Source organism: Salvia splendens, chromosome 3 (genome assembly GCF_004379255.2).
Source record: "Salvia splendens isolate huo1 chromosome 3, SspV2, whole genome shotgun sequence".
Classification (NCBI taxonomy): Eukaryota; Viridiplantae; Streptophyta; class Magnoliopsida; order Lamiales; family Lamiaceae; genus Salvia; species Salvia splendens.
In genome coordinates, this window is record NC_056034.1 from 13,061,346 (window position 1) to 13,130,193 (window position 68,848).

Sequence of the window (68,848 nt, forward strand, 5' to 3'; positions counted from 1 at the left end):
TCGTCGGTGAAGGCTGCCCGGACGCCTTGGCAGAATTTGAGCAAGCACATTCGCCCAGTGCTGTCTCCGATGTGGAGGTATTCGTCGAACATGTCGGCCGTTTGTCCAGTCGCAAGCTGGCGGATTGCTGCAGTACATTTCTGCAGCGTCGTGTGGCTGGGACGGCCGACCGCGTCGAACCCTTCCTGGAAGAACTCTTCCCGGGCTGCCAAAGTATTCGCGATGTGGAGAAATAACGGTTTCCCCATGCGGAAACGGCGACGGAAGTACGTATCTCCCCAAACCGGGTTATCGCAGAAGTAGTCGCGTACTAACCTTGCGGCGGCTTCCTCCCGGTTACAATGGATGTACGTACGGGAGCGTCGTTGGGGTGGCGCGGCTTCTTCCGCCTCCCGTCGTCGATCTTCTTCAAGTGATTGTTCCAATATTTGACGCATTTGTTCATAAGGATCCATTAGTTTGATTAAATTTGGGAGAAGGAAAATATAGTTGATTTGAGATGAAAATTGGGGTGGAAATAGAGAGGAATAGATGTGTGTTTGTGATTGAAATGAGTATGAAATAGGAGTATTTATAGAGTAAATAAATAAAATAAAAATTAAAAAAAAATAAAAAACGGATATAAAAAAACGGTCTCATTACCGTTGCAAATTTTTTTTTTTTTTTTATTAAATTCGAATTTTTTTAAAAAAATTAATTATTGTGTCACCGGACGAAGCCCACTCGCGGGGCAGCGAGTGGGCTGCACGCGTCGAATGGGAGGCCGCCACGTCGCCTCAGCGCGTGGCGGAACGTTCCGTTCCGCGTTCCTTCGGAACGGAACGCGGCACCGCATAGGAACGGCGACGGCACGGAACGGCGACGGAACGCACCCCGCAACGCGTGCCGCCGCGGAACCGTTCCGCCGGAACGGCATAGGAACCGCAACGGCACAGCGTTGCGGGTGCCCTTACTTCCTCCATCCCCCATAATTTGTCACCATTTAATCTGGCACGGATTTTAAGAAATATAATAGAAAGTGGGTTGAAAAAAATAGTGACATATATGTCCTACTTTTATATATTAATTTTATAATAATGTGTAAACTACATAAATGATACTTGATCTTTCACTTTTGCACATAAATGGTATTTGATCTTTATTTTATATCGTTTTTAATACATATAAATCACATTTTTGGTACCTGATGCAATTTTCACCCAAAAATGCCCTCTAAACAAATACATTTTTCCATTTGTGTCATTGAGGTTATTTTGGGCATACACAACACTAAGTACCAAAAGTGATATTATAATATCTTCTTTCATTCTTCTCACTCTTTATACTATTGTTAATCAATATTAATATTATTATTTTGATGTTATAAATTAATAATTAATTTATTTTTTAATATCATTCAAACATACTTAATTATAATTATAGTTATAATTATATTTAATTTATTGTAATAATATTATTGTTATAATACTAAAAACTAGTTGTAATTAATAAGTAATTATAGTATAATTGTTTAAATTATGAATCACACAATATTATATATTATTATTATTATTATTTTATATTAAATTAATAACTAATCAATATAATTTTAATAAAAATTTAAAATTGTGAATGGTATTAATAATGATATTAAGAGTTGAATATTTTTAGTCAGGTGTTTTCAACCCTAAAATGAGTATAAAACAATTCAGTAAAAATATTTAATTGATTTAATTATTTTGAATAATTAATATAATTAGGTGTTTTGCTCTTGATTTATATTATGAATGCAATTAGATGTATGTATAAAACACTAAAAAGAAAGAAGAAAAAGAAGAGAAAAGAAAAAAAAGGAAACATAAACTAAGGAGAAAAAAAGAAAAGAAAGGAAGATAAAATACTAAAAAGAAAGAAAAAAATGAAGAGAAAAGAAAGAAGAGAGAAAAAAATAATCACATGTTTGGTACTATTTAATGAAAATTTCCAAAAATATCCTACACAACAAAAAAATCACATGTTTGGTACCTAAGGTTATTTTTGTCACTGAGTACCTAAAACGATATAAAATAAAGATTAGGTACCATTTGCGTGCGTAAGTGAAAGATCATGTACCATTTATGTAGTTCACTCTATAATAAAATATAAGTGAGAATGAGTTAGTGGAATATGGTATCCACTACCAAAAATGGTAAAAGTGAAAGGTGACAAATTTTTAGATACAAACGGAAATGGAAATAAGTGACAAATTTTCAGGGATGGAGGAGTACTTGTTTGAAAATTGCACACAAATATTTAGTCTAAATATTTTGTTCCATATTACTACTATACATCAATATTGAAAACACTGTCACGATTCACGTGTATTATATAAGTCTCAAATTCATAACTGGCATTTAAATATAAACGAATTATGAAATATGTGTCGAAATATTTAAAAATATCTTAGGAATCTTGTCCTATAAGATAGTATCGTTGGCATATTTTTTTGTGTTTCTGAAAATACTATAAAAAAATGTAATTTTAATTTGGTGTTAGTCGGAGGATTTCAAATTCAAAAAAAATATTTGAAATAAGAACTAAGTATAAACTTCGAGAAAACAACAATAGAGACTCATAATGAGTAAGATGATAAGAATCCATTGAAATGTTATGGAATACAAAATTTATGCTTATTTCATAAATTATAAATTATATTTTAAATTAAGAAAAAAAAATAATACAGCGCGCAACAGGACAGGACCACGATAATTGTGACCATATCTATGGGTGGTTTTGAGAGGTAGGTAGTTTGTGATTATTTAAGGATTTGAAAATGGAAGAAAGTGTAATAGTATTATCGATTTATAGTTTTTTTCTAAAACCGGTAAAGTTTATAGGTCCCAGCCAGGCCGCAATGTCCCTCCGTCACTGTTGGCACGAGATAAACTCGAAATAGTCTTGATTGAGCTGAGCTCATCATCCATTCCTATATACAGTGGAATGCAACATTATCCCATTTCATCTCTTCAAACCAAATCTTTTATCTGCTTTGATTGAAATAATGATTCTCCCTCTCTTTACCTAATCAATTAATAGTAAAACTCTATCCTATCAAATCTTTGTGCAATATTGAACACCTTTTCATCCTATCCGATTTAGTGAATATCTTATAAAGTACCAGGACAAACGAAACGAAACGACCAATTATGTAATAAGTCAAAAAAAGAGGGGAAATATAGAAATTATGATTACAGTTACGGATAACAAATCTGCATGCAGCAACCTTTCGATACTTTATTTATAATAATTAAGCATATATTAAACATAGATATTCAAACCTTTAAGTTTATTCTACTTATTACAGAATAGTAGTGTCTAATTTTTTATTTTTATTATTTGAAAAGAATGTACAAGAGCACTTAAATACACGTCAGTAAATCTTAGGCAATCTTTTTTCCGACTAAAAAATCTTTTGTAGGGGCTTTCTTTAAATCAAATTTAATAGTATATGAATTTATTGCAACCTACAATTTTGCCTCCCAAACTTTAAAAATACATTGTTAAACGAATCAATTCGATGCCATGAACTATTGTAATAAAGACGCATAATTTTCAATTTAAATAGTATAGTTCCAAAAATCTATTTCTCTAAAATAAGTATTGTTCCAATAATAAAGGGCAAGAGTGGATAAGAAGAGGGTCGCATTGTCAAATTGATATTGATGTTTGTAAAAAAAAAAAAATTGATGTAAATACTTTCTTTGTCTACCCTTGGTCGAGGTTGATGAATCGCAGCAATGGACCATATAAAAGAATCACATTTTAGTAAACTATATACTTTAGGAAATATAGAAACATTTTTATTATTAAAAGTGGGGTGATATTTGATTAATAATATAAGTGTAAATTTTTTAAATATAAAAATCGCAGTGCAAAATAACACATATACGAGTAAAATTTAAAATCTTAGACCTTTGAATCCTTTTAATTATAAATGTGTTGTTTCTCGTGTTTCATTTTACGTGGCTTATACTCAAATCTCTCTTCTTTTTGTTGATGTGAAATATGTCTATTCCACTATACTTTAATGTTAATATTACGTTTGATTGTTTGGGTGTTTGATCCTACTTATTCCTAATTGATGAAGTAAACCGTAGATGAGAAATATGTATGTTCTACTATCTTTTAATGTTGATTGTTTTGGATGGATTTGTTTAACCCTTTATTCTTACTTATACCTAATTGATGAACTCATGAACCATGTATGTGTTTCGTCTTGTTGTAATTGTTTTCGTTATTTTGTTGTTGTTATCACTGGACTCGCATGACTTGAGTGTATTTTATATTGTATTGAAGAAAATAAAAAAGAAGGAAGATAGGAGAATAAGAAGAAATTAAGGCAGGTTGGCGTGGGTTGGCAATGGGTAGCAAATAAACAAGCAAATATTGAAATTTGGTTAGCATGAAAATCAAGGGACCCGGGAAGCAGAAGGTACAACCCTATTGAAGCGCACGCGTGGTGTAATTGTCATGCATCATCACCTCATAATTAAATCAAGACTAGGTCTAGGCCCCTCTTTTTCTATTATTTTCCTCCACACCCTTGCTTCTCATACATCCATCATTTCCTATTGAATATGCACACAACATCTAAATTAAGATAACATATGTATATCTGATATTTCTTAAATTCAGAAAATTTAACCATCTTTAGAGAAAAGTATTTCTCTTTATTAGCACGTAAAAAATATTAAAGTTATTTAAATCACAAAATTTTGATCAAATTTTGGTTAATCTCACCAAACTTGAAGAATGAAGATGGTGTGGTGTCTTCAATATATACAAAATGATTGTTTAATTAAATTAAAAATAAAAAGGAAAAAAAGAGATAAAAATAAGTGTTCTAATTAAACAATTTGTTTTAAGCATCACAAAAGTGTTGCTCTGTACACGAATAAAATAATTGTGAAAAATTAAATTTTTGTAATTTAATACTCCGTATTTTGTTTTAAAACTATGTGAAACTGATCAGAAGCCAAACTGTGGAAATTAAACAGAGTATTAATTTATAGCATTGTCTTTTTCTCACTGAAAAGGATGGTCTACTATACATCGTTTTACATTCTTAGCAAAAGTACAGTGGAAGATTTAGTAAAAGATTTGGGGATTTAGGCTTTTGGATAATGATTATTAATATGACAATCTCATCTCTATCCCTTTAGCATGTGGTCCACAATGATTGGTTTGTGACTCTAATCCTAGTATAAAGACTAATCCTATTCATATCCTAGGCTGAGCTTACCATGTGTCGAAATAGTCATTTACTTATGTAGTCATACATTTCCACCCAAAGTTGGAAGTACTATTAACACTATGATACCACTCACTTTTATAGTACTCTATACACATTTAGGACCCATTCACCTTTCCATAAATGCCAGAAATGGGCTCAATTCTTGGCTAAATCAGTTGTTCACCTTCATGGTTTTATTGCTGCCCAGCCCGCAAGCTATGGGAAAGCCTGCACTGTTGATCAGATTTGGACAAGATATGAATCTTGAAAATTTGGTGGTATTTGAATCGGAGCCGGAACAGTGCTTCCAGATTTGGACACAAAATGACTCATCAGTCCTCAAGGCTCCAGCTAACCCACGTCCATCTATCTCGATTATCTCCAATTTGAAGCAAATCTCTCATTCCTTCTCACTGTTGTTTGTCCTTGGCAATATCGTCGTCGGATTTAAGGGAACAACCTCCCACCTCGGTTGCTGTCTCCACCGTTTCTGCCGTCCTCCGGTTCCACAATCTCCACCTTGGGACATAACTGGACAATCCATAGATTTCATCCATCTTCCACAATCACTCCAGCTGAATCAGATTCACCAAATCCATGCAATACTTCAACTTAAGTCCGGGCAACACCTTTGTTAGCATATCAGCTGCATTGTGCTCAGTAGCTACCTTTTCAATCTTCACTGAGCCCATTTCAACTTCATCCCTCACAAAATGAAGCTTAACATCCACATGCTTGCTCCTCTCATGGAATGTCTGATGTTTTGACAAACATATGGCACTATTTGAATCACATAATACAGTCACAGCTCCTTGATCAACTCCAAAATCCGAGCAGATTCCTTTCAGCCACATGCTCTCCTTTACGGCCTCAGCCATGGAAATATATTCTGCCTCAGTTGTTGAGAGTGCCACCACAGATTGCAAACTCGACTTCCAACTTACAGCAGCTCCATACATGCAGAAAACATAGCCGGATTGGGACTTCCTTGTGTCAATGTTAGTAGCAAAATCAGAATCACAATATCCCAATAGAGGCTGTGCATCAAAATTCTTACTTCCATCAAACAGTATGCCATAATCCTGAGTACCATTCAGATACCTTAGTATCCATTTTAAAGCATGCCAATGCTCCATACCTGGATCTGCCATGTATCTGCTCACAACACTTATGGCTTGGCTGATGTCTGGCCTTGTACACACCATGGTGTACATGATGCTTCCCACTATGTTTGCATATGGGATTTTATCCATCTCTCTTCTCTGACTATCATCTTTAGGGCACTGATTTACACTGAGCTTAAACTGCTGGCTCAGGGGCACACTCACTGGTTTGCTTTTATCCATCTGAAATTTCTTGATCACATTCCTGATGTAATCTTTCTGAGTTAGCCATATCCTTTTCTTGTCTCTATCCCTTATGATCTCCATTCCAAGGATCTTCTTTGCATCTCCAAGATCCTTCATATCAAATTCAGATTTCAGATCACCTTTCACTAACTCCACCTCTTCCTTATGCTCTGCAGAGATCAGCATATCATCTACATACAATAGTAGATATGCCACAGCAACTCCACCTCTTCTCTTGATGAAGACACAATGATCATACAAAGACTTCTCAAAACCGATCTTATGCATGAACTCATTGAACCTGAGATACCACTGTCTTGAACTTTGTTTTAGACCATACAAGCTTCTTTTCAGCAAACACACCTTTCCTTCATTTCCTGGTTGGACAAAACCAGGAGGCTGCTCCATGTAAATTTTCTCTTCGAGCTCTCCATGAAGAAAGGCTGTTTTGACATCGAGTTGCTGCAATTCCCAATTTCTCTGAGCAACAATGGCAAGTAGAAACCTGATGGAGCTATGCTTTACCACAGGGGAGAATATTTCATTATAATCTACTCCCTCCTTTTGTGTAAAGCCTTTGGCCACCAACCTGGCTTTAAATCTGATTTGATTGTTGTTGAAGGCCTCAATTTTCTTCTTAAAAATCCATTTACAACCAACTGTTTTCTGATCAGTTGGCCTCAACACCAAAATCCATGTGTGATTTTTGTACAAGCTATCAATCTCCTCCTGCATGGCTAATAGCCACTGATCCTTCTCCGGACTCCTTATTGCTTCCTTGTAATTTGAAGGCTCATGATAGTCCATCTCCTCAGCTATGGCCAGTGCATAGTGCATCATATCAAAATCCTGAAATCTGGAAGGGAGCTTGATCCTTCTTCTGGTTCTGTCTCTTGCAACCAGTCTCTGTGGAGTCTTGATGTTACTTTCATGTTCAGAGGATCCACCAACACTGGTTTCTTGTGAATTTCTCACAGTATCTGGTGGACTTCTTACAGCATCAGATGAGGATTCCCTCTGACCCTCCACCTCAAACTCAACAGTCTGAACTTGCTTCATGAAGAAAGGCATTTCAGATTCCCTGAAAATAACATCCCTACTGATGACAACCTTCTTATTCCCTTCCTCACAGCACCATAATCTGTAACCTTTAACTCCAACCTGATAGCCTATCATCACACATCTGAGAGCCCTTGGTTCCAGCTTTCCTTGTTTGATGTGAGCATATGCTCTACACCCAAATGGTCTTAATTTTGAATAGTCTCCATAAGATCCATACCATCTACTATCCGGAGTCTGATTTTCAATGGCAGCAGAGGGGCATTTGTTGATTAAAACAACAGCTGTGGAGGCTGCTTCTGCCCAAAATGGTTTTGACATTCCAGATGCTATCAACATGCATCTTACCCTTTCAAGAATGGTTCTATTTATTCTCTCGGCGACCCCATTTTGTTGTGGGTTGTGAGGCACCGTTCTATGCCTTTTAATTCCTTTTCTCTTGCAAAACTCATCAAACTCATGGGACAAAAATTCCAGCCCATTGTCAGTTCTTAGGCATCTCAAAGGCTTCCCATTTTCTAGCTCAACTGCAGTACACCACTCCTGAAATTTCTTGAAGGTCTCTGACTTTTCTTTCATGATCATTATCCAAACCTTTCTTGAAAAATCATCAACAAATGATAAGAAATACCTGCCTCCTCCAATGCTATTTACTGGTGCAGGGCCCCATATGTCACTGTGAACATATTGGAGAGGTTGTGTTGAGTTATGTTTGCCCACTCCATATGGCAGCTTCTTGTTTTTGCCAAGAATGCATTCTTCACACGATCCAATGGCTCTTTGTATCTCTGAATCAGCCATCTGAATAATGCCTTGCTTTACCAGCTGCATCAGCCCAGTGTCCCCCACATGGCCCAGCCTAGCATGCCAATTGATGGTCTTTTGTGTGTTGTTAGCTGTTCCAGCAACCGCCTCAGCTTTCAGATAATAGAGCACATTGTTTCTGACAGCCTTCATGATCATTTGGCCATCCTTTTTGACAAGCATCTCTCCACCAAAGAGAGTCAATTCGTAGCCATTCTTCTCAAGAAGACCCAAGGATATAAGATTCCTTTTAATGGATGGGATGTATCTCACATCAGTGAGAGTTCTGAAAATTCCATTGTCCATCCTCAAACATATGCTCCCAACACCCCTTACATCACACACATGGTCATCTCCCAGCAACACCGAGCCTTCAGATTCCTTTAAATCTTGGAACCAGTCGAGATTGGAGGACATATGGAAACTGCAGCCTGAGTCCATGATCCATAGCCTTGATAATGGGCTATCCTCCACCACATTGAGAGCTCTTGCCTCTTCAATTTCCTCAGTGATAGCTGCTGTGCCATCTCCTTTGTGATTTTCAGATTGCTTTTTCTTCCAAGCAAAACAATTTTGCTTGATGTGTCCTGGTTTCTTACACCAGAAGCAGCTTCTAGATTCCTTTTGATCTCCTTCCTTAGATGATCTTGGCTTCCACTTGTCAGATGGGGGTTTCTTGAATTTGAATTGTTTCTTTGAAGTTGCCTTCACATTGAGGCTTTCAGCAGCTTGATCGATTGGCTTGCTGACACATTTCTGCATTGCCTTCAGCTTTAATGCAGAAAATACCTCCTCCAAAGTCACTTTCGAATCCCTTCCAAGAAGTATTGAGTCTTTGAATTGCTCAAAACTCTGAGGCAGAGCATTCAATAACATCAAAGCTTTATCCTCATCTTTCATGGGATCATCCACACCCTCAAGATCATCTATATACTTTCGAAAATCTTCCAGCTGATCCGCCAGATTCTTGGAGTCAGAAAATCTAAAGTTGAACAATCTTTGCTTGAGATGCAACCTATTGGAGATTGACTTCTCCATATATATTTTCTCCAATTTCTCCCACACTCCCGCGGCATCATCCTCTTTCTGAACCTCCCTCAAGACTCTATCGCTGAGGCACAAGACAATCGAGCTATACGCCTTGTATTCCAGTTCTTGACATTTCGCCGCATCCATCCCTTGAATCTCTTTCTTGTCCGTCTTGGATTTCACATAATCCCAGACGCCTTGCTGCATCAGAACAGCTCTCATCTTCAATCTCCAATGGCCGAAATCATTTTCGCCGGTGAATTTCTCAACGTCGAACTTTGCGGTAGACATTGTTGAATTCGTCGTCCTTCTTCGATTCCCACAGACGGCGCCAATTTGTGATGCTATCAGATACGCGACTCAATCTTGTTATCACAACGAGATCGATTCCGGAACGAGAAGAACGAATACTTGATATGAAAATGAATAAGCAAAAAAAAACAATTTTTGGAGAGTCAATGGAAATCTTGTGTTTTATTTGTGTGGAAGATTACAAAACTCATGGATGAAAAATTCTTTTTCTTTTTCCACAGCTCGGCTCTATTTAACTAACACTTATCTAACAACTAGTTCAAACCTAACGGCTTTCATTTAAAGCTAACTAACTAGTCGCATCCGACGACGTGCATCAGTTAATAACAACTGTCAACTCCGAACTCGTTTAAGTTCGGCCAACACCGAGCACCAACACCGAGCACTGAGCACCGAGCTCAACACCGAACATTGAGCTCGGTTAATCCCTGAGCACGACTACAAACTCGACCAATCACCGAGCATGATTGCAGTTCGTCAGATCACTGAACAGCATATCGGTCCCTAATCGCCGAACAGTATATTGGTAACCGAACTGAACTGATTGTGCAGTTTTGCCCCAATCCTCATAACAGGTTCCGCACCCACCCCTTCAGCCCCAATTCTCTTGCATTCCCCTGCACCCGCCCCTTCACCACACCACTTCACTTAATTCAATCAAAAATCCAAAATTGAAGAACAATTCGCACAAATTGAATTGCCATAAACAAAAAAATTAAATAGCATAAAGCAGGTGCTTATAATTTTATCAGCGACGGGGGAGGAATTCACGACGGGCATGGAGGGCTTGGTAATAGTGGATATGGGAGCTGCCGGAGGAGGCGATGTTGGAGCGGACAACCTTGAGGAGGCGGAGGGAGCTGACGGCGATGGCGATGGCGACGGCGACGTCGTCGGCGGTGTAGACTGATCTCGAAGGAGACGGCGACATTGGATTGGGCGGCGAGGTTGTAGACTTCGTCGGGGCGGCGGAGGGAGGAGGCGTCGGTGAGGCCGCCGCTCCACATCCTCATGATTCAGATTCCGATTCCGATTCCGATTCAGATCTGACCACGGTGAGAGAGAGTAATGCAATTGCGTTGGGCATGGTAATATGGACTCCATTTACGGCCAAATTTGTTGAGAAATTAGCAATAGATGAGAGGAAGGAAACAATGTGTTGAGTGATGAATTCCCCAACTGCAGGCATCTCCACATGACCAAATTAGTGGTTGGAGAGGAGGTGGCGCATGGTGGAGGGGGAGGGGTTTTTTAGTCCATACACAAAATTTTGGCTAAATAAGTTGCAGAGAAAAATTCCAATTCAAACTTACTGAACGTTCTAATTCATTCAAGAATTGGTGGGCCCCACCCACTCAATTAGCATCCAGTTTCAATTCTGCCCAAAGCGAAACTGGGAAACTGAACACGTCCTTAGTCATTTGTGAAACATTGAAGCCATGAACTAGTAATAAAGAAGTTTAGAGCACCCACAACCGTGCTCTTGCCAACGAGCACGGTTGTGGGCTCGACGCCACTTTTTTTGCCTGCTCTTAGGTAAGAGCACAACACCCACAACTGTGCTCTTTCGCAAGGACGAGCACAAGGGTCCCACCATTCCATTATTCAATTTAAATAAAAACATTTCCACAAAATTAAAATACATTACACATACTCGGAATAATATTACAAAATACATTAAAAATTAAAAATTACATAATTAAAATCTTAAAAATTAAAATTTTCATAATTAAACTCCTAAAAATTAAAAATTACATAATTAAATTCGTAAAATTAAATAAACCCACTACTCGTTGCCGAATTTCGCCCACATGTGTTTGATTAGGTCTTCTTGTAGCTCAACGTGAGTTCGGGTATCGCGCATGTGTGCCTTGTTTCGATCCTCTCACCCACCGTCGTATGCACACCTCGGCGTGGGAGAGACCTCGCGCTTGAGCCTCCGGCTTCATCCTCGTCGTAGAAGCTAGCCGCCCTCAGTCCTTCGTCGGCTATAATCATGTTGTGTAAGATAATACACGTGTACATGATGTCGGCGATATTATTCACGTACCACAGCCGAGCCGGGGCCTTCACAATGTTGAATCGGGCTTGAAGGACCCCAAAGGCTCTTTCGAAGTCTTTCCGTGCGGACTCTTGACGCTGCGCAAAAAGAATCCGTCTCGGATCTTGCGGGTTGCTGAGCGTCTTCATGAAAGTCGACCACCTTGGGTAGATACCATCGGCGAGATAATAACCCATGTGGTATGTACTTCCGTTGACGGTGAAGTCGATCGTCGGTGCTACACCATTCAACACATCATTGAAGAGGGGTGAAGAATAGAGCACGTTCAAGTCGTTGTTGGATCCGGCAACGCCGAAATATGCATGCCAAATCCATAGGCGGTAGTCGGCGACCGCTTCAAGGATAAGTATTGAGCCGCCGCCTTTGTGGCCGCTTAAGTGTTGCCCCCTCCAAGCAGTCGGGCAATTCTTCCACCATCAATGCATGCAGTCAATGCTGCCAAGCATTCCGGGAAAGCTATGGACTGATTCGTGAAGACGAAGCAACCGTTGGCAATCATCGGTGGTGGGTGCCCGAAGGAATTCATCACCGAAAGCTGTACGAACGCCCTCGCAAAAATTTTTCAGACAAAGGATTCTAGTGGACTCACCGACATGCAAATACTCGTCGAAGAGGTCGGCCGTTTGCCCGGTAGCGAGTTGTCGGATGGCACACGTACACTTCTGCAACACCGAGATACTTTGCCGACCGGCTGCATCTGGACCTATTTGGAAGAATTTAACACGGGCGGACAATGTGTTGACAATACGCATAAACAAGCGCTTTGACATGCGAAAACGATGCCTAAAGTAATCTGCCGGAAACCGCGGCGGGTCGGCAAAATAGTCGGCAACGAGCCTTTCGTGGGCTCCCTCCTCCCGGTCACGATGGATATAGCGGCGAGTTGATCTAGTTGGTTGAGGAGGAGGGGCGGGGGTATTCGCTGCGACATATGCTTCATAAGCGGCACGATGTTGTTCGTAGTATTCTTGTTCTTCGCGCTCCGCTTCCGTAATGAGATGGGTGAAATCCATTTGAGGTTTTGAGTGAGAGATGAAGGTGTAGATAAGTTGTATGAAAAATATGAATGAGAGATGAATGAGAGATGATTTGATGTGAAAAATGGATGATGAATGTGTGTATTTATAGATGATTTTGGGGGGAAATTTTTAAAAAAAAAATCAAAAAAATACAGAAAAAGGGGCAAAAAAACGGGCATTTTTTTGGGATTGAGAAAATATATTTTTATATTTTTTTGGTATTATTTTCGATTAAAAAAAAGATTTTCCAACGGAAATGCCGTTGGCCAATCACACACTACCACGTCACCTGCTCGCTGGCACGGACGTGCTCGGTGCATCGAGCAGCGCCGTGCCAGCGGCGAACGACGTCTTCCGTGCCGCTGGCACTGACGGATGCCGTCCGTCCACCGTTGTAGATGCTCTTAAGCCATCCAGCCGCAAGTGCGATAGCCCGTCGCAGCAGCTTGATCGAGACACGACAAGGGCCTTACGCCATTTTTATATCTTGTTTTGTTGTTTTTTAATAAAAAATTTGGCCCCTGACATTGCATCTTGATCTCTCTCCATAGCGTTAAATTTACATCTCACATCCATCACACATCATTTAATTTAAATGTGACTAATTTAATCATAAACAAAGTACTCCATATTATATTTTAACAAATCACACGTCACGTTATGATCTATTAACATGTCAATACACTCTATGTTTCTATAGTCAAACAAGAATGTTGTCGCATAAAACCGAACTACTTGTGATTAAATATAAAACCTAAAAGGGTAAATTTTTGGAAAATCTAAAAAATAAAATAAAAGGTGAACTAGAAAACAAAACCACGTGCAGTCAATTCTTTAAATAAATTGATAGAATATTAAGTTTTTCAAAATCACATGGTATTTGATTTTGAGTGAATTAAATCATTATCAACCCATGTGGTATAAACTTTTTGTTTCCATAATTATTGTTAATTCATTGATAGTGATTTGACACTTGATGCGAACGATCAATCTTAGACCATCCACTACGCGTCTCGTCGGCGTCTAGCGTCCCGTCCCGGAGAGACGGGACCCCGACGCGACGCGTTGCAGCTCGCCGTCCCGTCCCGCACCGTCCCACGTCGCGTCCTGTCGAGCCAAGAGACGGGTTGTCTCGCCACGCGCCTAAGCAACGTGGCGCGACCCGGCGTCGTGCTTGACGCCCACTCGCCGGCCCGAGTGGGCGTCGTCACGTGCTGACGCAATAAATATTTTTAAAAAAATTCAAATTTAAAAAAAATAATAAAAAAAATAATAGAAAAAAAATTGTAACGATAATAATACCGTTTTTTTTTGTTTTTTTTTTAATTTTTTTAATTAATTTTTTTACTCTATAAATACTCCTAAACTCATCCTCATTTCACACACAACTATACATCTATTCTTCCTATCATCTAAATTTTCTCTCAAATTTTCATATAACAACTCAAGATGTCCGGCGACGGCGACGGCAACTACTGCGGTTCCGGCTCCGGCGAGTGGGATCTCAACGCGTTCGGCGATTGGGAGACCATGATCAACACATTGGGCGGTTCCGGTTCGTCAACGCCGGGGACCCAGGGTTCGGCGACGCCGGGGGGGTACCAACCACCCAATTTTGACCTTGATGCATATGTTCGTCCCTCCGCCCCGCGGTATTCGCAGGGATTATCCCAGATCCGGGAGGATTTTCCCGTTGATCCCACGCCGGGAGTAGGCCGATGCAGTGGAGGTGGCCGAGGCGGTGTACAACCCCAGGCGGGCGAGGACGAGGAGGAAGAGGAAGAAGAGGAAGAGGATCTAGGCCGGCATCCGTACAACAACCTCGAAGGTGTACAACGCCTGGATCACCGTCTCGTACGATCCCATCGTCGGGAATCAACAATCTCGGAAGTGTTTCTGGGAAAAGGTCTGCGAGGTCTACCACCAGATAAAGCCGAAAGGCTCCCGCAAGCACAAATTTAAAATGCTCCGCTCTCACTTTGACCGAGTCTACCGACAGGTCAAAAAATTCTGCGGCATCTACTCGGCCGAAGATGCACGCTACCAAAGCGGCGCAACGGCAACCGACATTTTGACGTCTGCTTTGCGCGCCTACTACCAGGACGAACGTCATCAATTCAGATTTGTTGATGTTTGGCAGGCGGTCAAGGACGAGGAACGGTGGGCCGGCGGTTTTCGCTCCAGCTCGGGCTCAACCTCGAAGCGCACGAAGCATACGGCGAGTGGCCAATACTCGTCTGGTGGTGACACCGCTGAGGGCATCAGCCAACCTGAGGCTGAATCCCAGGAGTTTGCGGGTACGGTCGGCGATGCTGGAGGATCCGCGAGTGGGCGCAGTCGGCCGCAAGGGACGAAGGCGGCGAAAGCGGCTAGAGCAAGGAAGGGCCGAGGCGAATCAAGCCAGCCGGCCTCGGGATCGGGCTCGCGGGGAGGCTCAGACACACTTATGGTCGCGTACATGACCGCCACAATGGCGGACACTTCCCGCTTCTCGTACGCCCAATTCACGGCCTGGTGGAACGGAATTGTGTATATGGCAGCACAACTTGGCCTTCCGACTCCCCCTCAACCTCGACCGCCTCCGGAGGATGATTAGCCGGCGGAGTAGTTTTTTTATTTTTCTTTAAATTTGTATTTTAAATTATGTTGTGTGTTTTTTTATGTTGTGTGTTTTTTAATAAAGTGTGTTTGTTTTAATTGAATTGGGTTGGGAAAAAAAATAAAAAATGAAATTGAATGAATAGTAATTAAGGGACGGAATAAGGGACGGTTAAGGGACGGAGCGTCGCAGGTTCCGTCCCTTAGTTAAGGGATGGAGAAAAAAAGGACAGTGGGGCCCTCAAATAGTGGTCAAATAGTATTTAAGGGACGGTTTAAGGGACGGTATAGAGACAGCGTAGTGGATGACCTTATAAAAGATTCCACCTTCTCCGGATATGATTTTATCATCATTGGATATTGATATTTATTTCATCATTAAATGGAATGACAATAGTCTTTATCTTATTAACACCAACGATTAGGTGAAATGAAACACAAGATATAAATAAGAAAAAATTACACGGGCCCAAGATATTGGGCCTTAAAGATGACCCGCTAGACCTTCCTGAAGACAAGGGCCAGGCCGGGCCAGTTTGTGTCCCTTTGGGCTGGGCCGGAAGGTAAGCAAAGGTTGCAATTTCACACCTCATAAAAAAAATCAAATACAGCTTGAAATTTTTTTTGCAAATGAGTGAGTTTTTCTGTGTATATACATAGAGAAACACATACATCTTCACTTAGAATTTACAATACATTTACAAAAGTGTGGCAGAATTCTTAGATATACCAAACCTATAGAGAAAGATAATCAACGAGAACTTGCTATGGTGGTGCCTTCTTTAAAGATGATACTAGCAACTTTTGGAGGGAGCCATGCTGGGTTACTTTGGCCCTCTTGATTGCCGGCGTCGGCCATCCGCTTCCGGTTCCTTCGACATCTATACCGTAGCCCTCCAACGACGTTTCTTCCGACAAAGGTGCCTATTTTCGTGGCTGTGAACACGCCGAATGCGATTGCCAGAGGCCGCACCGCCCAGTGGAAATCTTCGGCCAGTTCATACTTCTCCGAAAGGCCGGGACACGTGTCGAACGAGACGCGCTCCACTTCCTCAGGGCTAGCTAAGAAAGGAGCGTGTTCGTTGTCTCCGAGGACGAGCCTTCCCGGGAATTTAATCTCCAGGCAGCCGTTTGGAAGAACGCGCGAGATTCTTCCACTCGCCCAGGAGCCTCCCCGTTTATGAGGCCACTCGAATAGGGGCGTGGCGATGTCGGCCTTCAGCCTCACGAACTGCCCGACCGAGAATGGCTCCACGACTCTGAGCTCGGAGTAATGTCCCCTCCATAGAGTATCCAGCCCCAAGAAGCCGGCGCCAGCAGTTCCATCACGGTGAATGTAGTGCAAAATCCCGAGAGATGCGTGCTGCTCGTTTGCTTTTATCAGTTGCACCCAATGCCCTGACGCAAAGCCGAATGTGACCCTCTCTATGGTTACGGCGTTCAGCTTAAGCTGATTGTGCATGTTAGGGATTTGAACCAGTACGAATGCATCCCTTTCGCCATCCTTCTCGAGCCCGACCACAACTCCTTCCTTTACAACCAAACTAACAGGCTTGCACGTGCTTATATCCTTCCTCGAATGAACTGTATCACCAATCTGAAGGCGATCTTTCGAAAGGAACCATGTGGTATAGCCACTGCAGTGTGGCTTATTCACATTCAGATTGCTCCCCTGGTTACTCCACGACCCGTCACTGTTAACAGCCTTTTGCAACCTTTCAAATGCTTGTAGAATGTCCGACATTAGAGGCCGGTTGCGGAAGTCATTCTCGAAACAGCCTTTCAGGACTTCTTCTACTGCAGGAGGGAGGCCACATGGTACGCGTGGCTTTTCTTGGCGTACTACAACTGAATGGTGAATCTCCTCCGGGGATCTCCCGAACCAGGGTGGAGTGCCGGTCAGCATTTCGATAATGCTGCAGGCGAATCCCCAAGAATCAGTCTCATAGGATATTGGACCTCTCACTCCAGGTTGCCATTGTTCGGGTGCCATGTAGTTGAGGCTTCCGAGTCTCACAGCTACTTGAGGATCACGCCAAGGAATCCCGAGAAGCAAGTAAGGGATCCCAAAGTCTCCAAGGACAACATGGTCGCGTTCATCAAGAAGGAAATTGTTCGGCTTGAGGTTCAGAACTAGGAGACCTATTTGGTGCAGTAGTTGAATTTCTTTCGCCAATTCAATACCATACCTGAGGCGATTTATCATAGTTAGTTCGAGCTTTCTATCGAAAAGAGAGAATACGCACAATGTTAGTTACCTCAGAACATCAGCTAATGAAAGCTTTCCTCCGTTCATCTGCGCCATCCTGTCACCTACTGACCCCTCGTACGATTTCAATGCTATGCAGATCTGTCAAAAAGACCACATTATTATCTAAGGTTTTACACGCAAAAACGACAAATAAGTAAACTAATCAACAGTTCACAGAGAAGATGAACCTTCCCGGATATGACAGAGATACCGTGCAACCAACAGACACCTTGCAAGTTTTGGGACTTTGAATTCCTCCATACTTCTTCAAACCTACGAAGAAACTCATTTTCGTGACCCTCCTTTATCGAATGCAACATCTTAACCACAACCTCATGATACTGATCATAGTCCTTTCCGGACCGATGATGCTTTGCTACCCAAACATCACCAAACAGGCCGTGCCCAATCCTGTACTTGAGTTTCAAAGCCGCAGGATCAATGTACGAGCTGGGAAACGCAGGTGTAGCGTCAACAGTTTTCAACCGGTCAGGATCGCCATCATAAAGCTCGAAATCAAAATGGACTACCGGTGAGCTTTGTTCAGCCATCCCCCCTCACTGCAACAAAGGGACCATGTATAGTAGCAAATTAATACTAAACTACACAATTTAATCAGGATCACTTCAATTTGAACACACTTTTTTCTAATTTCGATTGAAGCAAACACAAAAAGGGAACAATAAGTTTGGATCATAAATTCCTACCATAATTTTCTGTTTTTCCCATCATGACATCTTACCATATTTCAAGAACTGATTTTTAACTGAATTGAAGGGTTTCAAGCTACAATTGATCAGCAAAAGTAACAACATGCAATTTACAGCTACAAAAGGTGAAAGGGGAAAATAGACAAATTCATTAATTCTCAAACTAATCCATCAATAAACCTTCACATATATATTTATACTACAAAGAAAAGCAATTTCACATGGAGCAATCAAAAATCCAGACAAACCATACCTTATACTGCTGTAGAGATAAATTGATGCAGAGCAAAGCAGAAGGATCGGATTTTTATAATAAAATAAAAATTAAAAAAAAAACTACAACACACAGAGGGGAAGAAGGAGAAGGAGAAGGAGAAGGAGAAGAAGTCGCAGTCAGTTTGAGACGTACCCGTGAAGTGAACTACGACAATGGTGGACTATTTAACTCTTTCCGAAGGTTGCTTCCCCTTTTGTCTTTTCTCAGCAGTAGTATTATTTTTCTTTTTTTCTTTCTTATTTATTCGTGATTTTTTTTGTGACATTAAAATAATATCCCATCTTTTGAATTTTTAAATAATTTTGGCCCTTTTAATTCTTTTAAGTGAGTTTGCACTTGAATTTTTCCAATATTGAAGCTAAAATGGTTGAAAGCTTTTGAGATTTATTTTATAAATTGTTAGTATTAATATTTTGTATTGTTAAATTTTGTTATTTTTTGAATTGATCGTATTGTTGGGCATATTTTTGGGTTGGTGAAATTATCCTAAATAAAATTATCTCCCGTGTAAATTATTCTATAGTTATTCATTGAGAAAATGAGGGATTATTTTATCATTTTCACCTATAATATTTTCAAAAATGTCACTCAAAACATGATGTGTTGGCTATAAGTCCTTTTATGAGTTTTGCAGGGAAAATAAATAAAAGTAGATATCTCAAAAATATAAACTTTTTTTCCCTCTAAAAAAAAGAACATAAACTTATATAGATGGTAGATTAACACAACAAAACATCATTCACTACTGCTTGAACTGATCCTACTCCTACCTGGCTGCATTTCTATGCTTCCAAAATTAGAATGAAAGTATCATTCTTGAATTTTCATTTCAAGTCTCTAAAATTAGAGCATGAGAGCAACCTCTTGAAAGAAGGTTTTAATCTGGGCTTGGGTTGTTGAAGCAAGTACCTTAACTCTTCACTACCATCATTACATCTGAAAAGGGAGAAAAAACCCTTGTGTTTCTTGAAGTTGATACATAATTAAGCTATAGACTCAATAAGGGCTTGAAGTTGTAAGAACATTTTCTTCTACTTAATCAGCAACTTACGTTGATCCGTGTTTGGACTTGACTCTCCGATCCTTGGCCTGCGCCTCTGGTGTTGGTGCAAGGTCTACTCTCAAATGCTGGATGAAACGAAGCTGCAAGATCACACAAAATGGTGAATCGGAGCTCTCTATCATACTCCATTTATTATATAGTTGAAAAACCTAGTTGGCTAATGCATACTACTACTACATCAAGCTCAAGTGAGATTTGAAAGCAGCATTTAAACAAGAAATCATGTGAAGTATACACAATCACAATGACTGATGGAATAAAACCAAGAAAGGAAAATTTGATTTTTCTACTCTTTCCATTGTTAAAAGTTAAAACAGTAGAATGTTCATATAATGGTGAAACCCTTTTGTTGTCACCTTGCATTTCAATACAAATTTCAAAGATGTTTCTCTAAAACACACATCATTTCTCCTCTCATCTAGCTGCCTAAAAAGATCAGAAAGAAGACATGCTCAACTAACTACAACAAATTGCTAAACAACAAGATGATTTCATTTTCTGCAATAGCATGACTCTTGGAGACTGGTGATAGTACCTGATCGCCATCTTTGATCCCGTATTTCTTTATGCAGGCAACGTCGTGTATCAGCTTCTGGCCTTCATAACACAAGCAGAAGTGGCTCCATACAAGGGCCCTGTAACAGCCAAAATTCATTAATCTTGCAAAGAGTTCAATCCATCAATTATCAATCTTTAAAGAAGCATGAATATTGCAACAGTCAACAAGAGATTCTGCTGACACCATTGATCTAAACAGCTGAAATTCTTTGTTTTACCACAATTTCTGCAATAAAAAACAGTACTAAAAAAAATCTTGATTGTGAAGAAGAAGAAGAAAAGAGCCTATAGAGGAGGGCAATTCCACAATTCCCAATTTCATCCTCGATACATCAAACAAAACAGATTCATCAAGATTTCACAAAACCCACAACACACTAAAAAAATCTCAAAGAAAAAGAAACCAAAGTTTGTTATGTACCATAATCTTGTTCTATCGCCGTCGGGGAACTGATTAAACGCCTCCTCCACAGCAAATTTAAGCTCGGCAACTGTAGCATTTCTAGCCACATTAAGACCTGCAAAATCAAAATTTTATGTTGTTGGAATAAACCCTACTAAAAAAGAGAATCAAGAAAAGGGTCAATTTTTTCATGATTACTGAATGAAGAGCCGTCCAATTTATGAACAGAGAGATTGAGAAACTGCTGCTCCGGAAGCCTTCGATAGGTGGGAGACCGGTTGTAAAGAGAAAAAGGGATTAACTTTTTGATGGGTCCATTCCTATTGCTCGTTTTAGGGAAAACCTTCACCATTAAATTCGATCGAGAAGGAGAATGAAGAAAGAGGGGTCTTTTCATTGTTTTCTTGTAAATGGAAATGGTGTGTGTGTGTGTGTGTTTTTAAAAAGGTGACCGTTATGTTTATATGTTGTGTTTTGGCTTGGAGGGAATATTTGTCTCATTTAATGTTTAGATATTTCAACAAATATTCGATCATAATTCATTATATTATACTCCATTGAACTCAATAACAAATCCAAGAAAGCACAACAAACTCAATAATCCTTTCGATTCTTTCAACTTACAAATTTCTGTTTCATACCAAAAATCAACAATCAAATGGGACAAAAAAGAAAAGAAGAAAAAAAACCAACAATTTTACAAGCCATGGATAACTGCTCAATCTCCAACCTTAAACATTTTCGATTTCTTGATTCTGTTCTCTCTCATCTGAGACAGATTCACAGCTGTCTTCTGCAGCAAGAGGGCTCTTGAACATTTCATCACTTTCTAATGCAGCAAACTTCTCCTTGTCTCCTTTAAGCAGTGTCACCACCTCGAGCGTTGTCGGTCTCTTCTCCGGCTGACTATGCGCACAGATCAGTCCGACCAAGACGACCCTCTTCAGCTCCTCTTCGTTGTACTTACCATCAAGCCTCGCGTCTGCAAGTTCGCTGAACTTCCGTTCGCAAGCCAGGGGCAGAGCCCAGTCTGTGATCGGGCATTTCATCGTTGAACTGAGCTTCTCTAGTGGCTTCTTGCCACTAGCAAGCTCGAGAAGGAGAATGCCGAAACTGTACACATCACAGCTCTCGGATGCCTTGCCTAACATCGCGTACTCTGGGGCAAGGTAGCCGAGAGTACCCTTGACCCTCGTGGTCACATGCGTTGCACCATCAGGTATAAACTTTGCAAATCCGAAATCAGCAACTTGAGCTTTGAAGTCGGAATCTAGCAGCACGTTGCTGGCTTTGATGTCTCTGTGGATTATGTGTGGGGTAGCATAATGGTGTAGATAGCTGGAATTGAACAAGAGTTAGCCTGGAAGGAGGAAGCTGAGAATTGAGTGAGCTAAAGTCGTTATGAGTACTTACACGATGCCCTCAGCAGCACCGAGAGCAATGTTCATCCGCCTTGTCCAGTCGAGATGACTTTCAGAAGAGTGTTGCCCGTGAAGATGTGACAGTAAGCTCAGATTGGTCATGTAGTCATAGACAATTAGACGCTCTTGCCCTTCAGCACAATAGCCGCGTAAAGTGAGCAAATTTTTGTGCTGTACACGAGCAAGTATCTCGACTTCAACAGAAAACTCAACCTCTGCCTTGTTACTCCATGACTTTAACCTTTTTACAGCAATCTGTTCGGAGATGAAAGAGATAAATCAAATATCGATAAATATATAAGAATAAGAAGGGCGAAGTTTCATCTGGCTCAGCATGACGTTCACATTTTCAGAAAGGGAACTTTGAAAATGTTGACTCTTTGATCACATAATCAACTTGTACATGAACGATTGGTATATTGTCATTGCCTAATCACGTCTACCATGTTGACATCAATAACATCTCTATTTGGTAGTAGTAATTTAAAAGATTCCAAAAATATACTACTAATATCAAATGAAGGCAAGAATAGGTGTATGTATCATTGAAGAAACATTAGCCGTAAACATACTTTCCTGAAAAGACTGAATACAATTCCTAGTAAAATTGAACACGAATACATATTCCTAAAAGGCCTCGTAAACACACATGAAAAGAAAGTCGTAGAATGACCTCAGTCACTAATCAGCACGCCACAGCTACAACCAAAACAAGTAAACACAGACGCAAGTAAGTTATTCGTCTCAATTTGAGACGTGGAAACAGGAGAAAAAGGCACCCAAAGGCCGTGATGCACAGGGCAAGCCTAAACCATTTCAACGAAAACCAAGAATCCTAATGCAGTTCTTTTCATTGATAGTAAATCCCATAAACCAATAAACAGTCTAACTATTGGCAAATCACATGTTTTGATGAGCATTGATTGTACTGTCTTGGAACACTTAGTTAAATTATCATAACAAAACAGAACCATAAACTAACACTCTCCAACAACATCGGAATACTATAATTCGAGGACGATGAGAAACTAGACGAAAATGATGAAAGGCGAGGCCGTCTTACTTGCGAGCCATCCCATAGCTGACCCCAATAAACACTGCCAAATCCACCTTCTCCGAGCTTGTTATCATAGTTGAAATTGTTTGTAGCCAATTGCAATTCTTTCAGAGAAAAAATCCTCCATGCTGTCTCCTTTTTCCCTTGGTTTTTCCTATATAAATTACAGAGGAAAATGAAAATGAAAATGCTAAATCAGTAAAATGAATCGAATTGAGGGGTGAATCAGAAGAAAAGCTAAAATTCGAGTAAAGAAAAAGCAATAGAAACAAACATTGACCTATATAAACTGAACTACTTACCGATCTGAACCCCTACCACAGCAAAAAAATGAGAAGAAATCCATAAACCTTTACACAACAAAATCCCCCCCCCCCACCCTTTCTGCAGATTTTTCACCGGAACTTCTTTAAGCTCAATAGCGCCGCCATGACTGAAAAACCATCACTTCAGCAAAGATACAAAGTTCAAAATGGAGAATTTATTCGTTTTGAGACCGATCGTCGTGAGGGAGCAGATGCTTTGCTTGCGACAACGATTGAGCAAAGAAAAAAAATTAGAATTGACAAAAGTAGGGAGGTTTATTATAAATCGAGATAAGGAGAAAGGTGGAGCTGATTGGGTATGCTCTGTGTAAGAGAGAGAGAGATGTCGTTCTCTTGCTTGAATGATTATTGGAGCTTTCCTCTTCCAGAATTCGAAAATTCCCACTGCTTCTCAACTTTTTCTTCCAGCTTTTAAAAATGCAATGGAAAATAAAATGGATGGAATAGTATTATTCTACAAAAATTAAAATATTATAATGTCTCATTTAAAGTATAAACAGTATACACAGAGCAAGTCCATCATCTACTTTATGTGAGGGGCAGTGGTTATATTAGTATATATTTAAAATATAAAATGAAGTTGGAATAATTAAGTGTGAATTGTGTGTGCGAGTGTAAAACAATTTTAAGAGAGAAAATGTCCAAACTTAAACATTTCACACAAATTTTAAGAAATTAAGTAAAATTGCATTGAGTAAAATAAGTATAGAGTATAAGTATATGTATCCACTTTAATTTTGTTTTTCTTTAATTTCATATCTGTCAAAATGACGCCACTTCTTTGAAATATTTTAACTTGTTACGTTTATTAATAATAATTATTATATGACATGTTACTGTTATTGTTTTTCATGGGCATTGAATAATGAGATTTAGCGGTTGGTGGTACCTTTCAGACATTATTATTAAATAATATCACCACATAACAGTTTGAACAATCAATTCATTATTTAAATACTAAAATGACTAAGTTACGTGACGAGCAGCAACACCTAATCCATTGTAATGTGTTTTGAATTTTCTAAATAATCATGTTGAGATTACAATTGAACATATCTATAGCTAACATGTTTACTCTCTAATTAGGAGGTAGGAAATTTGAATATTTTAATAAAATTAATTTTGTTGGGTGTGTGAGAGAGTGTAAGCAAATTTTTATTCCTTCATATAGTTGTACTAAAAAAATCATCCAGGAATGATAAAAAAAATCAAGTTTCAAAGTAGCTATGTACCTGTGGTCAATCGTCCTATGCTTTATTTAATTATTTTCATTGTTTTTCTTTTCTTGTTTCTAGTAGGATAAATTATTTAATTGAATAAAAGATACACTAGTTGAATACTTGAATTAGATAAAATCAATAAATTTGGCCTTTCGGATATGGAAGTTTTCCAATCGGTTTTCTGGTTTTTCTACCTTTTTTGTTGCATAGATTTACATTGGTACGACTCGATTAAATATATACTACTACTTTGAGCATCTCCAGTGGTTGCTCGTCCCACTCAGACATCCACTAGAACTTCCCAAAAATACATCCTGTCATGTCACTAGGACTTCCCATCCCACTGCCACGTCACTAGGACTTCCCCTGCATAATCCGCCCTTCCCATCGCCCTTCCCACTAGGGCTTCCCGCAATAAAATAAATCACAATTATTTAACGGAATTATAATTTTGACACGGAATACGGGAAAATTATGTAATACATAGATGTCCGACTCGGACATATGGAAAAATGTCGGAGTATGCGACTCGCTCGTGGCGGGGGAGTTCCTGTTGCTATCCATTAAGTAGAAATGAATTTTGTAGTAAAAAGAAGAGAGAAACTTGTTAACACAAGTGATGCGATTGAAATGAAGTTCAACGAGACGTATATATAGAGTTCAAAAATAAAAAAAAATCAAAAAAAAAAACGGACGTCCGACCCCCCCCCCAACAATGGCGCCCGTCGACTCGGACGTCCCGCGGATATCCGAGGACGTGCGACGTCCTACCTGCATGGGCGTATCCGATCTTATTTTCCACAATGGCGGACGTCCGGTCGCCCGTCGCCGACGTCCAAGCCGGACGTCCGCCGCTGGAGATGCTCTTACTTAGTTTTTCATTATAGCTAAAAACTTGTCTGGGAATCAGAATTCCTTACACTGAAATTAATTTTTTCGGTAATATCTTAATTAACGGAATCTTATGATTAAATATAATGAACATGCGAATATTCTGAGAAACAATGTGAGATAAATGAAGACAACAAAGTTTAATTGATGAGAAGCAACCAAAAGCATATGGATACGGGACAAATAACACAACAATAATAATTATGATTCCCTCTCAACAAATATCAATCCACACACTTTGTGAGTCGAAGAGAATTAAGAAAGTATTGGGCATAAATTAAGAACTGTGCTACAGAAACTAATAGTATGAGTTTATAACCTTTTTGTGCTTTGAATTTATAAATATAATCTCACACATTTTTCATTTACATCTAAGGCATATACTAGTAAAGCCCAAAAAAACAAAACCGACATCTTAATAGGGCAAATTTGATTGAATTCAAGGTATATATTGAGTATTCACATTTTGATCCATTAAAACACGTACAACACCGTCAAAAATGAATGACTATGGTATATTCCATCCAACTTACAATTAGCATAATATAGTAGATTTTTGAAAAAATGAAGTCCACAACTCTCTCTCTCTAAGATCACAATTACGGTTATACAGAGATGGTGAACAGATAGAGTTTAAGCACCAAAGCAAGAGCCAGCTGCAACAAGAAGATACCAGCAACAATGAGGAACCACCTCTCACCGGCAGACTTTATGTGGTTTCTCAGGTTGAGGGCAACGAATGAAGCAGACATGAAGCCAGCTACACCAGCCACTACCCATCTCACGATTTCCTGAGGTATAACAGATAAACACTGCAACGAAAACCCAAAAATAATGTTTATATCTCAACAATAGAGCCAGTTAACAAACAGCAGACAAGAAGAGACACTCTCCAAGCTCGAAAGGATCAAACCATGGGGAGAAAGATGCAACATTTTATCTTACCATAGCGGGAATGAAGACAAACAGTGAGTAGCCATACAGACAGAGGAGATGGACGAAGCCGGATGGAGCGGAGAAGTATTTCAGGATTAAATACAAGGCAAGAGGCACTATAGAGACATAGCCGTAAAATAGACCAGCAGACCAGGTCATCAGATTGATATCGTAGTCCCATTCTTTTTTCTGCACTTTGTGTGCTATATAGGTAACAAATGTTCCAATGGAAGCTGCCACAAATATCAAGGTAGTGCAGATCCAGAAAGGCCCGTACCTGTAAACAGAAAGAACAATAAAAGTCAAGATTAGGCACGTGCCTCCGGTTGCTAATGTTGTTACTGCAGTCCAGAAACAGAATCAAACTACGGGGAATATGATGTTTTGTAGGCATGCTATACTGCAGGCATTATGAGATAGTGATAAGGAACACATGAGGCATATTGTAGCAGGTTTTTAAAGACAGCATCCTATGAGAATCAGTATTACACAGTTCATGAAATACCAAATTCATTGTTCGAGATCAGGATGGTAAAGCTGAACCACAAATATAGAGGAACTGTAGATGTCAAACTTGCATGTAAGATCATATGATTATATGTATTCTGCCGAAGCATATACCAACTACTAAGTTAAAAACATCAATCCCATTCCCATCACAATGTTTATCTACAAAATGACGACACAAGTTGCAATCACAAGTAACGAACTATTCTGCCACTTCTCTAATTTTCTCCATAAGAATATTGTTGATATGAAATTAAGGATAAAATTTCGATATAATGTGGCATACATCCAAATATACTAATCCTATCAAGTTGATTCAATGGAGCAAATCACGAGCTAAATCAAGCATTACTTAGGAGACTAGGATATAACAGCCAAACAGAAAGGAAAATTATAGTGGGGAGACATTCAAATACTATCTCCTTGCGAGTTTCAGTATATCGCCACAAATCTGGAAATTTATTCACTCTTTCCTGATATCATCATAGCTTATAGGAGTTTTGGAATGTTATAATACTGTAAGGGAAAATACTAGTATTAATTCATGCCCCATACTTTCCTTATTTAAACCGATACACCCCAATGTATGTTTATTACAACAAAGAACAAACTACTCATTTTATTTTCAAACTTTTACCCCACTCAACTCAGCAGTCAGAATTCCATGTGGATAACAGCATGGAAATTCTTAGTCTTTGTGCAAATGGCAGATACCTTTTTTAACCCTAAAAATAATTCTAAAAGACAAAGCAGTTATAGGTAAAATTGCTCATGGTTCTCTAGCTGATCATGGTATATGACAAATGGTCCTCATCATGGAAAATTTACAACATCCAATTGAGTCAAGAATGGATAGGTTCATGAATGCATGATTGAAATGAAACAACCCAAATGACAATGTACTGTTCTTAGCAGGAATCCCTGCAACTTTTTCTCTTGAGAGATATATGCAAAAATAAACAAGTCAATAATCAAAGATTATCCATCAGAAATACATTCTGAATTAATTCCTGACTCCACTTAATTTTTCACTTCTATAGTGGGGAAGATATTTAAACCTTGCAGCTTAAGTGCTTGCTTGTGTAAACTAAAACCAATGGAAACAGAGTCAGAGAAGCGTGTCATATAGCAAACTCACAAATCTGGGTTATTAGCAGTCTTTTCAGAGAAGCTTCCATTGAAAGGAAACAGCGAATCTTTTATCCTTTCCAAAACATCAGCTGTATCAACATCAAAGTAGGGCTTGTACGCAGCAATTGTGAACGACCGAAACCAACCGCTTTGCTGAGGTTCATCAGAACCAGCCGCTGGTTTTCCAAACGAGTCTAAATCAAGAAAGACCATACATTGTGAATTACTAAATTGTAATTGAAAGAAACAGAAATAAATTACTCTTACTGATCTACGGAAGTCAGGCAAAGCCAAACAGAGAAAAAATTTGCATTAAGAAGCTACAAAGCAGCAGACTACCTTCATACATTTCCTATGTTATTTCACTGATCTCGTTAATAGCACTAACATATTGATTACATGAACAGAACAACCTAATTCACATTAACACAACACAGTTTAATAGTAAAATTTAACAGTGAATCTTTTAAGTTTAGGATCATAGCACAATTCACTATAGCCAAATCACTCAAAACTGATAACTAACAAATCTAGAGCAGCACAAATAATCCAATCATGACAAAATTAAATTACGAAACTCGAAAGCAGCTCAAGCATCCCATTCAAAGCATAACGCAAAATAGTCAAACAAACTTCAGCCACATACTTAAAACTCAACAAATAAGAAAAATACCATCGGCATCACGAGGAGGTTGTGCGGCACCGGATATTTTCCCCTGAGATCCGGAAGGCGGAAATGTCTGAAGACTGGAATCTGGACACAATATCGTCATCCAAAAAGGTGAAAACTATTCATCAGAACAATCGAATTCCCGAGGGGAGAAAAAAAAAGGAAAATGGAGTGAAAAATGAAAATTACCAGCAAATTTCACGGCAACATGCGCCGGCGCATCGGCGACTGCCTGCAACAATATCGACACCAACAAATCTATCAATCGCATATAGAAGAATAGCTAGATAGGTAAAATCAGATCTAGCAACAGAGAAACAAATTACCGGAACAGATCCGCCAACATTTTGATTGTCGATCGAAGTGTAATTGCCGGACATCATCTTGACAAATCGATTCGTTTGTAGCCGAATTACACTCTGTATCTAATGTGTTTGATGTGTTTTTAGCTGAAGATCTGAGATTGGGGCATACCGGTTGAAAAAATACATTTTAATTACTCCCTATTTTTATTTAGAGGGCCCCACACTGAGTAAACTTTGTATAGTACAGTAATTTTTTTGTCTGAAGGAAATACTAGTAATTTTTTACAATAACAAAAGTAGTAACCAGTCCATAAATTGAGAATTAGTTTTAATTATTTTACGAAATTCATGTTGTAAATATTGCCTTAGTCCTCGAATACATATATTATGTTTCTACGTTTGTTATTTTAAGTGCAAACTTTATAGGAATAGTTATTATTTTAAAGGAATTTTCATCACATATTTTTCGTAGTGGGATAAAAATTAAAAAACTATTTAAATAAATACTTCTCCAATATTCAGAATTTATTTGAAGAGAGTACTTATTTATTACCACGTGTCAAGAGTAGAAGTGTGACGAAATTGAAGAAGTTGACACGTCCTCTGAAAATCAGAATTTGGAGAGATATATATATATATATTTCCACAAGCAGAAGAAGGAAGCATGGGCGCTTATCGACCAAATAAATCAATCGATTTCAATCTGGAAAGCAAAAAAATGCAAGGCGAAGGGAGACAGATGCTGAGGGAGACGAAAGTGAGCGATCTGATCACGAACAAGAAAAGGCTGGTGGAGGTGCCCTACACCGCTTCCCTAGCCGACACAATCAACGCCCTCATGGCCAACCGGATCCTGGCCGCCCCGGTAGCCGCCCCGCCGGGTCAATGGATCGGGGCGGGCGGGTCGATGATCATGGAGTCGGATAAGCAGACCGGGGTGGCTAGGAAGCACTATATCGGGATGGTGACGATGCTGGATGTGCTCGCTCATATCGCCGGAAACGGCCCGGAGGATCTGGACCGTCGGATGCAAGTTCCGGTTTCCTCGATTATTGGCCATTGCCTTGAGAGCCTCACATTGTGGACGATCAACACTCATACTGGGTAACTAATAGTATGAAATTCATGAATTGTTTCCAACCATGTCCTTCTAAAAGGATCAATTGTTGTCTGATAAATTTGGTATCCAATGAGATGTAAAACAAATTTAATTTTTCATAATTCCTAGCTAGCATCTTGCTTGCTCTCATAGTCCTATATCTTGCTAGAGCATGTCATTATATTCGTTATTTTTATGCTTCATGTGATGGAATAGAATCCATATTCGGAGAGAGAGTATAGAGCCATAGAGTAGTACTGCGTAAGAGGAGACTCTCAACATGAGGGTGAAATCGTGAAATCAATCATATACACTAAATATATGAAGTTGATTTAAAAAAAAAAAAAAAAAAAAATTTACTCCATGATAAGGAATGGTTGATAGCATGGGTTGGGGAAGGTATGACTATTCGAAATGGTTAATATAATGGGAATGATGATCCCAAATGGAATGAAATGGAAGTAGGTATGATTATTCTATTTTTACTCTCATTCCCAAACATCTCCTAGGTTGGGTATGACAATAGTTGTAGTTTTCTTTCTATATCTGTTCAAGCATTGTTTGTCCCTCCTCACCTTGGTATAATTATTGCATTCAATATGTCGGGTAATCCTCTTATCTCATCAGGTATTTTGAACGGAGGATTGTTCTAATCCTAGTATGATAAGTCGATGAGAATCTGTATTTGGTCCAAGTCTAGTAGCCGATGGTCATACCGGCCTACACATGAATGTGTAGGGCCGGTAATGACTTTATTGTAATGTATGTTGATTGTTTAATGAATGGCAGCATAACAGACTGCATGGAAGTGTTCTGTAAAGGGATACATCGAGCTTTAGTTCCTGTTGACAGCCAAATGGAAAACATAGCTGGTGTGGAGCTCATGGAATCTGCATCTAGCTATCATATGCTTACCCAGATGGATCTCCTCAGATTCTTGAAGAACCACGAACACGATCTCCAACCTCTCCTTCAACGCCCCATCGCCCAACTTGGAGCCATCGTTGATGCTGTTGTTGGTGTCTCCAAGAAAACCAAAGTGATGGATGCTATAACTTCCATGAACAAAGCTGCTCTTAACGCTGTACCCATTCTTGAATCTACTGGCGCCGTTAATGCGGATCGCACACAGCTTATAGATGTAGCTTCCTTCTTCCCATCTTGAAACTTGATTAATTTTTAACCTTATTTGAGTTTAACTTTATTTTGACATCAAAATAAATCTTGTCAAGAAATAGCTGTGAAATGTGTCTTCTGTCTTCTTGAACCCTCGGATGACTAACCGTCGAATTGTGACATTAGTTGATTGTGTGAAATGGTTCAGGGCAAAGGCAGGAAGCCCGTGGGAACATTTTCGGCCACGGATCTGCGAGGATGCCCGATATCAGTGCTGCAATCGTGCTTGCAAGTGAGCGTGATGGAGTTCATCAACAAACTATCGGAGATCCCACAGCACGAGTCCTCTGGCCTGAGGAACTCCACAGACGAGCTCGTAACCTGCCGGCCCGAGTCCAAGCTCGGGGAGGTGGTGGACAAGGTTGTGAGCAACCATGTGCATCGAGCTTGGGTTGTCGATGAATCAGGTATGCTCACTGGAGTCGTCTCCCTCACTGATATCATCAAAGTGATTCGAGTTTGGTTGCTATCGGACCGCACTTGATGAGATTTCGATACACACTGTGTCTTTTGGGTAATGTTGTTTTTGTAGAGTTGATAAGTTTCCACTTTTATGTTTGGTTTGTTAAACGTACATATCCTGCTTATTTTAATACGCTGTTTTTGTCTCAAATTTCAATACTAACACAAACACTGTTTTTTCACTATGAAGAAAATTGGTTTCCTTTTACCGCGTTATTAGCGTTATCATTGAGACTCAAATCCTTAATTTATTCGTTACAGAAGCGACAACTCAAATTCTCTAACCTATTGGTTAGATTTCACCAATCAATTAAGTAAATTTACGTTTGCTTTCAAAGAAATTTAAATAGAAAATTAAATGAATAGTAATACTTATAATATGGAAAATCACAGACCATGCTACTAAATCTATTGGTAGAGACCTCCAATATGAAAGAAAAAATGGCCGGTGCTGGAAATTTCAGACAATAGCCACGAGGAAAATTTCACATTTTTCTATCTTACATGTTGAGATGATTATTACTATATGAGTTTTTGACATTTCGTCCCAACACAAACACTCAATAAAAAAAGTCAAGAGTACGTGGTTGAATAGTAGAGATTTATTCATTCTCAATTAAAGACTAGATTAGTAGATCTATTTTTAAAATTCTAAAATTAGCAAGATGACTAATCACTGGATCTCCCTGCCTTTAACAAAAAAAAAACCCTAAAAACATTTGAAATTCAAACTTTATATGGTTAAAGCAAATAAATGGGCTAATAAAGAGAGTGAGACTCGTTCATAATTTTTTTTACAACATTGATTACCACACATCCTATCACTTATGTCCTAAACCTATAAAGTCATTGATCATGAATTTAATCTCATTATTCAATGTCATCAATTTTTTTTCAGATTGTAGACGCGTCACAAAAAACCTCTTCTATTTGGAAAAGTGACAAGTCCGCAGTGCAACTCTCTCCGCCCCAATCTCTCTCTATCTCTCACACACAGTGACAAAACACACAACTCTCTCTCTCTCTCTCTCTCTCTCCTTCACACACAAAATCTGGCCATTAAAAGCGGCCTCGTGCGCTCCGTCATCGAGGACCCCTCCCCTCCTATATATTCATCCACCACCACTTCTTCCCGAGGCTTATCTCCCAAACCTCCAACACAGATGAACGGAATCAGCACCACCACCCGCGTTCGTTCGCCTCCCTGCGCCAAATCCAAACCCGCAACAGACCACTTCTCCCTCTCCAGCCCGGATCCAGACATGCTCAAGAAGAAATCGCCTGCCGCATTCCCCGCCAGGAACCTCTCCGACGCCCATTTCCTGAAATGGACGGCGGCGGACGCGCTGGGGGTGCTGCGCCACCACCCCTTGCCCTGCGCCTTCGCCGTCTCCCTTCTCTTCTTCATGGCCGTCGAATACACCCTCCGCATGATCCCTCCCATGGCCCCGCCCTTTGATCTGGGATTCGCCGCCACCGCCACCCTCCACCGCCTCCTCTCCGCCCGCCCCGCGCTTAACACGCTTCTCGCTGGCCTCAACACGGTATCTGCGTTTCTCTATTCAACGCATTTCAATTTCTGGACATGCAAACAGATGAAATCAAACTGCCCCTTTTTTTCTCTTGATGTTGATTTGCATCCCCTCTCTCTCTCTCTCATTTTTTGTTTATTTATTTTTTCTTAGTTCTTTGATGTTGATATCGTCAAAGGTGTAAATGGGCTGTATCTTTCCTGCTCTTACTCTTCTTTCGAATTTGGGGATTAGGGTTTGGAATTTGGGATATCTCACTTTCACAAAGAAATCAGGAGTATTTATCAAGCTTAAAAGACTACACTTTTATACATTTTTCTTTATACTTCCCATCATTCATTTGGCCATTTGGGCAAAGAGGAGAGAAGAATGCTGTCATTGCCTTAAATTTCAACTGTTTCTACTTTTATCTTTAGTTGGGCAAGCTTTTCAATTTTGCTTACTTTTGTTGATTGTGTAAAAGGGCATGGATTTTGGAAGTTACTAATAGTATTACAATACTTGAATTTGGGGAATTAGGTTTTTGTTGGGATGCAGACAACATATATTATATGGACATGGGTGATTGAGGGAAGGCCAAGAGCCACCATTTCAGCACTCTTCATGTTCACATGTAGAGGAATTCTTGGATACGCCACACAGCTTCCTTTGCCTCAGGTTCTCTTTTAAATACGATTATCATACATTATTCTAATCTTGGACTTGTATACCGAGGTACATTGACCTCATGTCACCACAATCACATTAATTAGGTGCAATTAATCATGGTTCAATACAGTATCATTATTAAAGAATTCTTGAAATTTAACTCATTGTTGAGTAGCTGGATATATATTATGGGGTTTTGTGCTGTGTCTACCAGAATCAAGTGGTGGACATAAAGCCAAGAATATCTGTGTATATATATTTAATTCCATTAGCTCAACCCCATGTGTGACATGGGCCACATCTTGATTCATTTTAAAGATTCTGTTGTAGTTGTTGTTTGTCTTGAAGAAATGGACATCCCCAGTTAATGCAGATGTAGACCACATAAAATGCTCCAAAAATATAAAAATTCTAATGAGTTTAAAATTATATAGTGAGTAGATAGAAATTATAATCCCATTTAATAAAGGGAAAACAGGGTAGAACAGAGGATCTGCTACTATGGATGTTGGTAACAAAAATATGATTTTTCTTGGCAGGGATTCCTGGGTTCGGGTGCAGATTTCCCGGTGGGGAACGTGTCGTTTTTCTTGTTCTATTCGGGGCACGTAGCAGCCTCAGTGATTGCATCACAAGACATGAAACGAATGCAGAGATGGGAACTAGCTTACGCATTCGACATCCTCAATGTGTTGCAAGCGATCAGGCTGCTGACCACGAGAGGTCACTACACGATCGACCTGGCTGTGGGGGTTGGGGCGGGGATGCTGTTCGACTCTCTGGCCGGGAAGTATGAAGACAGCAAGATCACCAGAGCAGCTGCATTGTGTAATGGCAATGGGAGTGGTGGTTTGTACAAGTCTCACGAGTAGAGTGAAATTGTGTATTAGATGTTCAACCAGAGTTGTTTGAAATGCATGATTTGTGATGATGACGTGTTTTATGCAAGTCGAGAGTTTTGTTCGTATATAAAAACCATCTGAGTTGAGTCTTACCTAATTGCAGAAATAATTTCTAATTCGGGGCTAATAAACTTTAATTATAAGTGGGAGAATCCTACTGAGTTTAATTACTGTAAGTATTCATGTCTTGGTGTATGGAGTATATTTTGGTGAGTTCTTTTGGGGAAATCCACAAAAATTGCTTCGAAAAGAAGAAGAATATTTCTTAAAAATCAGAGGACAAAATTAAACATAAGACAGTATTATATTATGAATAATAGATATAGAAAAATATAAAGTCTCAGACTCTCATTTCATCCACAGCAAAATAAACAATTCATAAAATTTTATCCCTACTCTTCTTTACTCTCTCATTTAATATAATCCATCGAATTTAAATGAAAAAGACGTATGGAAAAGGATAAGTTAGGTGGCCCAACTACTCAAATGAAATGGTTACACATGTTAAGGTTAATTTGAGGCCAAATTTCCCATTGTGTTATCATTTAATTTATGGACAAATAAATCAATTCAATAATTATCAACAGCTATTGGGGTAACAAAAGGGAAATCTAAATTTAATTAAATTAAATGGCACTAAAGACGTCAATTATTATTCATAAACGCAATAGCGTTAAACAAAAGTGTTGTCGATTAAAACGTGATGTAATGGGAAAGGTTTTCCTTCAACATGCTGGTTTAGTGGTTACTAAAAAGCTTCGTGGGTTTTGCTTTTTTTGGTTATTCTAATCTAATAAATTGAATAACTCCTATTCAACCAACTTAAATCCCCTAGTAGTTGCCGAATGAAACATCATATGACGATCTTAATTTCTCTAAAACCGTCAAATCGTTTTAGGCTTTGGTTTTGTTTTTCCATTAACATCATAGGTATTGTATGTTCTCTTGGTTCTTTCGATTTCTAATTATTTGAGTTTTTGCTGGAATGTTGGGTATCTTTGGTGTGTATTGGATTTTAGTTTTGTGAGTCATTATGAATAGTGTTGCCCACGGTTCACGAACCGCCGGTTCCGGTTCGGTCGAAGGCGGAACCGGAACCGAACCGTGAGGCTATTTCACGGTTCCGGTTCCGGTTCCGGTTCGAAAACCGGCGGTTCCGGTTCCGGTTCGGAACCGCCGGTTTTTCCGGCGGTTTAGGCGGTTCCGGTTCGGAACCGGCGGTTTCGCGGTTCGGTTGTATTTTTTTTTTTTTTGAAATTTGGATTTATACAACAAATTGGAACAAGACAATGTATACTTCAAATAGAAATACGGCGAATAAGGAAGAAATTATATCTATTTTATTGAGTTTGAGTTGTAACGGACAACGATACATTACAATTTAGAGCATCCACAACCGTGCTCTTGCCAGCGGCACGGTTGTGGGCCCGGGCGGTACTATTCATGCCTGCTCTCTGGCAAGAGCACAACACCCACAACTGTGCTCTTCCGCAAGGACGAGCACAATTAATATAAAATTCAATTACACAAAAACATTTCCATAATATTAAAATTCATTTAAAACCCACAATAAATATTACAAATGACAAATAAAATTAAACATTGCATAATTAAAATCCTAAAAATTAAAAATTACATAATTAAAATCCTAAAAATTAAAAATTACATAATTAAAATCCTAAAAATTAAAAATGACACTACTCGTTGCCGAATTTCGCCCACATGTGGTTGATTAGGTCTTCTTGTAGTTGATTGTGGATTCGAGTATCGCGCATTGTGTGTCTTGTCTCGATCCTCTGGCCAACCGTCGTATGCTCGCCTCGGCGTAGGGGAGACCTCGCTGTTGAGCTTCCGGCTTCGTCCTCGTCGTAGAAGCTAGCCGCCCTCGGCCCTTCGTCGGCTATAATCATGTTGTGTAATATAATACACGTGAACATGATGTCGGCGATATTATTCACGTACCACAGCCGAGCCGGGGCCTTCACAATGTTGAATCGAGCTTGAAGGACCCCGAAGGCTCTTTCGACATCTTTCCGCGCTGACTCTTGACGCTGCGCAAAAAGAACCCGTCTCGGGTCGTGCGGGTTGTGGAGCGTCTTCACGAACGTCGACCACCTTGGGTAGATACCATCGGCGAGATAGTAACCCATGCGGTATATATTTCCGTTGATGGTGAAGTCGATCGCCGGTGCTACACCATTCATCACATCATTGAAGAGTGGTGACGAATATAGCACATTCAAGTCGTTGTTGGATCCAGCAACGCCGAAATATGCATGCCAAATCCATAGGCGGTAGTCGGCGACCGCCTCAAGGATAAGCGTTGGGCCGCCGCCTTTGTGACCGCTCAAGTGTTGCCCCCTCCAAGCAGTCGGACAATTCTTCCACCTCCAATGCATGCAGTCAATGCTGCCAAGCATTCCGGGAAAGCCATGGACTGATTCATGAAGACGAAGCAACCGTTGGCAATCATCAGTGGTGGGTGCTCGAAGGAATTCATCCCCAAAAGCAGAACGAACGCCCTCGCAAAAATTCTTTAAACATAGGATTCCAGTGGACTCACCGATATGCAAATACTCGTCGAACATGTCGGCCGTTTGCCCAGTAGCGAGTTGTCGGATGACACACGTACACTTCTGCAACGCCGTGATACTTTGCCGGCCGGCTGCATCTACACCTGTTTGAAAGTATTCAACACGTGCGGACAATGTGTTGACAATTCGCATGAACAAGCGCTTTGACATGCGAAAACGGCGCCTGAAGTAATCTGCCGGAAATCGCGGCTGGTCGGCAAAGTAGTCGGCAACGAGCCTTTCGTGGGCTCCCTCCCGGTCACGATGGATGTACCGTCGATTTGATCTGGTTCGTTGAGGAGGAGGAGCAGGGGTATTCGCCGCGACATATGCTTCGTAAGCGGCACGATGTTGTTCGTAGTATTCTTGTTCTTCGCGTTCCGCTTCCGCCATAATATGGGTGAAATCCATTTGAGATTTTGAGTGGGTGATGAATGTGTTGATAGTTTGTATGAGAATTATGAATGAGAGATGAATGAGAGATGATTTGATGTGATAAATGGATGATGAATGTGTGTATTTATAGATGATTTTGGGGAAAAAAAAAATAAAAAAAAATAAAAAAAATTCAGAAAAAACGGGAAAAAACGGCCATATTTTTGGGATTTGGAAAATATTTTTTTTATTTTTTAGCATTATTTATAATTAAATACCGATTTTTAAAAAAAAAATAAAAAAAAGTTTAAACACAACGGCTATGCCGTTGACGAATGGGAGCGCGCCACGTGTGCGTCCGCTGGCACGGACGTGCTCGATACATCGAGCAGCGCCGTGCCAGCGGCGCGGCTGCAGCGGCGGCGGTCCTGCGCCTTGCCAACGGCGCGGACAGCGGTGGCGTCTTTCGCCACCGCTGCGGATGCTCTTACAATATGTATACAAGTATACAACATACAATAATGTAATATAAATTTGAAATTTGGACTTATACAATAAATTGGAACAAGATAATGGATAATTTAAATTGAAATAAGACGAATATGATGAAAATGATATCAATTTTATTAAATTTGAGTTGTAACGGACAACGATACATTACAATTTACAATACATATACAAGTATACAACATACAATAATGTAATATAAATTTGAAATTTGGACTTATACAATAAATTGGAACAAGAGTACAAGACAATGGATAATTTAAATTGAAATAAGACGAAGAAGGTGAAAATGATATCAATTTTATTGAATTTGAGTTGTAACGGACAACGATACATTACAATTTACAATACATATACAAGTATACAACATACAATAATGTAATATAATATGCTACTGTTTTTTTTTTATTGTTTGTTGGTTGTTATGAGCGATTCTCTTGTTGTCACTTTTATTTTTCTTTGTTTATATGTAAATAATTTATTACTCCCTCCGTCCCGGACTACTCGCACATTTCCTTTTCGGTACGGAGATTAAGGAATGCGTGTATAGCAAAGTCAACAATTGCGGCTGTAGGTGATATTTTTTACTAAAAATGGAAAGAGTACAAATAACTTAGGACGTCCAGAAAGAAAATAAGTGCAAGTAGTCCGGGACTGAGGGAGTATTAAATTGTTAACTCGCTATATACGTATAACTCTCTTTAATATGCATAAAAAGGGCGTAAAGAAAGCTAAACTCACTATTTGTTCCAACTCGAATCACAAATCCATAAGTAAAGATTACCAAAACTTGCGAAATTCACCAACTTTGCTGCACACTGAATTAGTGGGGCAGCTTCAATTTCCACTCCAACTTTCTCATCTGCATCCTTGTTTCAAACTCAAGAATCCACTATTTAACAATGTTGAAATTAATTGCATAATTTGCTTTACTAAGACATCAGCACTTTGCAGTGAAACATTACACTAGATAAGTCCTGCCCCATACAACACACACACACACTTTATTAGGAGTATTTTATGGAGTACTTAAAATATACTACTAAAAAAATGAAAAACTAATCAACAGAATCACCTCAGACTATGAACTGTGTTATTAGGGGAGTAGGAAGCTGTTTTTCAAAATCTCAAATTAATGGTAGCTACGAATATGTGTATATTTCAAATGAAAGTGACTACTATTACATGGTGGGAATGTGAGATATACATATATGTACAACCTAAAACATGAATTTGATACTTTTGTCTCAACATTGACCATGAGTGGAAACAATGGGAACAAAGATGTCTAAGAATCCTCAGAATCGGAGTAAGGAGGGCAAGAACCATCATCCACATTAGCCAGTGGATCAAACATAGGTGACCCTGGATCCATACATCCAAGCACCAAATCAAGATTGCACCTATCCCCCTGCATTCAACACACAACTTCTTATTAGAGAGACTCACCCACATATATATATATATATATATATCGAGAGAGATTCAACGATGACTTACGCCTTCGACTGATAAGTTTCCAACCATGGCACAGCTTGTCACCACCACATTAGTATCTGGAAATATGGCCTTTTCACATGCACCTTCTCTACTCAACTCCTCAGCAAGTCCCTCGGTGAAGAACTCTGTTGGTTTGTTCCTCCACGCCTTGGGCGCTTGGAACTGCAGCCGGTAGGGGCCGTCCCACTCCACTCCATTCGTGAACGAGAATATCAAACTCGATGCTGCATAACCAACCTCAAGCTAGCTCAGACAAGTATCCACCATTTCAAAGCTAAGAAACTCCAAGGAAAGGTGGATGCATACCGTGCTTTGGGATGCATATTTGGATCGTGTAGTAAGGGGGGTCGGCTTTTCCCCTAACTCTCTTGAGCATTGCCCTGGGCTCCCCACCACACATGATAGGCTGGTTGAACCCTCCTGCAAAAATATCTATTCATCAATAAAACTACATCAGAAAAAACTGCATTACATTTTGAGATGTAAATAATCACCATTGAAAGCAACTCCATAAGCTTCATTAGGAACAAGATTTCTTGCAGCTGGATTGTAGAACAGCTTCAGTCTCTCCCCCTATCAAATGCAGCTACATTAGATAGGAATGCAACAAATGGTAAAAACTCGAAAAAGGACTAGTTTTGAGGGGGCGTTTGCATACTGCCGTAGGAGGCAGACCGTTCATAGTTTTCCAGTATACGGGAGCTCTTCCAAGATCGAATTCAGCCCATGAAGGAAGCACATATCTGGATAGCGGGGTGAATACATCAATACAACGAGCAATCATATTACTAATAGTTAATGAATTTTTTCAACAACTCACTCTTTAATTTCCTCAGCGGGAGGTGCTGCAACCGAAGCTGCAGCAGTGACTCTCCCACTGATCTTGCTCGATTTTCTCTTGATCGGATCACTGATCCGCACAGGAGAACCGAAGAATCGAACGGCTGCAGTTCAACATAACGATGGTGTTAAGTTAATAGGGTCTCAATACTATAGTAAGCATCACGAGATAACTCTTAAATCCTAATCCCTCTCTTTCACACAGAAAAAGATTAAATCTTGATGAAACAGCCATATAAGGAAGAGATAGAGATCACTAAATCAGTTCTCAAACACTATGTGCGAATTCATTCAAGAATATATATCAACATCAAGATTACATCCTTATTTCTTTAAGTGAAAGCTACAAATCAGCACATCAACGCTTGTGTGTATCAAATCAATCTAGAAATCCACCAACTGATTGCATCAATCAAAAGCAAAAGATTGCATACCATGTGATCTTGAAGGAACACCACCAGAAGTAGATGCAATTTGCTTAGAAGAATTGAAAAGTGATGCACTTGTAGTAGCAGTTGCCGCAACCATTCTTGCAAGCTCAAGATAATTTTGCTTCAGATAAACAAGGATAGCATAATCTGGGAATTTAAAGGCAACCACTCATAACAAAATATCTCATATACAAGAAAATGACAAAAAATGAGCAAATTAAATAATAAATATCTTTAATAAAAAAAGGCCCAAAAAAAAGAAAAAAGAAAAATCCTGACTTCATTGTCATAACAGAATCCCCTCAATATCCAAAATCTCTAATTCCACTATGTAACCTATAAAACTCCCACCGCTTTATCAGTTAATCAACTTCTTTGTCACGTTGCATTTTATTTTCTCCGTCCATTTACACTTCGATGACATCAAATTCTTGAAAAGAAAAATTCAAACTTTTCAGTTTTCACACAACCCCACAATTTTATTAATTTATATAAGCCTCGCATCTCACACATAACAAACCCACGCCAAGAAAAATGGCTCTCTTGGCGCCACCACCGCCCAAGCTGAAGCCCTTCCAATTCCCATCTCTTCACAGATTCAACCCCTTGAAAATCACACACAAACAGCAGAATTCGATACATTTTGCATCAAACGCAAGATTCCCACAAAATTCCCTCAAAGATAGCATCTTTTTCAGAAGAAAAGATGCGAAGATCATAAGGGTTAGTCCAATTGTGCGTGCAGCGTCGATCCCACTATCTGGGGATGATAAAGATTCAAACTTTGGCAGAATTCTGTTGTCGGATGTGGTGGTGAAGAGGAAGAGGAACGTGTTTTGGGGCAGAAAGTGGAATTCTTTGGATATTGGGATTGTTAGTGTGGTGGCGGCTATGCATTTGTTATGTGTTTTAGCTCCTTCCACATTCAACTGGGGTGCCTTGGGTGTTGCTGTTGCATTGTATGTGATTACTGGGCTTCTTGGAATCACTCTCTCTTTCCATAGGAATCTTTCACACAGAAGCTTCAAGCTTCCCAAATGGCTTGAGTATTTCTTTGCTTACTGTGGCTCTCTTGCCCTGCAGGTTTCCCCTCTCTCTCTCTCTCTCTCTCTCTCTTTGAAGAACATAAATTTGATGTTTAATGTTGAATTTGTACAATTTTTGGAACAGGGGAATCCAATTGAGTGGGTGAGCACACATAGATTCCACCATCAGTTCTGTGACTCTGAGAAAGATCCACACAGCCCCATTGAGGGATTTTGGTTTAGTCATATGAGTTGGTTCTTTGATTCTGAAAATATTACTCAAAGGGTGAGAATAGATTAGAATTTAGCACTCTTTTGTTAAATTTGTTTGTCTTGATTTTTGTTTTAATTGGAACATTTAACTTTTCCAGTGTGGGGAGCCAACCAATGTTGGAGATTTAGAGAAACAGCCCTTCTATAAGTTCCTTCAAAACACTTATATTTTTCATCATGTAGCACTTGGAGCTCTTCTCTATGCAATGGGTGGACTTCCCTTCATTGTTTGGGGAATGGTAAAAGTGATAATCTCGGCTCAATTTAATCTCGTTTGTATACTTAGTTTGGAATTGTAAGTGATAATCTCGGGTGGGCCATCAATAACATGTGCTAGTGTGTTCAATTTTATTCCACACCACTTGTTGGAATAGTTGGTAATAGCCTCATATATGTGTGAATGTGAAATTGAACCAAATCTCATGACTCATCAAACATGTGCAGGGTGTGAGGACAGTGTGGGTTTACCATATCACTTGGCTAGTGAATTCAGCTTGCCATGTTTGGGGCAAACAAGTATGGAACACCGGCGACCTATCACGGAACAACTGGTGACATGACGGCGAATCTTGTTTTATTACATCAGTACATGTCACGAAATATATATCGAATTTTGATGGAGAAAAATTGTGATTTATAGGTGGGTGGCAGTGCTTGCATTTGGAGAGGGGTGGCACAACAATCACCATGCATTTGAGTATTCAGCTAGACATGGGCTAGAGTGGTGGCAAATTGATATGACTTGGTATGCAATTAGGGCTCTTGAAGCACTTGGATTGGCCACTGATGTCAAGTTGCCTACACCAGCACAAAAGCAAAAAATGAAGGCATTAAATTAGTCTATATTGATAGATAGTTAGAGAGAGAAGAGTGAGAGAGAGCCTCACTTTTGTACAAGTAATTTCACGGCTATAAATGTGGTAAATGAATTTGGTAGTATTGTCAAAATGAGGAGTAATGTTCAACTACTCATTGTGCGAAATTAGGCACTCACTTTTGGTGTAGGGAAATCAAACAGTAGGAATTGTGTGGTCTGATTTTCTATGCATTTAATAGTCTAAATTTGTTATGAACCATAATAAGTAGTGGTATAATAGTGGTAAACTAATAACATGGCAATTATCATGGGAATTTGTTTTTCCCATCAACATTCTATGTGTTTAAATGTGTCACTCCTAATATGGCAGATTGATTTATTTTATGTGTTTTATAAGCTATTGAACAACAACGTAAATTTACCCACTTAGTGTTCTAGTGACGAAATAAACATAAGTGACTTATCCTCTTTAATAAGAAATGTTTGATGGCGTAAGTTAGAGGCTAATACTAATTTAGTCTTGGACCAACAATTTAATAGGAGTGTTTAATTGGTAGCTTCAAGTTTTAGCCCACATTTAAAGAGAAGGCATAGGTGAGCCGCATCGGACGGGGGACGGAGGTGGTCGGCGACGGGCAAGGAGGTGATGGGTGGGGTGGGACCGTGGGAGCGGGTAGTGGGAAACCCTAATTAATTAATCACAATTTATTATATAGACAAGTTTAACTTAAGATCAATTAAATTTTATTAATTTTATTTTTTATTTTAATAAAATCATATATATGATATTTTTATATGGACAAAATTTCCATTTTATAACTTCATTTACGGAATAATCTAGTTTATATATGCTATCTACTAGTATTATCTTACTTCACAGATTTATCTAGCTTATCAAACGTATAGATACAGAAGCATATTAACATATTCAAGATGGATTAATTCTATATGATTTTCTAAATTACACTTTTCTCTTGTTTTTATGTTATGACACATATATAAAAACTCATAAACGTTAGAAATATTAAATGGTACTCTGATGGAATTAATTTAAATATTTGGATTAATTTACACCTAGTTCTTATATTTTAATTTGAAGTCAAATTATTAATTCAAGTTAGGTCAAAGTCACCTTAGATGTGTTTCTGAGTTGTAAATTTGTATTTATAAAAGAAGTTAGGCACTAATTCAAATTGACAAAATTAATTAAAGTAAAGTCTAGTTAATATATTTGGATGTGAATAAAAAATTACGAATCTAGGTAGCATACATTATTTACCAACGTAACAGTTACGATTTAAAAAAATTATTATCAATTATCATAGATGTAAAATATTGATCCGTGATAAGGGAACCATTTCTTTTGTAGACTTACAACAACTTAATAACTTATCCCATATGCTACTAATCCATATTATTTTCTGACTCGACTGTAAGAGAAAATTAGACCTTTCGGACGGTCCAGAGAAAATCAGCCGATGAATTAAAATACATTTTTATCCTTGAAATTAAATATGTAGTGCAGGGCCTAGAGTACATTTTATAAAGTAACAATGTTTCATCCAAATTCTTGAAACAAAGTTCAAAGCCATATATAAGCATAGCTAAACCCAAATATGTCACAGATAGATTTAAGCCACTAAAAATCAGAGAGATGTCTGCAGCAAACGCAAGATCCCTTAAAGATCCCCCAAAAGATGATGCCAAGATCAAAAGGGTGTGGCCAAAAGATGAAAAAGATTCAACCTTTGGCAGAATTAAGGTGTCTGGTGTGGAGGTGAAGGAGAAGAGGAATGTGTTTTGGGGAAGAAAGTGGAATTCTTTTGATATTTTGGTTGCTTCTGGGCTTGCAGCTTTGCATTTGCTGTGTGTTTTAGCTCCTTCCACTTTTAAATGGGATGCCTTTGGTGTTGCTGTTGCATTGTATTTCATTACTGGGCTTCTTGGAATCACTCTCTCTTTCCACAGAAATCTCTCTCACAGAAGCTTCAAGATTCCCAAATGGCTTGAGTATTTCTTTGCTTATTGTGGCACTCTTGCCCTTCAGGTTCCCCTCTCTCTCTCTCTCTGATGGATCCAAAGGGAGGCTCAATCCCCCACCCACCAAAAGATTTTTCTATACAATCTTATAAAATCTTCACATTATCCATATTTTGAATAAACTGCATGCATGCACTACCCCCCATCAATAAATCGGGATAGCTTGGCTAGCTACTAGGATTTTTTTTTATTTTGTGTTTCTTCCAAATAGCTACAACACTTTGTGTTTTGTTTAATTTTTTTCATGGCTCCATAGATGATTTCGATTAGCCGATGTGTTTTCCCGTGTTTCAGAATACAGTTAAGGCCATCCACAACGCTGTTCCTATACCGTTCCTTAAACCACTATTTGAGGGCCCCACTGTACTTTTTTACTCCATTCCTTACTAAGGAACGGAACCTGCAACCCTCCGTTCCTTAACCGTTCCTTAAATTACTATTCATTCAATTTCATTTTTTTTTATTTCCAACCCAATTCAATTTAAATAAACACACTTTAAAAAACAAACACACTTTATTAAAAAACACGCAACATTAAAAAAAATTACAACTTAAACGTAAAAAAATAAAAAGCACACAATTAAAATCCTAAAAAAATAAAAGTACACAATTTTAATAATTTCATCCGCCAAAATTTGCCCAAATGTGCTCAATTAGATCATGTTGGAGTTGGGTGTGGGCACTAGAGTCGCGTGTCCTTGCACGAATAGATAACCGTTCTTGTATAGACGGATGCGCTCCACTTCGAGGCGGACTACTTGCGGTTGAGCTTCCGGGGGATTCGTCGTCGAACCAATTTCCCGCCTCGGGTCCTTCGTCTTGGACAATCATGTTGTGCAAGATTATGCACGTATACATGATGTCGACCATGTTTTCCATGAACCACGTACGAGCCGGGGCTTTGATGATGTTGAAGCGCGCTTGGAGAACCCAGAACGCCCTCTCCACATCCTTGCGAGCAGCCTCCTGCTTCTGCGCAAAAAGAGTCTGCTTTGGGTTCGCAGACCCACTGCACGTCTTCACGAAGGTAGGCCACTTCGAGTAGATGCCATCGGCGAGATAGTACGCCATTTTATAAAGCCGGTTGTTGGCGACGAAGTTGATGGCCGGCGCTTTACCATCCAAAACTTCGGTCAAGAGGTCAGACTGGTGGAGCACGTTTACGTCGTTGTTCGACCCGGGGACCCCGAAGTACGCGTGCCAGATCCAAAGGCGGTAGTCGGCAACGGCCTCAAGTATAACGGTTGGGTGGGTGCCTTTGTGGCCGCTCGTGTAGGACCCCTTCCACGCCACCGGGCAATTCTTCCATTGCCAGTGCATGCAATCGACGCTGCCGAGCATCCCGGGGAATCCGTGCACTGTTTCGTGAAGGTTGAGCAGGAACTGACAATCGGTCGTGCTTGGCCTTCGGAGAAATTCATCGGTGAAGGCTGCCCGGACGCCTTGGCAGAATTTGAGCAAGCACATTCGCCCAGTGCTGTCTCCGATGTGGAGGTATTCGTCGAACATGTCGGCCGTTTGTCCAGTCGCAAGCTGGCGGATTGCTGCAGTACATTTCTGCAGCTTCGTGTGGCTGGGACGGCCGACCGCGTCGAACCCTTCCTGGAAGAACTCTTCCCGGGCTGCCAAAGTATTCGCGATGTGGAGAAATAACGGTTTCCCCATGCGGAAACGGCGACGGAAGTACGTATCTCCCCAAACCGGGTTATCGCAGAAGTAGTCGCGTACTAACCTTGCGGCGGCTTCCTCCCGGTTACGATGGATGTACGTACGGGAGCGTCGTTGGGGCGGCGCGGCTTCTTCCGCCTCCCGTCGTCGATCTTCTTCAAGTGATTGTTCCAATATTTGACGCATTTGTTCATAAGGATCCATTAGTTTGATTAAATTTGGGAGAAGGAAAATATAGTTGATTTGAGATGAAAATTGGGGTGGAAATAGAGAGGAATAGATGTGTGTTTGTGATTGAAATGAGTATGAAATAGGAGTATTTATAGAGTAAATAAATAAAATAAAAATAAAAAATAAAAATAAAAAACGGATATAAAAAAAACGGTCTCATTACCGTTGCAAAAAAAAATTTTTTTTTTTATTAAATTCGAATTTAAAAAAAAAAATTGAATTATTGCGTCACCGGACGAAGCCCACTCGCGGGGCAGCGAGTGGGCTTCACGCGTCGAATGGGAGGCCGCCACGTCGCCTCGGCGCGTGGCGGAACGTTCCGTTCCGCGTTCCTCCCGAACGGAACGCGGCACGGCATAGGAATGGCGACGGCACGGAACGGCGACGGAACGCACCCCGCAACGCGTGCCGCCGCGGAACCGTTCCGCCGGAACGGCATAGGAACCGCAACGGCACAGCGTTGCGGGTGCCCTAACCAACATTATAACTAGTCAATTACGATAAATTGGATCGGAATTTGCTGTTTTTTCTTCTTCACTATCTCGACGTAACGTGAGCTTGAAAATGTAAAGTATCATCTCAAATCCTTTTTGCACTTGAACCCTGTTGACTTGAGATGATACAGTATTTTTCATTTTAGGGTTCAATAGAGAAAAAGAAAAAAAAAGGGATTTGAGATTCTATTTTTATTTTTCGGAGACCTAAAAGGTGAAATCCCCATATTTTAAATTTTGATTAGAAATAGAACTAGTCCTCGAAATAGAATAGATGTTTAATTGCAATTTGTTTTCACAGGGGCATCCAATTAAGTGGGTGAGCCTACATAGATACCACCATCAGTTTGTTGACTCAGAAATAGATCCACACAGTCCAATTTGGGGATTTTGGTTTAGTCACATGAGTTGGCTCTTTGACACTGAAAATATTGCTCAAAAAGTAAGATTATTTGTCATCCTCAATATCACATTTGTTTTTCTTGGTTTTATATTTGATAAAAATTCATATATCTTTGATTTCAGTGTAGAAAAAGAAGCAATGTTAAAGATTTAGAGAAGCAGGCGTTCTATAAGTCCCTTGAAAAGACTTATTTACTTCATCATGTAGCACTTGGAGCTCTACTCTATGCAATGGGTGCATTTCCCTACATTGTTTGGGGAATAGTAAGTTAATATATTCATTACTTTTATAGCATGTTCTACAATTAATTATCACCTATAAAATTTTGGACAACCTAATTGTGTGCGCTAACTATATAATTTAGGATGATGTTAATTGTGTGTGCCAAGCAAATTTCTCGTTGACTAAAGATAATTCTACAATTAATTAAGCACATATGAAATTTAGGGGTAGGTTAATTGTGTGAGCCAAATACCGCCAACCAAATATCTCATTGACTAAATTAAATAGACAAATTTTGAACCAGTTCAATTAGAGCCCAAGTTTAGCTGGTACCAAATTAGAGATATATACCTTCATTGAAATTCAAATTTTATTGAGAATTTTTAAAACCCACAATTTGGGTTGCTTTCCGTATTATCTAATTTTTTAATAATGCTAGTTGTGTGAAACTAAAATTAAACCAAATCACAATAATATGGAGTAATATATCACCCCCAATGTAAAAAAAAATATTGTGTGAATAAAACGAAAATCTTACCTCAATTATTTATGATTTCATTCTACTAAAAACAATTTAAAATGTCATAAATGTGTAGGGTGTGAGGATTGTGTGGCTTTATCATATCACTTGGCTGGTGAATTCAGCTTGCCATATTTGGGGCAAACAAACATGGAATACCGGCGACCTTTCACGAAATAATTGGTATTCTGCCATGACATAATAATATTATGTCAATACACGTCATGCATATATATATATATATATATATATATATATATGTTGGGTCGTGATGCCTCCGATCTCACACTCACTCAATACGAGAAAATAAAGCACACAACGATGTAACGTGGTTCGGTGATAAACCACCTACGTCCACGGAGAAGATGACCGGAATCTTATTGATGAACAACTCTCAAATACAATGAACTCACACGCACAATTCAATCACTCCAAACTAATCGCAAGCTAGAGCAATAATCTCCTAATTGTGTATGTGTATTGTGTATTCTCCCTCTGCTTTACAACTGAACACCTATCGAGCTATATATGTGAGATAAAGAAGAAAACAACTTAACTAACTTCATTTCCCAAAGTTAGTTATAACCGCCAATTTCCAACGGCTAGTTCCAGCTCCCAAAAACCGAGCTTCCTCTGCTTCCTTTCTTGATCCCTTCCTTGAGCTTCAACGGCTCTATCACTCGATCAAATCTCCACCTTGCTGTGAAAGCTGAGTTATGCAAGAATGATACTTTGATGATACAAGAATGATAGTTTGATTATGCAAGAATGATAGTTTGCATGGACACACATTCACAAATCTCCACCTTGTCCTTGCAAAGCTCCATCAATATCTAGATTCCCTTCTCAATCCTTGTTACAAGTCTCAACACTCCACAATCTCAACCAACTTCAAACAATGTTTGAACTTCGAAGTAGGCAGAGATTTTGTCAACATATCTGATGCATTCTCCTCAGTAGGAACCTTCACCACATTGATCTTCCCACTTTGAATCTCATCCCTGATAAAGTGTCACCTCACATCAATATGCTTCGACCTCTCATGAAACATTTGGTGTTTGGCTAGGCAAATCGCAGAATTGCTGTCACAGTTTATCTTTACTGCCCCCAGCTTCATTCCCAGATCTTCCAAGATTCCTTGCAACCATTTCCCTTCCTTTGCAGCCTCTGTCAGAGCAATATATTCAGCCTCGGTTGTGGATAAAGCAACCACTGGCTATAGGTTGGATTTCCAACTGACTGCTGTGCCAAATAAGGTGAAAATGTAGCCACTTTGTGATTTTCTGTTATCCAAGTTGGCTGCATAATCCGAATCACAATACCCTTCAAGGACTTCATTCTTTTCAGACCATGCTTCACCACCAAACCTTAAACCAGTCACAACAGATCCCCTCAGATACTTCAAGATCCATTTCAGAGCAGCCCAATGCTCTCTACCCGGATCAGCCATGTATCTACTAGCCACACTTATGGCATGAGCAACATCCGGTCTTGTACATATCATCAAGTACATTACACTTCCTATTATATTTGCATAGGGTATCATGCTCATCTCCTTCCTGATTTCATCTGTTCTTGGCACTTGCTCTCTGCTCAACTTGAAATGGCCCGCTAATGGAGTAGAGACTGATCTTGCATTCTTTACCTGATATTTTTTCATCACCTTTTTGATGTATTCAGCTTGAACCAGCCTCAACTCCTTCTTCTTCCTGTTCCTGACAATATCCATGCCTAGGATTCTCTTTGCCTCTCCAAGATCCTTCATCTCAAACTTTTGCTTGAGCTCTTCTTTTACAATCTGCAGTTCACTTAAGCTTGATCATGCCAGTAGAACGTCATCTACATGTAGCAGTAGATAGGCGACTATCAGATCTCCACTTCGCTTGATATATACACAGCTATCAAAGCTAGATCTCTCAAATGCCATCAACTCCATCTGCTTATGGAACTTCTTGTTCCACTGCCGGCTGCTTTGCTTGAGCCCATATAGGCTTTTCTTCAGTAGGCAAACTTTCTTCTCTTCTCCATTCTTCTCAAAACCCTTAGGCTGCATCATATAGATCGTTTCCTCTAGATCCCCATGTAAAAATGCTGTCTTCACATCAAGTTGATACAGCTCCCAGTTGAAATGGGCAGTCATGGCTAACAAAATCCGAATAGAAGTGTGTTTAACTACTGGAGAAAACACCTCTGTGTAGTCAATGCCTTCCACCTGTGTGAATCCCCTAGCTACCAACCTTGCTTTGAAACGTATGCTTTCCACTTCCCCCACCTCTACCTTCTTCTTGATTAGCCATTTGCAACTAATCAGCTTTTGAGTCCCTGGATCAGTCACTAAAACCCAAGTCCCATTTTTTAGTAGGGACTCTATTTCTTCCTCCATAGCCTTGATCCACTTCTGACTTTCTTTGCAACTCATGGCCTCGTCATAGGTTGAGGGTTCTGAGAACATGAGCACCTCTGCCACACACAAAGCAAAGAAACTCATATCATAGTCTGAGAATCTGCTAGGTAGGCCTGCATTTCTTCTGGGATTCCTTCTGGCCCTTTGACTTGCAGCAACCTGTTGTACTGGTGACTCCTGATCACTTATATTCTGAGTTGGTTGAGAGATGGTTGCTCCACCTTCTTCTTGGTTTTCTGTGGACTAAGAATTCTCTTCATCATCTGATTTTTCAGATTCTCTATCAAGCTCAAAATTCTGCATGCTTGCACTACTGTTGTCATCAGAGACCTCTTTCCTTTTCTTGAATGGCATCTCTTCTTCTTTGATGCAAACTATCATTCTTGCATAATCAAACTATCATTCTTGTATCATCAAAGTATCATTCTTGCATAACTCAGCTTTCACAGCAAGGTGGAGATTTGATCGAGTGATAGAGCCGTTGAAGCTCAAGGAAGGGATCAAGAAAGGAAGCAGAGGAAGCTCGGTTTTTGGGAGCGGGAACTAGCCGTTGGAAATTGGCGGTTATAACTAACTTTGGGAAATGAAGTTAGTTAAGTTGTTTTCTTTTTTATCTCACATATATAGCTCGATAGGTGTTCAGTTGTAAAGAAGAGGAAGAATACACAATACACATACACAATTAGGAGATTATTGCTCTAGCTTACGATTAGTTTGGAGTGATTGAATTGTGCGTGTGAGTTCATTGTATTTGAGAGTTGTTCATCAATAAGATTCCGGTCATCTTCTCCGTGGACGTAGGTGGTTTATCACCGAACCACGTTACATCGTTGTGTGCTTTATTTTCTCGTATTGAGTGAGTGTGAGATCGGAGGCATCACGACCCAACAAGTGGTGCCGTCTGTGGGAAACGTTGAAGACGTTTTCTTGGTTGGTTTTCTGGGCGAGTAGAAATCCGGGAGATTTGTTATTTGAGCCGATCTTGGCGATTGCCCACCATTTGTTCGAGAAATGTCCACGGCCAAGTTCGAGGTGGAGAAGTTCACCGGCATAAACGACTTTGGGCTATGGAGGTTGAAGATGAAGGCTATCTTGATGGAGCAAGGTCTATGGGATGTCTTGAAAGATGGCAATGATGCCAAAGAAAAACCTGAGGCCGATGAAAATGAGAAGGGGAGACTTCAAGACATGCAATACAAGGCCTATAGCACCCTGATCTTAAATCTTACAGACAGGGTGCTGAGGGAAGTATCCAAAGAAGAGACGGCTGCAGAGGTTTGGACAAAACTTGAGTCATTGTATATGACTAAGTCTCTAGCGAATCGGCTACATTTGAAGCAGAAGCTTCTTGCCTTCAAGTTTTCAGATGGAAAGAGCATTACTAAACAGCTTGAGGAGTTTGGGAAATGCATAGATGATCTCGAAAACATTGATGAGGTGATTAAGGATGAAGATAAGGCCTTAATGTTGCTCAATTCCTTGCCCAAGAGTTATGAGCACTTCAAGGATGCAGTGCTTCTTGGGAGAGAGGCTAAAGTTACCTATGAGGAAATACACTCTGCATTAAAGCTGAAAGAATCGCAGAGGGCTGACATTAAGCAATCTGACCCAGTGGCTGAGAGCCTGTACTTGAAGAATAATCAGATCAAGAAGGGCTCCAAAAAGAAGTTCCAGAAAAAGGAAGAAGGTGGGGGATGGAAGGAGAAAAGAAGCTGTCACTACTGCAAGAAACCAGGCCATTTGAAGAAGCATTGTTTTGCTTGGAAGAAAAAACAAGAACAAGAAAAGGCTGGGAATGCAGAGACTGCTGATTTGGCTCAAGAAGTGGAAAATAATGAGGCTTTGAATATACACTCGGGAGCCAAGATTGAGGAGTGCTGGATCATGGACTCTGGCTGCTCCTTCCACATTTGTTCCCACAAGTCTTGGTTTCAAGAATTATCAGCTTGGGAAGGTTCAGTGATGCTAGGTAATGACCAAATATGTAATGTCAAGGGAATTGGGAATATCAGATTGAGGGTGAGGGATGGGAGTGTGAAGACTCTCACAGAGGTCAGGTTCATACCTCAAATCAAGAGAAATCTCTTCTCTCTTGGAATGTTGGAATCAAAGGGATACAAGTTTGATTCTGGTAATGGGATCCTCAGAGTAACAAAGGGCTCCAGAACTGTATTGGAGGCTCAAAGAAAGAATAGCATGTATTATTTGATGGGTGAAACTATGGTTGATGCTGTGAATGTGGCTCAGACAGAAGACCTATATCTATGGCATGCTAGGCTTGGACATTTGGGTGAGAAAGGCATCAGAGAACTGGCTAAACGAGGAGTGATGAAGTTAGGTGCCTCAGACAGATTAAAGAAATGTGAATCTTGTATTCTTGGAAAGGCAAAGAAGCTGCCATTTTCTGGTGGGAAACACACTTCATCATCCCCATTTGTGTATGCCCACAGTGACCTGTGGGGGCCATCCCCAACCGAATCCATAGGTGGAGGTAAGTATTTCATCTCCATCATAGATGATTACTCTAGAAAGGTGTGGATTTACATTCTGAAGGAGAAGTCTCAAGCTTTTGAGAAGTTTAGGGAATGGCATGCTAGATATGAGAATGAGAAAGGCTCAATGCTTAAATATCTGAGGACTGATAATGGCATGGAGTTTCTGTCTGCTGAGTTTGATAGTTTCTGTAAAGTGAAAGGGATAAGAAGGCATAGGACCGTGCCAAGAAACCCTCAACAAAACGGGTTGGCAGAAAGAATGAATAGGACATTGCTAGAAAGGGTGAGGTGCATGCTATTCTATTCTGGAATGCCAAAGAGATTCTGGGCAGAGGCTGTTTCTACTGCAGCTGATCTGATCAATATGTGCCCATCTTCAGCTATATCGAATGAAACTCCAGATCACAGACGGCGCCACTTGTTGGGTCGTGATGCCTCCGATCTCACACTCACTCAATACGAGAAAATAAAGCACACAACGATGTAACGTGGTTCGGTGATAAACCACCTACGTCCACGGAGAAGATGACCGGAATCTTATTGATGAACAACTCTCAAATACAATGAACTCACACGCACAATTCAATCACTCCAAACTAATCGCAAGCTAGAGCAATAATCTCCTAATTGTGTATGTGTATTGTGTATTGTGTATTCTCCCTCTGCTTTACAACTGAACACCTATCGAGCTATATATGTGAGATAAAGAAGAAAACAACTTAACTAACTTCATTTCCCAAAGTTAGTTATAACCGCCAATTTCCAACGGCTAGTTCCAGCTCCCAAAAACCGAGCTTCCTCTACTTCCTTTCTTGATCCCTTCCTTGAGCTTCAACGGCTCTATCACTCGATCAAATCTCCACCTTGCTGTGAAAGCTGAGTTATGCAAGAATGATACTTTGATGATACAAGAATGATAGTTTGCATGGACACACATTCACAATATATATTGAATTTTAATCGAGAAAACCGTGAATTTTAGGTGGGTGGCATTGCTTGCATTTGGAGAGGGGTGGCATAACAACCACCATGCCTTTGAGTATTCAGCTAGACATGGGCTAGAGTGGTGGCAAATTGATACAACTTGGTATGCAATTAGGGTTCTTGAAGCAATTGGATTGGCCATTCATATCAAGTTATCTACACCAGCACAACAACAGAAGATGGCCTTAATAATTAGCTAAATCAAGCCTTTAAATTAGTCATATATATGGAGAGATAGAGAGAGAGGGTCTCAATTTCTTTTATTTGTCTTGGTAAAATATAAAGGTGTCATAGATTGGCAAAAGGAAAATAGTTTCTTTTATTTGCACTAAATAAATAAAAATTGCTTTTTACCCCCGCAGTAAATGTTTTCTATTGAGAATGAATATCATTTATCATTCTTCTATTTGATTGAAAAAACAAACATACTTAAGTAGCAATTATTGGTGAAAATTTAAAATTTAATTAAAAAAAGTATGGAACTATAACAACGAAATAATTAATAAACACTTGTAGCTAGACTCTCTAGTAATTGAATGATCAATAGTGGCTATATAAGTTCACTATTTAACAATAATTATTAATATTATTATTTAAGCGTGAATAGCTGCGGCCGTGAGGGATGAATTAGATATTAGGCAGTGCCGTACATATGTGATTAACAATTTTTAAAATATTTTAAAAATATTAGTAAATCGCATGTTATATGGAGCCAAACAGAAGTTGGGCTAAGCCTATGAATTGGGCTCATAGATATTGGGCTTCCAGCATAAGGCTTTTAATTTGGATCAACTTTAAAAAAATCGATATAAAGTTTGAAGAATTGCAACAAGATCCGTGTCTTCTGCAAAATTCGAAGAAAACTTCAATCATTGAAAAAGGTAATTGACTCCAAAACATGGCAAAATTGTCATAAAAAAGTGAAGAGCTTCTTTGAACGAGACTAAATTTAAATGAAGAAAATAAAGTAATCTATTGAAACAGAGTCTAAACCATCAATCACAACTCCTAAATACGAGTATGAATCTGTTGGAGAGAAGATCCCCGAGAATCAAGGAACCAATTCCCTGCAATCACAATTAAACGAGAAGATTAGGGATTGAATTATTTGATTTTTACCTTGTATAGAAGATTAGATTTGGGAGAATAATCTTACATTAATTTGTAATCCTTAGCCTATAAAGAGGCGTGTATAATGTATCATTTGAGTGAATGAGAAAGATATTCCCCAAAAACCTGTTTTATCATGGCATCAAGAGCAAGGTTCGAACTAGGGCTCAGAATATAGTTTCATCATTGCCCATTCCATACCAAACTCGGCCAATTCACCCAAAATCAGAGAGCAAACAAACCCAAATCAGTATCCCAAAAACACCAAAATGTCAGACGATAAGAAACCGACAGAATCAGAATCAGAGTCATCAAGCAGTAAAATTCGAGCGAGTAAGAACGTAACTGTTGCGTTCAAACTCAATGGAGGGAATTACCCTTTATGGTCGCGGCTAATGAAGGTTGCGATAGGGAGCAGGGGAGACTACTCCCACATAACCGGAAAACCGGCTCCACCACTGCCGGGAACCAAAGATTACGACGATTGGGAAGAAACAGACCTAATCGTTTTTTCTTGGATCGTGGATAATATCGAGAACGATATTATAGCAGATTTTGCCCACCACCAATCGGCTAAGGCTATATGGGATAGCCTAGCCACCACGTACGAGAGCGAGGCCGATCTCTATCTCGTGTATGACCTGGAAGATCAAGCAAACACAATTAGACAGGGGAGTATGGATCTCGAGACGTATTACCGCAAAATCCACGGTATGTGGATCAACATCGACCGGTGCCAGAAGCAACCGGTCGACTGCTGTGAAAAAGGGGTGAATCAGTTCAGAGTCTACACCAACACCAAGCGACTACTCCTTTTTTTGGCCGGCCTGAATGAGGAGCACGAAGGAGTCAGACGCGACATCCTCAAGGAGGTGTCACCGCCCCCACTAGAAACCGCGTACGGGTGGGTTAAGAAGGAGGCGGCCCGACGACGGCTAGGGCCACCGGAATCCCAAAAAACCAGCACCCATGGCCACGGTGGAGAAGGAATCGGACAGGGATTAGCGGCGCAGGGGCAACGACAAGGCTACCGGAGTGGAACCTCACGCCAAAACAGCACCACCACCGCTCACCGCCCGGGGAACAAACCGGTGGACAAATCAAAACTTTGGTGCTCCCACTGTGGGATGCAAAAACATACACGGAAAATGTGTTTTCAATTGCACGGGTATCCTGAATGGTGGGAGGAAAGACAAACGGCGAAAGCCAAGATGGCGACCGAAATCTCGGTCAACAGTGAGATGGCGAAAATGGCGATCGGGAATCGGGAGACGATAACCGGTCGAGGCAAGCATAGGGAGGAACCGGAGGCTCCCAGCGGAGGCGGGAGCGGAGGGGGACTGATCGGCACCGGCAATTTTGCCGGAAGAACAGAGAACCGAAATGGGGGAGGCGGCGAAGGAGGTAACGGGTTAGGGGATGAAATTCCTAACCCTAATTTCCCAAATAAAGCATTGATTTTTCGTAAATTGAAAAATCCCCCACTAGGTTCTATGAAATTAGATTACTCACCCCGAGAATTGCATGCCAGCCACCCAACTCCTGGAAAATTACATGATGAACCCCAGATTATGAATTATTGTGAAAAGCCCCCAGAATTTCGGCCATTAAGCCCTATATTACTTAGAAATCAATTTGAGCCCTTGGACCGTATTTCCGCTGCATTTACCGTTAAAAGGGATAATTGGGGAGATAAAAGGGGGTGGATATTTGATTGTGGAGCCACAGACACTATGACTCCTAATAAAGATGATTTTGTTAACTTTAGTAGTATTACTAAATCTTATATTGAGACCGCGAGTGGTGAATTGATTATTGTGGCTGAGGCGGGTACCATTGAAATATCCCCCACCTTGAGATTATCAAACTGTCTCTATGTCCCGACCTTGTCCGAGAGACTGATGTCTATAAGCCATGTAACAAAAGAGTTAAATTGCACCTTACTGATGCACCCCGACTTCTGTATTTTGCAGGATATTCGGACGAGGAGGATACTTGGGCGTGGCACTGAAAGTCAAGGACTCTACTATGTAGACGAGATAGCTCAACAAGGCAGTGCGATGCTGGCTCACGGGTCCACTAACAGAGAGATTTGGCTTTGGCACCAACGACTGGGACACCCTTCTCCTGGTTATTTTAAGTTATTGTTTCCTAAACATTCTATTCCAAAAGACTTTTCTTGTGAGGCTTGCGTTTTGGCCAAGGGCCACAGACAATCATTTAAATCTACAAATACTCGTATGAATTCTGTTTTTTCCCTTGTTCATGCTGATGTGTGGGGGCCTGCACCTATTACCGGGGGGAATGGTTTGCGATATTTTGTGATTTTTGTAGATGATTGCACTAGAATGACATGGATCTATTTCCTAAAACACAAATCTGAGGTGGTTGACAAATTTATCCTTTTCTTTAACCTCATCCAAACCCAATTTCAAACCACAATTAAAACCCTTCGATCCGACAATGGGCTCGAATTTGTCAACCAAAGAATGACAGACTTCTTTACCCAAAAAGGCCTAATCCATCAAACCTCATGTCCTTATACACCAGAACAGAATGGGGTGGCAGAAAGAAAAAACCGAACCATCCTCGAAATTACCAGAGCGTTGATGCTTGAATCTAAAGTACCTACCCACTTCTGGCCCGAAGCCGTTGCCACCGCCATTTACCTCATGAACCGACTTCCCACTAAAATCCTAAACAAAAAAACTCCCCTTGATATCCTTTCCAAACTCACCAAAATACCTAAACACCTCAACCTTCAACCCAAAGTTTTCGGATGTACTGTCTATGTCCATATTCCAAAACATAAAAGAACAAAATTGTCCCCATGCGCGACCAGGTGTGTCTTTGTAGGGTACGGGATTAACCAAAATGGGTATAGATGCTTTGTCCAACTACAAAACGGGTAGTAACCACAATGAATTGTAACTTCTTAGAAACAGAATTCTATTACCACACCCACCTTGGTAGTCAGGGGGAGAGTGAGTCACGAAACACAGTGGACTACCTAAGTTGGTTTGTGCCTGAGTCAAATCTCTCCAAGGAGGACTCAACAGAAAAGGTTAGCACTGTCGCCGAGCAAATCTCAACCACAACAAAGTCTCATCAACAACCGCCTCCAAGTGTCTCTCCTCAACCGATATCCGAGGCACCTGAGGTAATTCCCGATACACCTCAAGAAAGTATCTCTATTACTGATCCTACTGATGCAGAGATTGTAGACTCAGCCTTGGATGAAAGCACGGGTCGATATATACTCCCACCACGAAGTACTCGTGGGGTACCACCGAAGCGGTTCTCACCCGAAAAGATCGGGAAGAAAAGTCAGTATGCTGTAGCAAACTTTGTGAAGGGTAATCTAACCAAGATGGCTAAGGCATTTGAGGCTGCCCTCTACGAGGAAGAGGAGATTCCCTATACAGCCGAAGAAGCAATGCAGGTTAAACATTTGAGAGACGCGATGACCGTAGAAATGAATGCTCTATTAAAGAACAAGACCTGGGAAGTCAGTGAACTGCCAAAAGGAGCATCAACTGTGGGATGTAGATGGGTGTTTACAATCAAGAGAAGACCCGATGGCTCTATTGACCGATATAAGGCGAGGCTAGTGGCAAAAGGGTATACACAGACTTACGACATCGACTATGCAGAAACCTTCTCACCAGTTGCCAAGATTAATACAGTAAGAGTACTATTCTCGATAGCAGCTAATCGAGATTGGCCCCTGCATCAGTTCGACGTAACCAATGCCTTCCTTCCAAACCCGTCTATATGGTTCCCCCACCTGGGTTTAGCGGAGACTTCCAAAGCGGAGATGTCTGCAAACTCAAGAAGACGTTGTATGGACTCAAACAATCCCCTAGAGCATGGTTCGGGAGGTTTACTGAGGTGATGAAGAAGTATGACTACCACCAAAGCAACTCAGATCACACCTTGTTTCTGAAATAGAGGAATGGTAAGATTACATGTCTCATCATTTATGTTGATGATATGATTATTACAGGAGACGACGAGGAAGAGATAGACAAGCTAAAGAAGAATCTGTCCAAGGAATTCGAGATGAAGGATCTTGGTCACTTGAAGTACTTCTTAGGAATAGAGGTGCTTAGATCAAAACGAGGAATTTTTATCAATCAGAGGAAGTACGTGCTTGACATCCTAGCAGAGACGGGGATGATGGACTGCAGGCCAGTAGACACTCCAATGGTCCAAAACCATGGACTACAAATTTGGGAAGGAGCCAAGTTGGCGGACAGGGGGAGATATCAGCGATTGGTCGGGAAACTCATCTACTTATCCCACACCAGACTAGATCTTGCTTACGCCGTTGGGATTGTAAGTCAATTTATGCATGCCCCTCAAGAAGAACACTGGGAGGCAGTGTTAAGAATAATGCGGTACTTGAAAGGTACACCGAGACATGGAGTATTGTTCAAGAAACACGGGCATTTAGAGATCCATGGCTACACGGATGCAGATTGGGCAGGAAATCCAAATGACAGAAAATCAACTGCGGGATATTTTACCTTTGTGGGAGGTAATTTGGTGACATGGAGAAGTAAGAAGCAGAAGGTGATGGCATTGTCAAGTGCCGAGGCAGAATTTCTAGGGATAAAGAGTGGATTGACTGAAGTATTGTGGCTCTGAAGACTCATGACTGAACTTGACCTCAAGTCCGTCCAACCATGTCGCCTACTATGTGACAACAAGGCTGCCATTAGCATATCGGAAAATCCAGTTCAACACGACCGAACCAAGCATGTTGAGGTAGATCGACACTTTATAAAGGATACAATTGATGCAAAAGTGGTGGAGTTACCATATGTCAAGTCAGAGGATCAACTAGCCGACATCCTAACGAAAGCAGTGAGTTCACACTCATTTCGGAGCGCACTAGACAAGTTAAGTATTGAGGATCCTATTACTTAACTTGAGGGGGAGTGTTGGAGAGAAGATCCCTGAGAATCAAGGAACCAATTCCCTGCAATCACAATTAAACGAGAAGATTAGGGATTGAATTATTTGATTTTTACCTTGTATAGAAGATTAGATTTGGGAGAATAATCTTACATTAATTTGTAATCCTTAGCCTATAAAGAGGCGTGTATAATGTATCATTTGAGTGAATGAGAAAGATATTCCCAAAAACCTGTTTTATCAGAATCTTTTATCAAATTGATGATTGTTGAGTTAAGTAACGAATGCTCAATCATCTAATATTAGTAAGTTTTTAAAAATCCGCGGCCAAAACTAGCTAGTAAATTTTTTCCTCCACATAAATAGGGATCGACATATTATTCATTCAAGAAAATTTAACTTTTGTACAACTATATACAAATTTGATACTCCTATGTATACTATCTAAGTATAAATAAAAATACGGCACGTGAAATTAATATATATACGTTACTACGTAGATGCAAGACTAGTATGACACCAACCATTATGCATTAAGTTATGTAGAGTAGTAGGATTGATTCACAAAATTATTTCATACTCCCTCCTTTCTTCAATGGTGGAGTCATTTTGCCATTTTGGTACGTTCCAAAATAGTGGAGTTATTTTCCTATTTAGTAAAAGTCAACATATTTCTTCTTACTTATTTTACTCTCTCTTACTTTATTCTCTTTTTTATCTCTCTACTATTTTTATTTCCTACTTTATTCTTCATTTACTTAACTCACTTAATACAATTTTTCTTAATCTCTGTGTCGGAAAGAAATGCCTCCACTACTATGGAACGGAGGGGGTAGCTAATTACTCTATTTATTTTGATGTAGTACTTTCTTCGTTCCACCAAAGATAATCCACTTTTGTTTTTGTTTATTCCAAGTCCAACCAAGATGACCCTTTTTAAAACTAGAAATATTTTTATCTCTACTTTATTATCTTTCTCTTACTTTATTCTCTGCACTTAACATACAAAATAAAGCTGCATAAAATCTTGTGGCGCTCAAAGAATGAGTCATCTTCCTTAGGACCGATGGAGTTTTAATTAATTTTAAATTTATTTTTTAAATATTCAATCCTTTATTCGTATCGATCTATCTTATTATTCAAAATAAACGTTCCATCCCCAAAATTGAATATTCAGAAATGGAATACTCCATATCTATGAGCACATGGGGTTAATTAATCAACTTTTTTAGATGATTAACAAAATACCGTGGTCCATAGACTGCAAACTTGTCGAAAGACATGAGAGATCAACTATAACAACTCCTACTACATCTCCTACACACACAACATGATTTGTAATATCTATAGCTTATATATATGTAGACGCGGACAGCATTACTGAGATAATTATGACTATTACATAATAAAAGTAATTGTTCGATTTATCATAAATATAATACTACTACATATTACACTTTTATCCTTAACTGTTAACACCAATATTTAATAGGGATATAGTACTAGACAGAGTCAATAATCAATTTCGCAGTACAAATAACTCTCAACGTCCAACCCCAAGCCTATTCACAGATTGAATTGAATCCATCAAAAATCATACAAATGTCTGCAACAAACGCAAAAAATGTTGAGAAGATGAAAAGGGTAAGGCCAATAGATGAAAAAGATTCGATCTTTGGCAAAATTATGCTGTCTGATTTAATAAGACGAGGAATGTGTTTTGGGGCAGAAAGTGGAGTTGTTTAGATATTGGGAATGCTTCAGTGCTGTTGGCTTTGCATTTGCTGTGTGTCTTAGCTCCTTCCACTGTCAACTGGGCTGCCTTTGGTGTTGCTGTTGCATTGTCTCTCCTTAAAAATTACGTTGAAAAGTAAGAGAGATAAATAAAGTATGAAAGATAACAAAAGAGTAAAGCAAGTGAAAACAAAGTAAGAGTGAATGAATGTTTTATTTTTTTATCAAAATGAAAATGACTCAACTTAGTTGAAACATCCTAAAAAGAAATATGATTCAACTTGGTTGGAACGGAGGGATTGTTAAACGAAATAATAATTAAAAATGACTTCCTCACCAAGGCCGAATTGCAAACCCATTTAAATTTTTTGAGCCCATTGGGCTTCATCACCGTGTTTTGGTTCATTTTGATTTAAATTTGAATTTTCTTACTTTTTTTGGCATTTAATTTTAAGAAATATTGTTGAGTGTTAAATGATTGACAAATTAAAATATGATATGATATAAAGTAAAGAGAGTGATATTTTCATTTTTATAAACATGTTATGTTGATTGGGATGGGACATCCTAAAAGTACAAATGTGACATTTTGAGTGAGCCAAAAGGAGTAATTTTTATATTTTTCTCAAAAATAAGAATAATTATATTTTTCTAAAAATTAGGATAGTAATGCTATGTACGGACACACATCGAGCAACGAGTCTATTCCACTTATTTGCTCACGACTTATTATTAGATTTATTATTGATTAGTTAATTAGGAGAAGCGACTTACAAGGTAAAGTTAACAAGAATATATCCAACATTTGGAATTTCAAAGCTAAAAGAGGGAATTGAGTGTGTCATATGTTGGAAATTTATGAGAAACAAACTTGCCGGGCGAAAATTACACGGTAAAAACAAAGAGAAAATTACACGGAAAACTTGTGGAAAGCGGTAAGCCGAGTCGATGAGTCCTCTTTCAGCAAGACGAGATACGCCACGGTAGTGCTCTCGGTTTAGCGTGTCGTCCCCAAAGATAAAACGGCTTCGTCTCTGAAGTAGCAGCACCGCTAGCAGCAGAGCTCCGGCGAACGGGAGTAAGGCGGGGGCAAAGCTTCGACGGGAAGATTATGCAGAGAGGGAGAGAGCGTGTATGCAAGAATGCTTGAGTTTGTTGTGTGTAGAATGCAATTGATGCATGCCTATTTACAGGCCAAGTCCACCCGCAGGGGTTGATGGAGTCAACAGACATAATGTCTGTCATCAAGGCCATTGACCGTAACCGCCGGGGATTACTGACTAGTGCACTAGCTGTTGGGAGCTGAAAAGGCATGATGCATCTCAACACACTACACGACGGTATACACCATGGACCGTCGGGGTCCATCGCGAACCTTTTGTCTCCCGTTATGCGTCGAGGTCCAGCGGGGACCTTTTGTCTCTCGTTATGCGTCGGGGTCCAATGCTCAACGACTAGCTCCAAAGACCACCCAAAGACCAATTGCCAAGGCACACGGCGCCCGGTGCACGGGTCACTATGCGCGGCTCGCGGCTCGAGGGCGGACTGCGGCGCGCGCGTGTGGGCTCTGTCACCCATCTTACTCCACGATAATTATTACACATAATAATTCATCTTATTAAATACTTCATCAAAGAAGTTTATCATCCCCGATGTGGGATAATTAACACTTAGTTAATTAATCCCTTAATTTTTCTCATAGCTCATTTATAGCTTTATTGTGACTAACTTTAATATATTATTTTTCACTCACCGAGAATCGGATTCGAGAAAATGAATATGCTACGGTCATCGACTCGGAACGTAGTTCGACACTATTGCATTTAATTTCACAAACTTAAATGTCTTTTAACATTTATTATTAGTCAAAGTCGTTTGACCAAGCACGATTCCAACATTATATATTGTCAAAAAGTTTGTTTTATATGTTTGAATGATTAAGAAATTGAGAGGGAAGCACAAAGAAACCCTTATGATTATGATTATGAATTCTATGTTTGTAATTGTAAATTGCGGTAGTTTTGTCATCATTTCATGGTACTTCTTGTCTAATGTTCAACATTCTTTTCATAATCATTATTTCATAAATAACAATTGTCATTAAACCATAGCTCCTTGGTCCAAAACAATGGCGTCATCCAAGCGTGCATTATCATCCCTTCTTTTAGTTTCGAAAAGTTTATTGTAATCTTTAAATGGAGTATTAAATTTTGATGCATATACTAGTATTTCTTTTCTTGACTTTGTAAATCATTGATAAATTGTCAAATGGTGCATAATAATAAAACATAATATACGATAAATTTTTTATAATAATCAATCATGTATTTTTTACTACTATTACATTTTAATCACTATTAGTTTAGAGTACAAATATGCCTATGTTGATTTACAAAGGATAGGATATTTTCCTCTATATGAGAAAGATAGTAGTACTCTCCATTCCTCTATATTAATTGTTTCAAGAATTATTTTATGACTTATGACCATTCCTCTATATTAATTGTTTCAAGAATTATTTTATGACTTATGAGAAGGAGAAAAAAGGAAAGAGAAACATAAAGTTTATTTTTATTATGTGTGGGAGGAGCATGCCATTTGAGGCAATCGAGATTTCTTATTTTAATTATACAATGCTTATAGTTCTCAATCTATATGTTAAACAAAACTTTTACACATATTGGTAGCTTACAATTTATTATTATAAGATAATGAAAACCGTGAAAAGTGAAACATAAAACTCATGCGTGCGTTTTGATTAGTAGGAGTATTTTTTAAATAATAGTAGAAATATTTTATCCGACGTTGAAGGGCATCAAACTCAAATGCAAAAGGGCATTTAATTGTAAAACATTCGTTAATTTGGTTTGTAAGTGTAAAATTATGTTTTTGTCTTATTCTATTTTAGTGTAAAGTCTATTTTGCTTATTGTTGTCGAAAAATCATACTACTACTACTACTATTGTATAAACAAAAACAATAATTGATACATAGTGAGTAGCTCAATTCGTGTGGAGACTATTTTGCTAGAGACCACAATTTAGTACTCCCTCCGTCCCCAAATAAGAGTCGCTAATTTCCATTTTGGGTCGTCCCCCATTAAGAGTCACTCTTCATTTTTACCATAAATGGTAGTAGGCCCCACTTTCCACTAACTCACTCCACTAACATTTTATTATAAAACCAATATAAAAATGTGGGTCTCATATTCCACTAACTTTTTCAACCAACTCTTCTCTACATTTCTTAAAACTCGTGCCCGGTCAAAGAGCGACTCCTATTAGGGGACGGAGGGAGTAGTACATAATTAAAGCTATTTGAAGTCAAATCTCTCTTGGGCTGACATTTTGAGTAGGGACATGTTCTTTGTAATTAATGAATTCATTCATCCCAAACCTTGCCCTAGGGAGTATATAATTGAGTGAAGTTGAATGGGAAACGGTTCACTTCACTGGACTTTAGGCGTCGATGTCGATCGATAACAGTACCATTGGCCTAAGAGGGACTAAATATTTCATAAAATTTCAGCTTTTTGGACCAATTATTGATCATATTAAGGCATTTCCGCGCACCAACCCTCTGGGATTGAAATTATTCCTCTTTGTTTGTATACGGTGGTAATAAACAGCACGGTGGTAATAAACACAATGTTCCAAAATTGAAGGTGAGAAGCATGGGAACAATAACATACCAAGGAACAAACAAATGAGATATCGATCAATAGTCTTTTCCATGCCATCGCTTCATAAGCTAATAATAATAGGAGTAACTGCAATACTCCCTCTGTCCGCGAATAGGAGTCTCGTTTTACTATTTTAGTCCGTCCGCAAATAGGAGTTTTGATTCACTTTTACTATAAATGGTAATATGCTCATCTTCCACTAACTCATTTCATTTACATTTCATTTAAACCTAATACTCCATATACAAGTGAGACCTTTATTCCACTAATTTTTTTTCACTCACTTTTCTTAACATTTTTTAAAACCCGTGGCGCAAAGAAATGAGACTTCTAATTAGGGGTGGTCCGGTACGGTATACCGTACTTTGAGTGTCATACCGTATACCATACCGAAAGTTACGGTATGACAAAACACCATACCGATACCGTACCGAATTTTACGGCATACCGGAAATTAGGTATGGTAGTTTTTGATACCGTTACCATACCATGTTTTCGGTATACCGTACCGCATTCCGATATACCGTACTTTTGCATTATACCGAACTTCGACACGGCATACCGTTATACCTGTTATACCGGAAAAATAATATATTATACCTAAAATATAAAAAAAAAATCAATTGTTCAACTACTTCAAAAAGTATAAAACAATTGTACTCTATATAGTCATTCTAATATTCAAATTTATAAAACATTGACAACCAAATAAAAAACAAATTATAAAATCATGAGCAACATTATCTTCATTTCTTGAAACCTTGTTGGTGAATTTGACAAAAGACATTACTTGTGGATGGGACTGAAAATGGAGGATCCAACCTGCTATAAATATAAGGGTTATATATATATAAAAATAATCCTATAAATATAACATAAATATTATATATATAGGTATATATAGGGCAGCATTAGGGTGCCACCATAGTTAGAGTGACACTACCACTAATTTGATCTGTCAGATCTTGTATACGGAAGCTTGAGATCAATTTATTGAAATAGAGTCCAGATTGCTGGATAATGTAGGGGATATTGTTGTCTATGGGTAATTTGGTCAATTACTTATTTTGAAACCTAAACAGATTTAGGTAATATGAAACTGCAAATACTACTTAGCAATACTGCAATATTCATAGAGTAACACTACAATCTGGTAAGGTAAAAAACTATTACGAATTATGCAGACACGTAATACTGCAAAGTTCATAGAGTAAGACTGCAATCTGGTAATAAAAAAAATAGAGAATACCGATTTTGCCCTTCAGCGCTTTTTTTATCTTCTAATTTAATTAAAATAGGCTGCCACATGGCAGCTTGAGAATCACACTTTAGAATAAAGAGTGTTGTCATATTAATACATTCACACATATATATATATATATATATATATTTATATATATATATATATATATAAAATAATTAACGGTATACCGAAGCGTCGGTATGTAATGAATCTTCGGTATGCCGTATAAGAAATCTAATACCGTTACCGTACCGAATCTTTCGGTATGGTATCATACCGTACCGAAAATTACGCTATACCGAAAAATCAGTATTTTCGGTATTTTTTTAGTACGGTAAGTTCGGTATTTCGGTATAATTCCCCACCCCTACTTATAATGGTGGACGGAGGGAGCATGATAGGGACCTCCCAGCAATATCGACTGAACCAGCCAAGGAGAAGCAGCCCGACGACCATGCGTCGGTTCAGGAAGATAGAAGCGTGATCGAGAGAGGAAGGAAGAAGACACGTGAGGTTGGCACGAGGATGGATAGGCCGAGAAGAAAGGTTTCAAGGCCCGTGAAGTATCGCGATTATACGTCGCACTAGTCATACTGATTTTCTACGTTAATTATTTTTGTTTCCATATGTTTTATTTATATTTTTGTTAAGACATTATTATTAAATCTTTTCAGGTTTTCTTCTTGATTCTTTCCCGAATCGTAGAGTCGAATCAAGCAGGGTCCGGATTCTATATAAAGAATCCAATAGAGAGTCAAAAATTCATTTGAGATCAAAGAAATAAAATTCTCTTTCTTGAAACGCAAGCTTCAAAACCTTAGGAACTAGGGATTTGTTATCTTCGTGTTTCTTGATTATTTGTGCTCTAACCACTGGTAGGGATAAAGTCTTATCAATTGGTGCTTATCATTGATTACTCTTCCCCCGTGACTACTCTCGAATGGCCTCCGATGGAAACAACAACGGGATGCCACCACCGCCGCCCCCTCCGTCCGCAGATGAACTCGCGCGAATGGTACTGGCACACGATCAGAAAATTCTCGCCCAGAAATTCGAATTGGAATCGTTTATGAGGCGTCAGGACGCCACGACCAACGACATCAAGGAGAGTTTAGCCTTGTTGGTCGTCGTTAGTCGTGCCAACGAGAATGATCCGCCTGATCGCCGTCGAACCACGACAGCTTCACGCGGCTGGAAATTGCCTCCGTCCCACGTTCAAGCACCGACACATGATGGGCATTTTGAGTTCTTGGTGATGCCTTTCGGGCTAACCAACGCACCATCTACTTTCCAAGCAGCAATGAACTCTATTTTTCAGCCATACCTGCG

General features: G+C 39.5%; 9 protein-coding genes across 10 annotated transcripts; 4 read left to right on the top strand and 5 right to left on the bottom strand.

Annotated features, from left to right (window-relative positions):
• Window positions 1-16,072: 16,072 nt before the first annotated feature.
• On the bottom strand, window positions 16,073-18,917 carry LOC121797184 (E3 ubiquitin-protein ligase KEG-like). Of its 2 annotated transcripts, none has more exons than XM_042195926.1 (4): window positions 18,854-18,917; window positions 17,923-18,294; window positions 17,742-17,833; window positions 16,073-17,672 (listed from the first exon to the last, which is right to left on the bottom strand). In XM_042195926.1, the coding sequence occupies exons 2-4, from the start codon at window positions 18,283-18,285 to the stop codon at window positions 16,235-16,237; spliced, it is 1,893 nt and encodes a 630-aa protein (XP_042051860.1). In that variant the 5' UTR covers window positions 18,286-18,294; window positions 18,854-18,917; the 3' UTR covers window positions 16,073-16,234. The 2 variants fall into 2 exon arrangements, with proteins under 2 accessions (XP_042051860.1, XP_042051859.1); XM_042195925.1 differs by having other exon boundaries at window positions 18,698-18,865.
• Window positions 18,918-19,225: 308 nt separating this feature from the next.
• On the bottom strand, window positions 19,226-21,180 carry LOC121795043. Its single transcript, XM_042193475.1, has 5 exons — window positions 20,944-21,180; window positions 20,764-20,860; window positions 20,320-20,419; window positions 19,773-19,864; window positions 19,226-19,657 (listed from the first exon to the last, which is right to left on the bottom strand). The coding sequence occupies exons 1-5, from the start codon at window positions 21,140-21,142 to the stop codon at window positions 19,546-19,548; spliced, it is 600 nt and encodes a 199-aa protein (XP_042049409.1). The 5' UTR covers window positions 21,143-21,180; the 3' UTR covers window positions 19,226-19,545.
• Window positions 21,181-21,317: 137 nt separating this feature from the next.
• Window positions 21,318-23,973, bottom strand: LOC121795042 (PTI1-like tyrosine-protein kinase At3g15890). The gene is made up of 4 exons (XM_042193474.1): window positions 23,526-23,973; window positions 23,230-23,377; window positions 22,159-22,421; window positions 21,318-22,083 (listed from the first exon to the last, which is right to left on the bottom strand). The coding sequence occupies exons 1-4, from the start codon at window positions 23,567-23,569 to the stop codon at window positions 21,477-21,479; spliced, it is 1,062 nt and encodes a 353-aa protein (XP_042049408.1). The 5' UTR covers window positions 23,570-23,973; the 3' UTR covers window positions 21,318-21,476.
• Window positions 23,974-26,073: 2,100 nt separating this feature from the next.
• On the bottom strand, window positions 26,074-29,367 carry LOC121797257 (protein YIPF1 homolog). The gene is made up of 6 exons (XM_042196017.1): window positions 29,231-29,367; window positions 29,094-29,136; window positions 28,908-28,988; window positions 28,242-28,428; window positions 26,606-26,873; window positions 26,074-26,472 (listed from the first exon to the last, which is right to left on the bottom strand). The coding sequence occupies exons 1-6, from the start codon at window positions 29,285-29,287 to the stop codon at window positions 26,266-26,268; spliced, it is 843 nt and encodes a 280-aa protein (XP_042051951.1). The 5' UTR covers window positions 29,288-29,367; the 3' UTR covers window positions 26,074-26,265.
• A 553-nt stretch (window positions 29,368-29,920) lies between these two features.
• On the top strand, window positions 29,921-31,999 carry LOC121795362 (SNF1-related protein kinase regulatory subunit gamma-like PV42a). The gene is made up of 3 exons (XM_042193886.1): window positions 29,921-30,313; window positions 31,098-31,449; window positions 31,633-31,999. The coding sequence occupies exons 1-3, from the start codon at window positions 29,928-29,930 to the stop codon at window positions 31,966-31,968; spliced, it is 1,074 nt and encodes a 357-aa protein (XP_042049820.1). The 5' UTR covers window positions 29,921-29,927; the 3' UTR covers window positions 31,969-31,999.
• Window positions 32,000-32,836: 837 nt separating this feature from the next.
• LOC121797444 (phosphatidylcholine:diacylglycerol cholinephosphotransferase 1-like) lies at window positions 32,837-35,120 on the top strand. Its single transcript, XM_042196200.1, has 3 exons — window positions 32,837-33,490; window positions 33,998-34,135; window positions 34,666-35,120. Exons 1-3 carry the CDS (start codon window positions 33,110-33,112, stop codon window positions 34,996-34,998), a joined length of 852 nt encoding a protein of 283 aa, XP_042052134.1. The 5' UTR covers window positions 32,837-33,109; the 3' UTR covers window positions 34,999-35,120.
• A 4,495-nt stretch (window positions 35,121-39,615) lies between these two features.
• Window positions 39,616-41,417, bottom strand: LOC121795045 (protein POST-ILLUMINATION CHLOROPHYLL FLUORESCENCE INCREASE, chloroplastic-like). The gene is made up of 7 exons (XM_042193477.1): window positions 41,258-41,417; window positions 40,804-40,927; window positions 40,642-40,726; window positions 40,478-40,556; window positions 40,290-40,403; window positions 39,984-40,207; window positions 39,616-39,894 (listed from the first exon to the last, which is right to left on the bottom strand). The coding sequence occupies exons 1-7, from the start codon at window positions 41,349-41,351 to the stop codon at window positions 39,772-39,774; spliced, it is 843 nt and encodes a 280-aa protein (XP_042049411.1). The 5' UTR covers window positions 41,352-41,417; the 3' UTR covers window positions 39,616-39,771.
• A 126-nt stretch (window positions 41,418-41,543) lies between these two features.
• Window positions 41,544-43,500, top strand: LOC121795044 (palmitoyl-monogalactosyldiacylglycerol delta-7 desaturase, chloroplastic-like). The gene is made up of 5 exons (XM_042193476.1): window positions 41,544-42,337; window positions 42,425-42,565; window positions 42,651-42,791; window positions 42,997-43,103; window positions 43,193-43,500. Exons 1-5 carry the CDS (start codon window positions 41,789-41,791, stop codon window positions 43,389-43,391), a joined length of 1,137 nt encoding a protein of 378 aa, XP_042049410.1. The 5' UTR covers window positions 41,544-41,788; the 3' UTR covers window positions 43,392-43,500.
• Window positions 43,501-45,023: 1,523 nt separating this feature from the next.
• Window positions 45,024-55,030, top strand: LOC121796600 (palmitoyl-monogalactosyldiacylglycerol delta-7 desaturase, chloroplastic-like). Its single transcript, XM_042195416.1, has 5 exons — window positions 45,024-45,416; window positions 48,104-48,244; window positions 48,328-48,468; window positions 49,024-49,130; window positions 54,829-55,030. Exons 1-5 carry the CDS (start codon window positions 45,024-45,026, stop codon window positions 55,028-55,030), a joined length of 984 nt encoding a protein of 327 aa, XP_042051350.1.
• Window positions 55,031-68,848: the final 13,818 nt, after the last annotated feature.

What these genes read in the sequence shown, in the direction of transcription:
- LOC121797444 (XM_042196200.1), top strand. Translation starts at nt 33,110, where the DNA reads ATGAACGGAATCAGCACCACCACCCGCGTTCGTTCGCCTCCCTGCGCC. An exon ending in TTCTCGCTGGCCTCAACACG is followed by an intron (nt 33,491 to 33,997) that starts GTATCTGCGTTT and finishes TTGGGGAATTAG; the next exon opens with GTTTTTGTTGGGATGCAGAC. An exon ending in CACAGCTTCCTTTGCCTCAG is followed by an intron (nt 34,136 to 34,665) that starts GTTCTCTTTTAA and finishes TTTTCTTGGCAG; the next exon opens with GGATTCCTGGGTTCGGGTGC.
- LOC121795362 (XM_042193886.1), top strand. Translation starts at nt 29,928, where the DNA reads ATGCAAGGCGAAGGGAGACAGATGCTGAGGGAGACGAAAGTGAGCGAT. An exon ending in ACGATCAACACTCATACTGG is followed by an intron (nt 30,314 to 31,097) that starts GTAACTAATAGT and finishes AATGAATGGCAG; the next exon opens with CATAACAGACTGCATGGAAG. An exon ending in ATCGCACACAGCTTATAGAT is followed by an intron (nt 31,450 to 31,632) that starts GTAGCTTCCTTC and finishes GAAATGGTTCAG; the next exon opens with GGCAAAGGCAGGAAGCCCGT.
- LOC121795043 (XM_042193475.1), bottom strand. Translation starts at nt 21,142, where the DNA reads ATGAAAAGACCCCTCTTTCTTCATTCTCCTTCTCGATCGAATTTAATG. An exon ending in ATTGGACGGCTCTTCATTCA is followed by an intron (nt 20,861 to 20,943) that starts GTAATCATGAAA and finishes TTGATTTTGCAG; the next exon opens with GTCTTAATGTGGCTAGAAAT. An exon ending in GGATCAAAGATGGCGATCAG is followed by an intron (nt 19,865 to 20,319) that starts GTACTATCACCA and finishes GTGATCTTGCAG; the next exon opens with CTTCGTTTCATCCAGCATTT.
- LOC121795042 (XM_042193474.1), bottom strand. Translation starts at nt 23,569, where the DNA reads ATGGATTTCTTCTCATTTTTTTGCTGTGGTAGGGGTTCAGATCG. An exon ending in TGTGGTAGGGGTTCAGATCG is followed by an intron (nt 23,378 to 23,525) that starts GTAAGTAGTTCA and finishes TAATTTATATAG; the next exon opens with GAAAAACCAAGGGAAAAAGG. An exon ending in AGCTATGGGATGGCTCGCAA is followed by an intron (nt 22,422 to 23,229) that starts GTAAGACGGCCT and finishes ATCTCCGAACAG; the next exon opens with ATTGCTGTAAAAAGGTTAAA.
- LOC121797257 (XM_042196017.1), bottom strand. Translation starts at nt 29,287, where the DNA reads ATGATGTCCGGCAATTACACTTCGATCGACAATCAAAATGTTGGCGGA. An exon ending in ACCTCCTCGTGATGCCGATG is followed by an intron (nt 28,429 to 28,907) that starts GTATTTTTCTTA and finishes TTCTTGATTTAG; the next exon opens with ACTCGTTTGGAAAACCAGCG. An exon ending in TTGTCTTCATTCCCGCTATG is followed by an intron (nt 26,473 to 26,605) that starts GTAAGATAAAAT and finishes TTTTCGTTGCAG; the next exon opens with TGTTTATCTGTTATACCTCA.
- LOC121797184 (XM_042195926.1), bottom strand. Translation starts at nt 18,285, where the DNA reads ATGGCTGAACAAAGCTCACCGGTAGTCCATTTTGATTTCGAGCTTTAT. An exon ending in TCTCTGTCATATCCGGGAAG is followed by an intron (nt 17,834 to 17,922) that starts GTTCATCTTCTC and finishes TCTTTTTGACAG; the next exon opens with ATCTGCATAGCATTGAAATC. An exon ending in TCATTAGCTGATGTTCTGAG is followed by an intron (nt 17,673 to 17,741) that starts GTAACTAACATT and finishes AAATCGCCTCAG; the next exon opens with GTATGGTATTGAATTGGCGA.
- LOC121795045 (XM_042193477.1), bottom strand. Translation starts at nt 41,351, where the DNA reads ATGGTTGCGGCAACTGCTACTACAAGTGCATCACTTTTCAATTCTTCT. An exon ending in TGTTCCTTCAAGATCACATG is followed by an intron (nt 40,928 to 41,257) that starts GTATGCAATCTT and finishes GTTGAACTGCAG; the next exon opens with CCGTTCGATTCTTCGGTTCT. An exon ending in GAAACTTATCAGTCGAAGGC is followed by an intron (nt 39,895 to 39,983) that starts GTAAGTCATCGT and finishes TGTTGAATGCAG; the next exon opens with GGGGATAGGTGCAATCTTGA.
- LOC121796600 (XM_042195416.1), top strand. Translation starts at nt 45,024, where the DNA reads ATGTCTGCAGCAAACGCAAGATCCCTTAAAGATCCCCCAAAAGATGAT. An exon ending in GTGGCACTCTTGCCCTTCAG is followed by an intron (nt 45,417 to 48,103) that starts GTTCCCCTCTCT and finishes TTGTTTTCACAG; the next exon opens with GGGCATCCAATTAAGTGGGT. An exon ending in GACCTTTCACGAAATAATTG is followed by an intron (nt 49,131 to 54,828) that starts GTATTCTGCCAT and finishes CGTGAATTTTAG; the next exon opens with GTGGGTGGCATTGCTTGCAT.
- LOC121795044 (XM_042193476.1), top strand. Translation starts at nt 41,789, where the DNA reads ATGGCTCTCTTGGCGCCACCACCGCCCAAGCTGAAGCCCTTCCAATTC. An exon ending in GTGGCTCTCTTGCCCTGCAG is followed by an intron (nt 42,338 to 42,424) that starts GTTTCCCCTCTC and finishes TTTTTGGAACAG; the next exon opens with GGGAATCCAATTGAGTGGGT. An exon ending in CTGAAAATATTACTCAAAGG is followed by an intron (nt 42,566 to 42,650) that starts GTGAGAATAGAT and finishes TAACTTTTCCAG; the next exon opens with TGTGGGGAGCCAACCAATGT.